General features: G+C 38.4%; 1 non-coding gene across 1 annotated transcript; it reads left to right on the plus strand.

Annotated features, from left to right (window-relative positions):
* The first annotated feature begins 25,342 nt into the window (after positions 1–25,342).
* Positions 25,343–25,473, plus strand: LOC118660900. Its single transcript, XR_004969083.1, has one exon. It is a non-coding gene; the product is annotated as a small nucleolar RNA SNORA11 (small nucleolar RNA).
* Positions 25,474–72,089: the final 46,616 nt, after the last annotated feature.

Here is a 72,089-nt window from a genome sequence, read left to right on the forward strand (position 1 = left end):
TGGAAAAGAAACAACTACCAAATTGTTCTCTGATATGAGTCAAGAACAGATCATTGTGAATGTAGGTGAACATAATTATGACATACATTCATAATGTGTGGCACTGTCTCCGTTCTCATCAAGAGCATGTAAAGATGGTGCTTTAGCTCTACGAGAGGTTAGAATCATCTCATCTCCCTGGTCCATTACTGTGCTTTCTCAAGCCTCTATCTTATTTGCATTGGCTGTCTATACTAATAAAAGGATAATATGCTAATTAGACCAGATAGACCGGACGTCTTCCAGACAGTGCCAGGGCCGAGAGAGAGCAGTTAGGGGCAATCAGGCCAGCAGGGGAGAGCGATTAGGGACAATGAGGGCAGCAGGGGAGAGTGGTTAGGGGCAATCAGGCAGGCAGGTGAACAGTTAGGGAGCCAGTGATCCAGGATTGTGAGAGGGTTGTCTGACTGCCGATCCCAGTGGGATTGGGCCTAAACCGGCAGTCAGACATCCCCCAAGGGGTCCCAGATTGGAGAGGGTGCAGGCTGGGCTGAGGGACACCCCCTCCCATGCAGAAATTTCATGCAACAGGCCTCTAGTAGTTAAATAATAGTGAATTTTTTATTGTTGCAGAATTTTCCCAATATAATGCCTCTTTCATATTTTCATAGAGCTTGAGCAACCAGCAGATGATTCTCACAGCACCTCTTCAGAGTTTCCATGTGGATTCAAACACAATATGTAGTTATTTCATTTATATCAGCACAGAGAAACCAAGAAAGGTTAATGTTCCAATGCTTTTAACAAAGTTCTTTCTGCATCATACTGTTTTATTTCTCTGCAAGAAAAAAAATGTACTGATAGATGGTGACAAGAAAATGGAATTAGTAGGTCTGGGCCACATATGTAATATTTAGTCAAACCTTGCTTTCAGCTTTTACCTAACATGCTATACAATACAAGCACCCATGAAGCTACCAATACCCTTCTCCACTATTTGGATTTTCCTCTTATTTAACTTCCAGTGGAGAAGAGAAAGTAAACATTTTGCTCTATAACAAACAGCAGTGTTAATTGATGTTTCCAAAAAATTTCTAATATTAATCCCATTTTTAAATTAAAAAATATTTTAATAACTGCTATTTCAGTTTGTTAGTTTTGGGGTGTGTATATGTGAATTTTTTTATTGGAGTACCGTAAACCATTGCAGAATTATCTTGTCAGGACCTATATTTCAGTTTGCTTCTTGTTAATAGGCTTAAATTCTGCCAGGAACAAGTGCACAAACATTTCCATAGCATTGCTGCCTTTTCTTGCCTGTCAACTGCCATTAAGAGGGCTCTGGCAAAGATAGGACTCCACACAAGGGAAGGCCAAGCAAATCTGTAGGTTGAGCAAAGCCAAGGACTAACATAGGACAGTTGCCAATGAGATACCAACTATGAAACAGGTAGGAACACGGATCTAAGATGAGAGATGAATGAGTATAAGAAGGAGGGAAGACAAAACTCAGGTTACACAAGCTGAGGATCAAGATCTTATCAGCAGAGATGGAGAGTCAGACACTTAAAGAATGAGCATTTGCTACCAAATCTGGGCACAACAGACTTGAAGTGAAGGGCAGGAGTCCAGATAATTAAAGATGGTACTATCTTTAGCACAAAATGAAATGAACTATCTAACCATGAAAAGGCATGGAGGAATCTTAAATGCTCATTATCAAGTGAAAGAAGTGCAAAGACGACATACTATATGATTCCAACTATATGACATTCTGGAAAAAAACTTATGGAGACAGTAAAAAGATCAGTGGCTGCCAGAGGTTAGGAGGGAGGGATAGATGAATAGGTGAAGCTCAGAGGATTTTAGGGCACTGACGCCATTCTGTGATACTTATAATGGTGAATACATGTCATTAGAAATTTGTCAAAACCCATAGAATGTGCAACATCAAGAGTGAACCCTGCTCTAGCCAGTTTGGCTCAGTGGGAGCGTCAGCCTGCGGACTGAAGAGTCCCAGGTTCAATTCCGGTCAAGGACACATGTCCGGGTTGCAGGCTCGATCCCCAGTAGGGGGCGTGCAGGAGGCAGCAGATCCATGATTCTTCCTCATCACTGATGTTTCTATCTTTCTCTCTCTCTCTCTCTCCCTGCCTCTCTGAAATCAATAAAAATATATTTCTTAAAAAAGAGTGAACCCTAATGCAAGCATGAACTTTGGGTGATAATAATGTGTCAGTGTAGGTTCATCAGTTGTAACAAATGTACCAGTCTGGTGCAGGTTGTTGATAGTGGGGGAGGCTGTGCATGTGGGTTCAGGGAGTATATGGGAACTCTGTGCTTTCTGCTCCATTTTTCTGTGAATGTAAATCTGCTCTAAAATAATAAAATCTATTTTAAAAATTAAAAAGAAGGTGGTACAATCAAGGTAAAAGCAGAACCAGCAGCAAGGCTGCTTTAGCAATGACTCAGAGCATCAGGCAAAAAGAATCCAAACATGCCTGATGGTCCAGGGCCAGGGCCCAATTTAGGGGCAAAGAAACAAGATTGAACCAAGAGTTGTAGGATTCGGTGGACTGAATTGTGTCCTTCCCAAATTCATATTTTGATATCCTAACTCCCAATGTGATAGTGTTTAGACATGGGATCTTAAGGAGATAATTAGGTTTAGATAAAATCATGAGAGTGTTGCCAAACCGGTTTGGCTCAGTGGATAGAGCGTCGGCCTGCGGACTGAGAGGTCCCAGGTTCGATTCCGGTCAAGGGCATGTACCTTGGTTGCGGGCATATCCCCAGTGGGAGATGTGCAGGAGGCAGCTGATCGATGATTCTCTCTCATCGATGTTTCTAACTCTCTATCTCTCTCCCTTCCTCTCTGTAAAAATCAATAAAATATATTTAAAAAAAAAAAATCACGAGAGTGGGGTTCTCATAATTGGATTAGTGTTTTGTTTTGAGAAGACACAGTACCATCTCTTTCTAACTCTACCTCTGTCATGTGAGGTCACAGTGAGAAGGTGGCCATTCAAGAGCCAGCAGAGAGCTCTCACCAGAACCCAACCGTACTGGTCTAGGTGCAGAAGATATTGCCTAAAGCAAAAAAACCCACCTATTTAGATATGTACAATCCAATATGCTTTGCAAATGGGTACTCTGGTACTCTGGGTGAATACCTATTTTTCAGTGTAAAAGATGTGAAAACTCTCTCTCTCTCTCTCTCTCTCTCTCTCTCTCTCTATATATATATATATATATATATATATATATATATATATATATATTTGTTTCTTTGTTTTGTTTTTCTAATCCCCACCTGAGGATACTTTTCCATTGATTTTTAGAGAGAGTAGAAGGGAGAGGGATAGACAGAGAGAAACATCGATGAGAGAGAGACACATCGCACTTACCTGACCAGGGCCAGGCATCTGGCACCAGAATCAAATCTGGGACCTTCAGTGCATGGGCTGACGCTTATCCACTGAGTCAAACCAGCTAGGGCTGAAAACTCTTTAAGGATATAAAAGTGACTAAGGTGGTGAATCCTATATAATAAAAGCCTAATATGCTAAGTATCCAACCATTCGACCATTCGACCAGTCGCATGATGCGCATGACCACCAGGGGGCAGATGCTCTGACCGGTAGTTAGCTTGCTGCTGGGGTCCAGTGCATTGGGACTGGGCGAGACAGGCTGGACACTCCCTGGAGCCCTCCCACAGTCCCTCCCCAGCCCCGATCCTGCACTGGTGGGGTCCCTCAGCCTGGCCTGCTCCTTCTCGCAATCCAGGACCCCTCAGGGGATGTCAGAGAGCTGGTTTCAGCCCAATCCCCACAGGCCAGGCCAAAGGACCTCACCAGTGCATAAATCCATGCATCGGGCCTCTAGTATATCCATAAACCCCCTTGGCCTTTCTCTAAGTGAAAATACAATGGAAATTAGAAGACATACAGATAAATACAATACTTTATTTTCTTTTTAAACACTGTCAATAAAATCACTGCAAAGAAGTTGCCCTTTGTTTTTTCTGTTTTTGGATTTGCTGAGTAATTCCACATTTACCATAGTCAGTCACCACTTATTCTAACTCTTAATTCCAGAATAACACAGGCTCATCACTGAAGTCTATGTTCAAAAGTTGGCCCAGGGTTTTATTTTTGCCCCTGAGACAATGATTAGAATCTGGTGACATGCTCCAAGTAATGGCAGACTGAGGCTTTGTGAGGGGTCAATGATAAGGCTGCCCTGCCCCTCCTGATTCTGTGGTCAGGAACTGGCATGAAGGTATGGGGTTAAGTTCCTGCCTCTGTAAAGCAATTAACAGGTAAAAAAGTAATGCAATCACTCCCTGTGCTCTTGCCAGTCACAGTAAGAAAATAAGACTCTGCAAATTATTTTTAGATGTGATGCCTAAAATAAAAATAACAATAGAAACTAAAAATGAACTCAATTTCAATTAGAGGAGAACCTCAACATTTCTATAGTCATTAAAAGAGGTGTATTGAAGACCCCCTCTGGGAGCAGCAGGGTGGCAGAAATAACAATCTGGGGCAAAGGTTTTATAGTTACAACTAGTAAGCAATTTGATACATCATTTTATACTAGAGGCCCTGTGCATGAAATTTGTGCATTTGGGAGGGGGGTGGCCCTCAGCCCAGCCTGCAAACTCTTGCAGTCCAGGAGCCCCCAGGGGATGCCCGACTGATGGATTAGGCCAACTCCCGTGCCTAAGCCAGCAGTTGGACATCCTTAGCACTACCACGGAGGTGGGAGAGGCTCCCGCCACCACCACTGTGCTCATCAGCTGTGAGCCCAGCTCAGGGTTTCTGGCTGAGTGGCGCTCCCCCTGTGGGAGCACACTGACCACCAGGGCAGCTCCTGCGTTGAGTGTCTGCCCCCTGGTGGTCAGTGTGCATCATAGTGACTGGTCATTCCACCGTTCGGTTGATTTGCATATTAGCCTTTTATTATATAGGATTAAAATAAGCATGCATGGTTATTTTATATAACACAATGCCAGCTTTATAAGGATTTTAAGAGAAGGAATGGGACTTCAAAAACATTTCTATGTGTATTAGGCTATTGTGGGCTATGTCCCAGGTCCTCCTTTCATTTCATTCTCCTAAGCTATTAGATGTTGTTGGATTAGAAATTGGGGAGTACACTCCTTCTATGAGACTACTTTTATAGCAGTCAGAATTTAAGTTTTATAAATAAATTTTCTAAGGACAAATGAAAGAAAGCATGCCAAAAAAATGCAAAAGCTTAGGCATAGAACAATAAATCAAATCTAGAATCCTTTGTGTTTTGGTCAACATAAACTTCAAGTTCTCACTTCATTCCTGTCTCGTTAGGCACTAGGCAAGACTCCTAGGACAGCCTGCCTGATGTGGATTCCACTTGCCACTATGCTTAGGTCTGATGCATTCCAAGGTTCTCCCCCAACCTCCTTCCTCACTTCCTTTCAGGGAAGCCTGCCACATCTGGCCCTGGCTCTGCTCCACGGTCTTTCTGACCTGAGGAAACACCTTCCTCTCTGGCTCCAAATCTCTCTTCTATAATAGCCATTTCACACTAACTCGACAGATGACTGCACCATCTGAGGACCAGGGCCTCCTGCCTGCATATTCCTCCCCCGCGGTGCTTCCTTGTTGCAGCAATCTGGGCACATGACTCACCCCTTTCCGCCTTCTTCATTCCTTCAGACCATCACTACTGCCCCTACTCCTATTTTAAGATGGATGCACCCTACAATAGCTGGTCTCCCGAGCATCTGATCGGAATTGTTTTCTCAGGACACTCCCCACCAGGTTGATGCTATCACTGCCTGGCAGGGGTGTTTTCCTGATGTAGGAAAACCTGGCAATCATAGCAGAGAAATGGTAGGCATTTACCCCAGGTTTCTAATCCAAAGCCAAGTAGATGCTGTTATATACAGTAAACATAGAGTTTTAAAAATGGAGACAAGATTTTGGAACACATGTCTTAGCCACATGTCTCCAGAGGCACAATCTCCCTTACCTCTTTTTCTCTTTTGTCCACTGTGCTCCTATCAAGCGTCCAGTCCCTGAAACAGATCCTAAGATAGTTTATAGGAAGCGTGAATGAACAGTGATCCTGAACATCCCCCACCCCCCTAAATTAGAACTTATTGAAGCACAGGATTCTCCTGTCACTGAGGAGGAGGGGAGAGCTCCGCGTGGTGGCAGGCAGCTGCTGCTCTGTCTCCATCACCGCTGTACAGACTAGTAAGGCCAGCAGCAAAATCCACAGAATCACATGGCCTAATGCCATTCACCTGCTGTCCTCTTACCTTTGAAAACAGCTTTGATCTCCTCAGTAAAACAGCGAAAACAGTCTTTCAATTGCAAAGGATATAACTTAAAACCTATAGTGGAAAAATATAAAAATATAGAGATTTTCCATGTCATTTTCCTCTATTTTTGCTTTGTGGCAAATTCTATAATAACAAACTGGAAACAAATATCTTGTCCTTGTCTCCATCCCTTTCCAAACAAATTTGCAAATCTTCTGGTCCACCCTTTCATCAAAAAATTACTAGTTTTGAAAGCCTGCAAGATATGACCCAAATTTACCCCATTCTGTCTCCAAGCACAAAAGCATAACACTCTTTCATTTTTTAACTGTACATGACTTTGGTGTAGAAGTTCGTTATTTTGATACAAATCTCATTCAGGAAGAAAACATGAATAGTCAATATTTCCTCGTGTATCATGCTGTTCATCTCCCATAACCAATTTATTCCAAGAGATTTATTACCTTACCCCAGCCCACTGCTTAGCACTGACACACCTGATAAGATATTCACCATATTTATGAAACTACAACCCTTTTGGTTAGGTAAAAAGGAGGTACACATTGAGGCGTGCAAAGAATATGCCCTTATGTAACTGGGAATGGATTCACAGAATGTTGCAGCCAGCAGAGCCACCTGAAGAGGCCAGGTGCTGGCAAACCTGGCTGAGGTCCTGGGCTGCCCCACTTAGAAGCACTTCTTTTTTTTTTAATCCTCAACCGAGGAAATTTTTCCATTGATTTTTAGAGAGAGTGGAAGAGAGAAAGACAGAGAGAAACATCGATGTCAAAGAAACACATCATTGGTTGCTTACTGCACTAGCCCTAGAAGGGCCCAGGCCAGGGAGGGGGGAGGAACCTGCAACCGAGGTAGTGCCCTTGACCAGAACCAAACCCAGAGCCTTTGGTCCAGTCTGCAGGCCGATGCTCTATCCACTGAGCAAAACCGGCTAGGGCTAGAAGCACTTCCATTAAGAAGAAACTGTATATACAAAAATGCCAACTCCCTCATGTCTTTGACAAGTATGTGTCAGCGTTAAGCTCCCATTAAAAGCAAATTTGATTTTTTATAAAGCCATGCTTAAAAGTCTTATTACAGAGTGTCAATTAGACTTCTGTATGCTTTTAGGAGGCTGAATAATTGCATTCATTTAAAAGTTACCTTGTGCTAGGTATAAACAGAAATTTTATCAAGTTTAACTAATTACAACACAAGTCAAATTCTATTCCCAACATTTAAATTAAGTCATCCCACTATTTGTTTACTTTCTTGGTTTCTCTTTCCTGTGGAGAGTTCTGGTCCCTGGCATCAACAGTAACTGATTTATTCCACAGTAATGCTTTGTTTACTAAGCAGGAGAATTGAGGGATTTGGGATAAGGAAGGATTGTGGATCTTTTGTATGTTCAAACCTTAAACATGTTAATCATGATAGCAATCTTCAACTATATTTTATATATTTTACTTACTCAAAAAACATACTTTATTTCAATTAGCTTTTAATCTTCTCCTTTATTCTGCCAAGTATGTAAAATGGGTGTTTTCACTATACAGAGGGGAAAAAAAAAACTAAAGCTCAAAGAAGTTAAATGACCTTTTTCAAAGTCACTTATCTTGTAAGTGGAAGACACAATATCAGAATCTGGGTCTTCAATTCCACAAAAGGTGTTCTTTTTGTCAATAGAGTCTTTTGAAAAATATTTTTAGTTTTCTGCTTTATAAAATAGAAGTTTCTCAAAATATTTAAAATTTTTCTTGGTGAATCAAAAATTTTTATGAACAATTGACAAGTTGAACTACCCAGTAATATATTGCTATTTTCTGCTCTTTGGAGTAAGAAAGATTGCTTTCCCCAAAGCTGTATAATCCCAGAGTGCTGTGCTCTTCTAATTGGTGAGCTTTAATCTTAAATTGGCACTAAGAACCCCTAGATCAGCGGTTCTCAACTTGTGGGTTGCGACCCCTTTGGGGGTCGAATGACCCTTTCACAGGGGTCGCCTAAGACCATCGGAAAACACATATATAATTACAGATTGTTTTTGTGATTAATCACTATGCTTTAATTATGTTCAATTTGTAACAATGAAAATACATCCTGCATATCAGATATTTACATTACGATTCATAACAGCAGCAACATTACAGTTATGAAGTAGCAACGAAAATAATTTTATGGTTGGGGGTCACCACAACATGAGAAACTGTATTAAAGGGTCACGGCTTTAGGAAGGTTGAGAACCACTGCCCTAGAGAATGACTGAGTCATACAAACTTAACTTGCCCTTACACTATGGATCCTCAGAATATTGTAGTGTTTTCATGGCTGTTTTTCTCCCTCTCCCTATTGTTATCTGTGGACACTCCCACCATTGTTTAGGTGTCAGCAAGTTGTCCCACTACCATTTTTAATCTCCAAATATACTTCCAACATCTTTTTCTTCTGTTTCTGGTTTTCTTGGTCTCTGTCCTCTTCAGTCTTGCTAAGATTTAAGATATTACACTGAACATCCAGTGAAAGTGATCCTTTCTTCAATTTTATAAACTAAATGATTACATCACATTTTCCTGTTACTTTTTTAAAAAAACTTTGTATCTGTGGTTCTTTTCAGCAATTATTTTAACTTTTCTTACTTAGAATGAATTTTTATACATATATTAGATTGAATTCATGGTTGTTTAAAACTGCTATTACAAATAAGTAGGAACATTGCTGTTTTAAATCGAATAAATTTTTTGGTATAAAAATATTAAATTGTCATTGAGTTGATAAAATAAAAGGAAGTGATGACTCTCAGGGTGGAAGATGAAGTAATTCAAAGGATATTTTGGATCCCTTTGGTTCCTGAAGTGGAGAATGGTAAATATCTATGGTGGATTAATGGGGTCATAGAATGTTATAGAATATTTAGTGACCACCTGAATTAGACTCTGAAGTTCTTAGCCCAGTTTTCTGAATCCACACCTAAGATGATTCTCACAGCATGAACTATTTCCCAAGTTTTTCTCCTGGCATATGAACTACAAATCTACCAGTATATTTGTTTTTCTGTACTCAAAATTAGCATATAGGAATGAAAATTAGTGTGAATGATATTATTCTATAGATAGCCACTCTAAAATAAAATGTAAATCCTTGGCAAATTTGGCACTTAATCTACCACTAGAAACAAATTAATCTCAAATTACATTACATAGACTTAAATCTAGAAGATAGAGTCCAAGTATTGATGCAGAAACCAAGTTCCAGAGAGGTAAAGTGACTTATCTAAGATCACACACAGTAGGAGATGGAAGTGCCAAGGTTGGAAACCACATCTTTAAGTCTACTGATGTTTAGAGCATATTATGCTGCCTCACAATTAAAATGTAAGATCATGATGTATTAAAACACCAAAGAAAGACCACGCAGTGATTTTCAAACTGCACTATAATATTTAGTAGAATATTATTTTTCTTAATAATGTAAGTCATAACAATTATTTAAAAGTACTAATAGTAATAAGGGAACAGGAATACAAAAATTTCTGGAATGTAAAAATTACCCAAAAGACAAAAGAAAATCCATAAAGACTCTTAAAGTGGAACTAATTAGCTCAATTGCTATCACAAACATCCTATTTCTAATCATATTAGGGGAAAAATGTTTCTAAGGCAATAGCATCATATTAATCAACAAACACATATGTGAAGCAAGATGTAATTTTGATGCTAAACAAAGTAGTTTCCAGTAAGCTAGTATCTACATGCCCAAAGTAGCAAACAGAAAAGTGAAACTGTCTTCATGGGATTATTTTGTGTTTGGCTTAATTCATTTTAAGCTGAATTGGCTGATGGAGTTAAAATCAGGCGGCCCCTTGCCCCTTAGGCACTTACAGTCTAAAGCAGACAGCATCATTGTTGGTACTATGTGAACTAAAGACACTGTTCCTCAACCACACTGTTAGAAAGTTAGCATGAATTTTTATCACAAGTGCAGAGTCAATCAAAAAAGAAAATATGCAGAGGTATTATAGAACTGCCTTAGCTCAGGATGCTATAACAAAATGTCACATACTGAGTGGCTTAAACAACAGACATTTATTTCTCACATTTCTGGAATCCCACATGTTCCAGTTGTGGTAAAAGTCCTCTTCCTTCTTCCTGGCTGGCAAATGGGAGATGGAGAGGGAGGAGGAGAGGGAGAGGAAGAAGGAGAGGGGGAGGGAGAGGGAGAGGAGGAAGGAGAGGGGGAGGGGGAGGGGGAGGGGGGATCTCTTCTTATGAGGGCACTAATCCCATCAGAAAGACTCTCCACTTTTTTGAGTCATCTCACCTCCTAATAGCTTCTCTCTTCCTTTTTAAAAAAAATTTTTATTTTTAAGTTGATTCCTAGAGAGAGAAGACAGGAGAGAGAGAGAAGGAAAGAGACAGACAGACAGAGAGAGAGAGAGAAACAACAATATGAGATAGGCTGCCTGCCTGCCTCCTACTGGAGACTGAGCCCACAAACCAGGCATGAAACCTGACTAAGAATCAAACTGACAACCTTTCAGCACATAGGGCTATGCCCAACCGAGCCACACCAGCCAGAGCCTAACAGTAGATTCTCATTGTGAAAGTTAGAACTGCAACATAGGACTTTTGGGAAAAATAAACATTCAGTCTATAATAAGACCAAAGTGACTTACTGGCAGAAGTTGATTTTATCATTGTCTAACAATTAGAATATTTATATTATCTTTTAAACACTACTGTGATTCAATAGAATGTCTTGTTTTTTCTTATGGGTGATTTTAACGCTATCAGGCTATCTACAGACAAACTGCTTATCATATACATGAAATATCCCATTTCACAGAGGGTTCACTTATCTGTAGTGATAAACTATGATCCACACATTCTTTAGGGGTGAAAAAAATCACAGCCTACTCTTTGCTTCATCCTCAATGACTTCCTCTGTGCTCTGTCATTGCCTATTACCCTTTATAGGTGATGATATAATATAGATATCCTATCTAATAAAGAGGAAATATGCTAATTGCCCTCATGCCATCGCAAAGATGGCAGCACCCACAGCCAATAAGGAGGGAATATGCTAATTGACTGCCATGCTCTCAAAGATGGCAGCACCCACAGCCACAAGATGGTGGTGCCCAGTCCTCTCAGCCCTGCCCCCAGGCAGGCCTGGCCTTGCTGTACACCTGCCTCCTGAGTTCCCCAGTCCCCTCAGCCCCCCAGCTGCCTAGGGCTGGCCCGAGGGGCAGGCAAGCCTCAGATGGTGGCTGCACAGCCACCCAGGGCTACCCGAGGCTCAGGTAACCAGGGCCGGCCAAGGCTTGTGCTGCCGGCAGTGGCAGCAGCAGAAGTGTGATGGGGGCGTTGCCTTCCCCTGGTCAGCGGGTCACCTCCCGCCCTTGAGGGCTCCCAGACTGTGAGAGGGGGCAGGCTGGGCTGAGGGACACCCCTTCCAGTGGATGGATTTTCATGCACCGGGCCTCTAGTATATATATATATATATATATATATATATATATATATATATATATATATATATCTCCAGGGTGGGGCAAAAGTAGGTTTACAATTGTGAGTGCACAGAAGAATTTATTCTTGTGCTATTTATGTATTATTGCATTATTTTCCATAGAAACAACTGTAAGCCTTCTTGTGCCCTTTAAAAAATACAACCATTGCTACTCTGTATATTCATGAAACAAGATGCATTCGACTTGAAACCATTCTGGCATCAAAGCTGTGTTTGATGCTACCCACCTATCTGTTTTTTGAACATAGGATAGACAAATCCTCTAACTTAGCCTAGCCCCCTTCTAAAGTGAAGAAAACCAATAGCTCACTGGAAAACAACTAGGGAATATCAATGAAATTGGATGTTGTCAATAAGGAGCCAGTGATTCATCTTCAACAAAGATCATAAAAAAAAGAAAGGAAAAAACCCCAAAACACCAAATTGAGAGACACAGACCATAATGGTTGATTGAATTGCACCTTCACCTTGCAAAGAATAAATCAATTTTTAGATATGAAAATGAACATTTTCTCCAAAAGTGAAAGCAAAATCTTGGAAAGATCATTGAAGATTAATGATGAAACAATTTGTGTAAAACCTGGAAAACAGATCCAATTTTAATTTTTAATCGATTTTTAGAGAGAGAGGAAGGGAAAGAGAGAGAAACATCAAAGTGAGAGCAAAATATCAATTATCCATTTCCTGCACAATCCCCTACTAGGGATGGAGCCTGCAGCCTGGGCATGTGCCCTGACTGGGAATGGAACCAGAAACCTTTCGGTGCACAGGATGATGCCTAGCCAACTGATCCACATTGGCCAGGGCAGCAGATTGAATTTTAAGCAAGCCTTTTCTCCTAATGCACATTAGGGAATTCAGAATGTGCTTAGTATAAATAGACTTAAATGTAGAATGATCTCAAGTCCCAATGTGCAGCTAAAATATTTAATGTTTCACAGACTATGTATGTTAAGTACTTTGAACTTACAGAGAAGCATCAACAACTAATCATTAGCCATTGGTCTATGGAAAATAAAAAAAAAATCTAGACTGTTCAATTTCTTAAAGACAGGAATCTACTTTAGAAAAAGTTGAGGCTAATTGACGATGTTAATAAATGGTAAGAAAAATATGTGCCTCAGTTAAACCATTTTATTCCAAAATTCAGTACAATAATTTTTATCTTAACTATGAACTTAATACTCTATTCACTCATGTTAACCTGATTATGAAAATAAAAATTAAAAAAAAACCATTGCTTCATAGAAACCTGAGAAATTTATTTACATTTACATAAAGTAATTCGAAGACCACTGACCAAAATGGACATGCTATAAAATAAATAAGCCTCTGTTTTAAATACCTTTGAATTCCAAATTCCAAACTTGATATCAAAACTCAATACATTAATGAAATTTGAGGAGTATAAAATCTGAATTCTAGAATATTTTAAAGACATGTATTTTGTAATTATTTTCAAATATACACATGCAAACTAAAATATTTATATCATATTAATAGTTTATACTGATTCTATTTTTGGTTATCAGATTAAATTTCTTAAATACTTAATTTCATATATTGTTTATTAATGTGTATTTCTAAAATATTTAAGAAACTTCAATTTCAGAGTAGTTCAAACATTGCTCAAATTCAGGTTTATTAAGCTACACCTTTAATAAGAGAATATTTCTAAGCAAAGTAGGACAGACCTAGCCCCTGCTCAATTTTCTAAATCTAAAATTAATTTAGATTCTATGAATCAGTATTGATGTAGTTTTATTTTCAAGAGTGTAAACTCCACAAGGGTATTTTTACTGTTTTGCTCATAACTGTATCTCCAGCACCTAGAATAAATGAGAGCACCTGATGGGTACTAAAGTCCTCCTTGAATGTTGAATAAATATATTGTGTTCCCACTTCTACTCTTGGAGAGAGGCTGTTATTCCTTTCTCTGGCAGAGCAAGGCTTGCTGGAAAGATGCTCTACAATTTGACTTTTGCATATGGTCCAGACTAGCCTTGATCTTAAAGTTAGCCCTTTCTCAAACAATTGTGTGCAGTTATTTTTAGAAATAAGATTTTATTACATGATGTTGCTTTTAATCACATTGAATTGCAGAATCTTTTAGATTGTATGAAGTCACTTGGGTATACTTAAGAGGAAAAAAAGCTTCTTTATAAGCTTCCTCCTCAGCAAGTTAACTGGCTAAGTGCAAATGTTCCAATTTATTCAGTGTAACCAGGAGACTGATGTGAGCTCGAAATTTTAAAATGTTCTAAGGATTAGCATTTCAAAAAGACATATTACTAAGTCCTTTTTTTAAAACTCCTCACACTCAATTTACTCTGAGAATATTTCTCAAACATTAGTAGCAATAAAATGTTTCAAAAGATAAAATAAGGAAAATCACAAAGATTTTAAAAAGTCATGTTTTTTAGCATATCCATTGTCAGAAGTTAATAAGTAAAACACTACACGAAATTTATCTCTTTCAAAGCAATATGTTTCAAAATTAATAGGAGAAATCAGATTAAACATTTTGCTATATATTACCCAGAAATAATCCATCATTCTTTATTTCCCAGGAACCCAGGAACTGTTTAGAGATGCTGTATACATTTTTCCACTTGACTTGCATCTCTGGATCTCTGTTAGATTAAGCAAAGACCTAAAAATATGTCTTAGGGATGTCTTTACATTTACCGCTTCCTTTTAATCTTTTCAAAATGCTATTTTGACTTATGTTTAAAAAAATACATGCCCATTGTTTTTTTAAAAAATCTGAACATTAACAAAATGTGTGAGTTAGAAATGGAAAATGCCCAAACCCCTAAATATTTTTCATATGAACAACTGTAAAATTATTTTTGCCCACCCTTGTATTTTGAGGCTACTCTCCTGCCTTTGGATATATTGATGTTGTATTTAATATATGTCAGTATATCCAAAGGCAGGAGAGTAGACTCAAAATATTCAGCACAGCCCTGGCCAGCATTTCTCAGTGGTTAGAGCATAGGCCTGAGGATCAATGGGTCTTGAGTTCGATTCCTAGTCAAGGGCACATACCTTGGTTGCAGGTTAGGTCTCTCTCTCTCTCTCTTTCTCTCCCCCGCTCACTTTCTTCCATTCTCTTGAAAAAAATCAATTGAAAAAAAATATCCGCAGGTGAGACTAACAAACAAAAAAGATATTTAGCACAATTCCAGCTTCAGTTTACGTTTATAACCTGAAATGATAGAGATAGATAGACCATAGATAGATAATTTCATGCCACTAGTATGCATGTACTGGTTTGTACAAACTAAATATCAGTTCTGCATCTATGTTTTCTTTTATAGTTTAAACTAAAGGCCCAGTGCATGGATTTGTGCACTGGTGGGGTCCCTTGGTGTGACCTGTGGGGATCGGGCCATGTCAGGTGGCCGGGGAGGAGCCGGAGCCTGGTCCAGGGGCCACACCACTCCTGCTCATCCCAGCCCCACTATGCCTGCTGCCACCACCACCGCTTGGTAGGCTCACCAGCCATGAGCCTGGCATCTGACACCCATGGGTCAGCTAAGTGGCACTCCAGCTGTGGGAGCACACTGACCACCATGAGACAGCTCCTGTGTTGAACATCTGCCCCCTGGTGGTCAGTGCGTGTCATAGCTACTAGTTGAATGGTCGAACAATTGACCAGTCGCTTAAGCTTTTATATATATACATTTTCATATTTAAGTTTTTCAGCCACATTAAACTTATTTAGTATAAAAAGTGAGACAGGAAACATAACTCACCCCCCCCCCCAAAAAAAGGCTAAATAATTCTTCTATGATCAACTATTAAATAATCCATTTTCCTCCATTGATATGAAATGCAATATTGGTTTTGTATAAACTCCACAGATATTTTAGGGTAAGCATGTTCCATGCCGAAATTGGTTTGGCTCAGTGGATAGAGCATTGGCCTGCGGACTGAAAGGTCCCAGGTTTGATTCTGGTCAAGGGCATGTACCTGGGTTGCGGGCACATCCCCAGTAGGAGATGTGCAGGAGGCAGCTGATCGATGTTTCTCTCTCATCAATGTTTCTAACTCTCTATCTCTCTCCCTTCCTCTCTGTAAAAATCAATAACAAATATATATATATATATATATATATATATATAGAGAGAGAGAGAGAGAGAGAGAGAGAGAGAGAGAGAGAGATCCAGAAAAACAAAGCAGCAGTTCACAGGCTGTAGTGAAAATGCCTGGATTGCTCAGGGAACAGCGAAGAAGCCAGTGTGGCTGGAGAGGAGAAGCTAGAACAAGAGGATGAGGGCATGTGGAAAATGGGAGGACCCGCATCATGTAAGACCTCCTAAACCACTTTGCATTTGAAGCATTTTTTACTAGTTTCCTTTTGTGTGTTTGTTTTTTAATTAATTATTTTCCATATATATTTTACATTCAATATTATTTTGTATTAGTTTCAGGTGTACAGCATAGTGGTTAGACAATCATATACTTTGCAAAGTGCTCCTCTTGATATTTCCAGTACCCACCAAATAAAGCAAAAATAGGTTCAGACTGATGGTTGCCAGAGGAAAGGTGGGGTGGGGGACTGGGTGAAAAGGTGAAGGGATTGAGAAGTACAGGATGCTACTTACAAATAGTCATGGGGATGTGAAGTACAACATAGGAATATAGTAAGTAATATTGTAATAACTATGGTTTCCTTTGTTTTGTTAGTTTGTTAGTAGCTAGGAATAGGTATAGATTTCTTTAAATCTCTCAATTTATCTCACTGTTATTTGCTCAATTAAGTTGTCTTTTTTTTTTGGGTCAATTTTGAGCGTTTAATTTTTCAAAAATTCGTATTTCATCTAGGATGTCCCTAAATTCATTAACATGGAAAGGTACAATAAAATCTCTTAACATTTAAATCATATATTTCCTCTTAATTCATAGATATTGATTTTCCTTATTCCTACTTATGCTTCCCTTTCCCTTTTATTCTTCATTATGGTATCTGGTAGCTGAGTTTTTTTAACTGAATTTTTTCATAAAAATAGCTCTTAGATTTAGCTGTAACAGTTTCCTTCTTTCTAATTCATTAATGTATGCTTTTAACAAATTTTTCTCTATATTCTTTGAGTCTACTTTTGTTTTGCTAATTTCTTGAGTATGATATTTAAGTGAATCACTTTATTATTTTACTAGAAGTCCAATGCACGAATTCGTGCACAGGTGGGGTCCGGACGGCCTGCCCCGATCAGGGCCAATTGGGCTGGGCCAGCTGGGGGGAGGGGACACAGGAGGTTGGCTGGCTGGCCCCATCACCAAATGGGGTAGAAGGGCCAATCAGGGCTGAGGGCAGCTGGGGGAAGGGGCCACAGGTGGTTGGTGGGTTGGAACCACCTTCGATCTGGGTGGGGGTGGCCGATCAGGGGCGGGGGTGGTGGTGGCCAGGGGGAGAGGCTGCAGGCAGTTGGTCAGCTGGCCCCACCCCTTGGCTGAACTCCTGGTTGAATTTCTAGTCGAGAGGACAATTTGCATATTAGCCTTTTATTATATTACTAGAGGCCCGGTGCACAAAAATTTGTGCACTCGGGGGGGAGGGGGGGGTCCCTCAGCCTGGCTTGTGCCCTCTCCCAGTCTGGGACCCCTCGGGAGATAACGACCTGCTGGCTTAGGCCCGCTCCCGGATGGCAGAGGGCAGGCCCAATCCCTAGGTGCAGCCCCTGGTTGGGCTCAGAGCAGGGCCGATTGGGGAGTTGGGGCACCGCCCCCTGTCATGCACAGACAAGGGCAGATCAGGAGGTTGCGATGCCACCCTCAGTCACGCTCAGGGTAGGGCCGATTGGGGGGTTGGGGCACCGCCCCCTGACACACTCAAGGCAGGGTTGATGGGGAGGTTGCGGCGCCACCCCTGTCACATACAGAGCAGGGCCCATCAGGGGGTTGGGGCGCCGCCACTGTCACACTCAAGGCAGGGCCGATGGGGAACTTATGGCTCTACCCCTCAAACACAGAGCAGGGCCCGTGGGCGGGGGGGGGGGGGGGTTGGGGTGCCGTACCCTGTCACGCACAGAGCAGGGCCCATCAGGGGTTTGGGGAGCTCCCCCCTGTCACTCACAGAGTAGGGCCGATAGGGGAGTTGGGGCACCGCCCCCTGTCACACACAGAGCAGGGCCAATCGGGGGGTGGGGGGGTTGGGGCGCCGTCACTGTCACACTCAGGGCAGGGCCGATGGGGAGGTTATGGCTCTATCCCATCACACACAGAGCAGGGCCCGTGGGGGGGGGGGGGCGTTGGGGCACCGCCCTCTATCACCCACAGAGCAGGGGCGATCAGGGGGTTGGGGCACCGCCACTCTCACACTCAGGGCAGGGCCGATTGGGGGGTTGGGGCGCTGCACCCTGTCACACTCAGGGCAGGGCCGATAGGGAGGTTATGGCTCTACCCTGTCACACACAGAGCAGGGCCCATGTGTGTGGGGGGGTTGGGGCGCCGCACCCTGTCACACACAGAGCAGGGCCGATCGGGGGGTGGGGGGAGTTGGGGCGCCGTCACTGTCACACTCAGGGTAGGGCCTATGGGGAGGTTATGGCTCTACCCCATCACACACAGAGCAGGGCCCGTGGGGGGGGGGGGGTTGGGGCGCCGCCCTCTATCACTCACAGAGCAGGGCCGATCAGGGGGTTGGGGCACCGCCACTCTCACACTCAGGGCAGGGCCGATTGGGGGGTTGGGGCGCCGTCACTGTCACACTCAGGGCGGGGCTGATGGAAAGGTTATGGCTCTACCCCATCACACACAGAGCACGGCCCATGTGGAGGGGGGGGGGGGTTGGGGCACCGTACCCTGTCACACACAGAGCAGGGCCGATCAGGGGGTTGGGGCACCGCACCCTGTCACACACAGAGCCACAGGGTGATCAGGGGTTGGGGAGCTCCCCCCTATCAGGCACAGAGCAGGGCCCGTGGGGGGGGGGGGTTGGGGCGCCTTCCCCTGTCACGAACAGAGCAGGGCCGATAGGGAGGTTGTGACCCTGCCCCCTCTCACACACAGAGCCACAGGGAGATCAGGGGGTTTGGGCGCTGCCCCCTGGCCCGCTGATCCCGGTGTCAGGAGGCCTCTCAGCTCCGCTGATCCTGGTGCTGGGAGGCATATTACCCTTTTACTATATAGGATAGAGGCCTGGTGCATGGGTGGGGGCCGGCTGGTTTGCCCTGAAGGGTGTCCTGGATCCGGGTGGGGGTCCCCACTGGGGTGCGTGGCCAGTCTGGGTGAGGGGCTGAGGGCTGTTTTCAGGCTGGCGGGTGACTGAAGCTCCCAACCGCTCCTTTTTTTCTTTTTCTTTTTATTCTGGGCCAGCTTTAGCTCTGGCTCTAGCTTTGAGGCCTCTGCTGCTGAAAGCAGGTATCTGGTTTGTTTTGGTTCTATAATTGAAACACTGTATCAACTCCAGTTCTGAGATCCTGGCTGGCTGAAAGCAGGTTTCTGGGGTTTTGTTTAGCTTCTATATTTGTAACAATGTTTCAAACTGCAAGCTCAGAGGCTGGCAAGGCAGGCGGGGAATGTTGGAGTCCTCAGTCACTGAAGCAAGCAAGCCTCATGTTCGCTTCAAGCTGCCTGGCTGCCGGCTGCCATCTTGGCTGGCAGTTAATTTGCATATCGCCCTCATTAGCCAATGGGAAGGGTAGCAGACATATGGCTAATTACCATGTTTCTCTTTTATTAGATAGGACTAGAGGCCTGGTGCATGAAATTCATGCACTGGAAGAGGGGGTGGGGGGTTGTCCCTTAGCCCAGCCTGCACCCTCTCCAATCTGGGATCCTTCGAGGGATGTCTGACTGCCCTTTTAGGCCCAATCCCTGTGGACATCCCTCTCACAATCCGGGATTGCTGGATCCAACAGTTTGCCTGCCTGCCTGCCTGCCTGCCTGATTGCCCCTAACCACTTCTACCTGCCAGCCTGGTCACCCCCTAACAACTCCCCTGCCAGCCTGATCAATGCTTAACTGCTCCCCTGCCAGCCTGGTCACCCCCAACTGCCCTCCCCTATTGGCCCAGTTGCCCCTAACTGCCTTCCCCTGCTGGCCTAATCGCCCACAACTGCCCTCCCCTGACAACCAACTTGTGGCTGTGGGCGCCTCCATCTTTGAGGGCATGGCAGTCAATTAGCATATTCCCTCCTTATTGGCTGTGGGTATCACCATCTTTGCAATGGTGTGAGGGTCAATTAGCATATTCCCTCTTTATTAGATAGGACTAGAGGTCTGGTGCACGAATTCGTGCATGGGTGGGATCCCTCAGCCTGGCCGGTGATGGAGGCCAATAGGGGCAATCAGGGCTGGCCAGCCTGGAGGAGCGACTACAGGAGGTTGGCTGGCCACAGGAGGTTGGCTGTGGGAGTGCACTGACCACCAGCGGGCAGCTCCTGCATTGAGCATCTGCCCCCTGATGGTCAGTGCATTGTCATAGTGACCAGTTGACCAGTTGTTTGGTCCACTGGTCATAAAGGTTGCTTAGGCTTATATAGATATAGATTTTATGTTTAATAAGTTAAATGTTTAATGCCCAAACATTTCCTCTGGGTACATTCATAGCCTTATTCTATAGCTTCTGATTGAAATGTAGTATCTTTATTTGTTTATTTCCTAGAAATTATTCATTTTGCTTTGATATGTCCTCTGACCTATAAACTGAAAATTGTAGGAGGAAAGAGGAATGTGTGTGTATGTGTGTGTACTACGCTGGTTACTGTTTTTTTTTTTTTTTCAGTTTCTATTTTTGCTATAACTTCTTGCTTTTTGTTTTTGTCAAAATATGGTTTTTACTGCCTTTATTTCTTAAAATCTTTAGGTTTTACATCTGTAGTCAATATGAGATTATCTTAAATATTTTAATAATTTATTTTTAAAATCTTTAAATTTACACTTAAGAGTAAACATGATTTTAGCATTTGAAATATATTTAAAATATTTTTTCACTCTTCTCTGAAGTGATAAGAATCATATAATAAACTGAAGTCACTACTTACTATTCATAGAATAAACTTGGCACTAATGCATTGATCCTAGCAATGCAATCAAGTCCTCTCACCCAATCCAACCACACCACCACAACGTGTCAGTCCCTACATGGGGTAGAATATAAATGAGCTATAATCCTTGTTTTCTCACCAGAAATATTTTAACCAATAACAAAGGGGTGAGAAATTACAAAAAAAGACAGAGGATATGCCTTGGCCAGTTGGTTAGAGCATTGTCCTGTACACTAAAAGGTTGTGAGTTTGATTCCTGATCAGATCACATACCTAAGTTTCGGTTGGATCCATGGTTGGGGCATGTATGGGAGGCAACTGAACAATGCTTTGTTTTCATATAGATGTTTCTCTCTCTCTTTCTCACTCTCTCTCTCCCCCTTCTTCTCTCTCTAAAAATCAATACAGAAATATCCCCTGGTGAGGATTAAAAAAACAAAAACAAAAACAGAGGATCACACACAAACTCTGGTGAAACAACATAGTCTAGAAAAATTAATTCTAAGAGGAGGATCAATAAAAGAATGGGAAATCATTGCCATTCTCTAACAGGGTCTCAAATATATATTGCTCAACATACCAGCCCACCACTGAGATTGGAAAGGACAAGGACTGTCATAATGTATAAACTGGGTCTCAAAATGCCATGAGGCCTGTGCATGTGATGTCATGGTTTTGGATCATAAACCCAAAGTCGGACATATTTTACATCACAGCTCCCAGAGCATATTTTCTGGCAAGACTTCCTGAACTCTTTCTCAGATGATAGCAATGCCTGCCCTGCTTCAACCCACACAATTGAAAACATGTATCTTCATCGAATTTATATTTGAAAGCATGAACCTGTGAGGCCATGCTAAAAGCCATGGAGGAAAAGACTGTCAGGAAGGGGAAATAAGGTTTTATATAACAAAATGGGACGTTTCTCTTATTAAAATATTCCATGGAACTCTAGGGATGGTGGTGCTCAGGTGCAGAATAATGAGCCTTGATTTGGCAATGGAAAATTCCATGAAGGCTCCAATAATATGTTATGCTTCATTAATATGGGAACTTTTACATTTATACTGTGATTTTCACCCTTTATTATCCCAAAATGCTTTATTAACTGAAGCACTATGAAGAAAATCTCACCACCACCAAGGGAGAAGTTCCTAGTGCTGTGTTTTAAAATTAAAATATCACAAACAATTTTGTTTAAGAAAAGGAAGACAAAATGATTCCTAAATGGGTGTTTCAGAAATAACTAAAGCTAGCAAATCTTAGCACCAGGGCATTTAAGTTTAGGTATATACAGAGTCATTCATTTGCAGAGAGAGGAAGGGCAAAAAGCTGGGCTGAGGGAATGGTGTAGCAGTGGGCCACCCTTCTGCCTGAGAAAATCCTTGAGTGACAGTTTCAGAAAAAACAGGTGTAAAATATCTGCTTACTTCGTATAATCTCTATGCAATAGAGGATGAACAACACTTCAGTCTGCCCCATCCCCTGCCCCTGAGAAGTATGAATAATTCCCATCAGCCTCCTTCTCTCCTACCTGTTTTCTCTGAGGCTCCTGTAGAGGAAATGTGGAGGGAGAACAGATAACAGCAGAGTCCTTTCTCTTCCAGCGCACCCCTTCCCCCCCAAACACATATTTTCTGAACTGAAGTTGGCCCTCACTCTTCTAGTTCGGGGCAGAGTCAAGGAGTCACTCCAGTGCTCTTGCTTTGGGGTTCCCTGAAAAACTAAAGATGGCCATCTGCAACCCAGAAAGAAAGCCTGCACCCAGAACCTTTGATCTTGGACTTCCCAACCTCCAGAACCATGAGAACTGAATACCTGTTGTTTAAACGATCCCGTCTAAGATATCTATAATAATAAAAGTGTAATATGCTAATCAGACTGGACAGATGAACAACCTTCTGGACATCATTCTGGACGTCCTTCCAGACCTTCTGGATGAAGCCACAGCAGCGGAGGCGAGGCAGAGGTGGTTAGGAGCAATCAGGCAGGCAGGCGAGTGGTTAGGGGCGATCAGGCAAGGAGGCACAGTAGTCAGGGGCAATCAGGCAGGCAGGTGAGCAGTTAGGAGCCAGTGATCCCAGATTGTGAGAGGGATGTCCTACTGCCGGTTTAGGCCCGATCCTGCAGGGATTCCTACGGGATCAGGCCTAAACTGGCAGTTGGACATTTCCTGAGGGGTCCCGGATGGCGAGAGGGTGCAGGCCAGGCTGAGGGACTTTCCCCCACCCCCCATGCATGAATTTCATGAACCGGGCCTCTGGCTTTGTTACAATAGCCAAGCAGACTAAGACAGTGTCCCAGGATGATGATTTATCTTTTATAGTTTAATGAAATTAAATTACAGACAATTCTAGTATGCTTCTAAGAGTTGTCATTTTTTCTTATTCAGAACCCAGGACAATATACCGCAATACTGAAGAGAAGCAAAGGGACTGTCTTCCACCTGTGACTTCTCCCCTGCACTTTCCTTGGGCTCTTCTTCTCTCCCAAGTCTCACCCCTCCCCGCCCCCCACAAAACCCATAAGCTTCTGCCACAATATTGCTTCAAAATCCACATCTTCTAAAACTGGAATTCTTCATGTTAAGAAAGCAATTTTGAATCAAATGTTCAAGGAAAGGTAATGTATGAGGACAGACTAAATTAAGAAATTGCAACTCAAAACTTTTTGTGGTATTTTTTATATTATACATATGGTACTGTACATTAATACGATAAAATTTAACAGAATTTTTCTTAAATGGAAGCATTTGTTCTTTCCCTTGCTTTAAGCAAACTTCAAAATTATGACTGATTCATTTTCAATGTTATGTGTGAAAGGGTGAGGATATAAAAATGATCTCACATTTTGATTTTAGAAGAAAAATTATTTTGTGTAGTAAGCCCTATAGCCTGTGTGTCCATGGCTTTCTCAGGCACAGTTTGGTGGATGTAAGGTTGGTAGAGGTGTGATCTTCCTTGGGGCTGGACCTTGTTACTGACCCTAGGGAAAAGTGGACTATTTTAGGATACCCTTATGTTGTTCTGATCTATGCTGCCACAGTATCCTTGGTGCCTTAGTTCTCCCCTTCAAAGGAGAATGTTGGCCTCAAAGGACTTCAGTGTTGTCCTCATGATTCATGGGCTCTTTGGACTATAATATCCAAGCTGGTCCTACTATGAAATTTCCAGGGAGGCTTAGAGAAAGTCTGGAGGCTCACATAATTCATAGACATTTATTGAAGACCTGCAGTGTTTTACCCCAATTTTTTCTTTCTTTGTTTGTTTGCAGGTAAATGCTTAACTTACCAATTCATAACTTAATTTTTCTTCAAAAGAAAATATTTTAGCAAAGTAATTTTCGTATTGTTCCTTATCTAATGAAATAAGGCATAATTTGGAACCTCTAATGCCCTTGCAAAAATCTCAGAAGACACGAAGCTTAAAAACCAGCATTACTGCTAATCATTTCAAACTTTAAGGGCTACCATTATCTTTGCTTCTGTATCTCTCTTTATGTTTGTTTTCTATGTGTTTAAAGTGCTAATGACATTCATTACTTTTGAGATTTATCAGATTAGCACCACTGTAACAGTTTATGGTGCTACATTTTACAAGATTCACTTAATATAATTTTAATTATCACTGAAAAATGGCTTCTAGTCATAAAAGTACTTTAAAAATTACAAGCTACACCCACCCTAAATTAAAAGTTGGGGCTTGTGCTGTTAATAATAATTATATAAAATGAGAACATCACATGGCAGAGTAGCTCAAAATTGAAATATTTGTTTTTTAAAGAACAAAAATACATTTAGAAATATAACACTGCCAAATAAAATGGGCTCTTTGTGATAATATTTTAGAGACTCGCAGAAAATTACTGGTGTGACAATTACAGGTCATTAGCAATGTGATTTTAAGAAACAAGATTTAGTTTGGGATCTTGGCATTCTATCATCATATGATGACTCAAACGTATTACAACGTGATGGTGAAAATCATGGAAGAATAATTCAAAGCTAAGCACAGTGGATGTTGTACTCGCATAAAAGATATGCCTAATTTTGAATCACCTACAAATAGAAAATCATTAAAAGCTTTACTTCTTGCCTTTGAAAAACCAATATTGCCAAGGATTTTGCAAAATATTTAGATTCTAGAAGCTTTGTTTTAGCATATATTATTTTTTAAAAATCAACTCTTTATTCCTATCAAACCATTACATAAATTAGGACATTTATTATTTTATATAACTACTTATTCCTTCCTAACTGTGCTATGGAATGCCTACCTCTCTAATTTTGCTTAAATTTCTTCCCCTACCTCTTAACCAGGATGCTTCCCATATTTTCCAATAACCCCCTTCCTACCCACTTCAATTTATATTAGCTCTTATACTGCTTTTGAGACTTTGTGCACGTCTAAAAGTTATTTTAAAGATTCATGATTATCATAATTCCTGTCTAGGATTTGACAAGTTTCAAGTCCTAAAAGTTCAGACAACAATGGCAGGGGTTGAGGACACTTGAGATTTAAAACTTGAGATCGGGATGTGAGGAGAGAGCAGAGTGCCTAAAGAACGGCTCTTCTGTGTATAACACATCCAACAGTAACTGGGGCTAACTTCTCACGGGTGGCAATATGCCCTGACCTTCCTGTGACATTATGCCCTACACATAAAAAACACACACACACACAAAAAAAACCCCTGAGATCATGGGTCCAAGGGCAGATATAGAATCTGGAGATGAGCTAATCAGGGGAAAAGGCAGGGAGGATCAAAACACAACTAGTCAAAGGTGCTAGACCTTCTCTGAAATTCAAGGCATCCATTCAAGCCAGGGTGCACGGTGATAGCAAAAATACCAGGGAGGCAGGTGACTGGCACTTAGAAATGTGGCGACAGATATTGGAAAACCAGCTCTGAGAAGTTGTTTCAAGAGCAGAAAATTCATTCTCTGGGAGGTCTGGAGTGGGGGTGGAGCAGCAAATAGGAACTCATCCACAGAAGCTGAGTGGAAGCTCCATGACAGGGATCTTGAGGCATGAAGCATAAATTTACTCACAGATGCACAGAACAGGAACTCAGATAAGGGGTGAGTGCTGAGGTCAGGGTGAAAGCAAACACCCTGAGAACCATATGAGCCAAAGGCCTGGGGCGGAAGTCATCCTACACTGGGAATCAGAAGCCTCAGCCAAAATTAGAAAAAAAAGAAAGTGGTCCTTAAGTACTGACTCCCCCATGGGGAAAAGAAAAGGACATAAAAGCAAATGTCCCCATGCAATTTCAGGAGGTTCTTGTCATTCGTGAAGTCCATCTGTGCATCCATCCATTGGCGGTACATGGTTCACTTTCAGAACCAACTGGCCCTCGCATGTGAGACTGAAGCCTAGAAGACCATTGCCCTCCTCTGTGGAGCTTCCCACCTGCCCCACCTTCAACTTCTCAACTCCTGTAGTGATTAATATTTCTCTCACTTATTTGACATTTAGAATACACTGCCAGTATATGATGTTAACAGCATACTTGTGTTTATGATCTTCCTCTCCCCTGAAGTCTGAGACAATATTTTAAATCTCTTTGCCCTTTATTTCCCAGAAGCCTGGTACTGGTAAAGGTTTGCAAATGGTGATGACTTTATAAAACAGGTTCGGGAGTGCTGGCAACAACTTTGACTTTGAAAACTAGAAATGTCCCACATTTTTGAGGGAAAGGGGTAAATTATTTGCCTTGAAAACCGGATATTGCTCCAGTGAGTTTCCAAATGTCAGATAAACAGCTGTTCCGATTAGCCAGATAAACTTTAAAGCCTTGCCAGGAGATTCTCACACTCCTCAACATTATGGGAAAGGGAAGGAAGGAGGTGGAGAGGGAAAAGGGAGAGAGAGGGAGAGAAAGAGCACCTTATGATTAACTTAAAATTATTTAAATTAGTACAATTTTAATAATCATTTCTTGAATCCTTATAGAAAAAGTGATTGAATACATTGAAAAGAGAACATTTTAAGAGGCTTTAAAATATATGATTAAGATGAAATTAACAGGAAGAAAAAAAGGGAAATGAGGCTCAAAATCAGGGAAGATTGTGGTAGCAGAGCCATTATCCTCAAGTAGATAGAAGCGACAGCAGGATTGAAGATACTGTGAATAGAAAAAACTTCTCATCGCCTCAGAGAACAGACTAGATTTCAGAGTTAATATTTTCCCAGAAAACTAGTGAGATGCTTTGTGAACTAATTGCCATATTGTGGTCCTGACAAGTTTGCTCTCATTTTGCTTATAATAATGTTTATGTTTATGAAAGGATTGATGGTTTTCTATCTCAGAATAATATCTCCTTTTGTACTGGTGGCCGCTCATATTACACATACTCATTCAACAAGTACACAAACACACACTCAGACAGTAGGAAAAAGAGGAAGCCATGTTCCATGTAACTCTGAGGTATGAAGTTAGAGATCTCTTATTTGCAACTTCTCAAATACTGCCATGTCATGCCTTATTATGAGTCTTATTAGCACTGAATGGAGATACAGAGTCACCAGTCCCATAGTTTCATTGTTTCACTAGCTGGCTGCAGTGATTGAAATGTGTGTGCCTTGGCTAGTGCTCATGGATGCGAAAGCTCTACCCAACTCAGTTCCCCAGGAGAGGCGGAGCAGAGGTCTGCAATGGGAAGTCACTAAGAGCAAAGGGAAGCAGGAGACGTACTTTTAAAATACATGTAAGTGTAACACAGTCATGTACTCTAGGCTGCAGGCAGCAGTCAAGGTAGATCTTAGAATGTAAATTCATAGGCTATTGTGCTGGGAGGGACCTAGGTGCTCCCCCAGAACACCTTTACTTGTAGGTCTTAGACAGAGAAATTGAGGCCCAAAGTTATTTGCTCAGGGTCATATGCCTGGTTATCAATGGCAAGTTGACCAGCATTTCAGACTTTTGGAGCCAAGATACTCAGTGTCAGAAGCAATTTCCTGCCCAGTCACTGCTAAAGATTTTCATTTAGAAAACAAGGGAGTCTTTATGCATAAGTAGTGGGAAAATGTATTGGCTGCCAATGGTTGTTTTTGGTTTTTTTTTAAACTCCTTTTAATTATATAGATATCCATTCCTGTGTAGTAGTGACTTCTTCAAAGAAGAGAAAAAAAGAGCATCACATCACCCTCTATAAACTGAATAAGCACTGCAATTGTCACTCAAATCTCTCACTCAAATCAACTATAGACCAAAAAACTGAATTCAGAACTTTATTCAAGGAAGCTCCTGAAACGGCAATATGCTTGCTAGCTTTTTATAGCCATTTCCCCCCATTTCCTTCCATTAATCTCCTATCCACACATATATTCATTTATTCAACCTCTCATTCAATAAATATTTGTGTATTCATACTAGGCTATAGGTGTAAGTACAGTGACCAAATAGAAAATTCCTTTCATCACTGAATTTAAATTTTGGTGAATACAATAAACTAGACAAAATATCACAAAACTTTCATGGCAATGCATATTTATAGTTTAAACCATCTCTTATGAAGGGAAAGAGAGATTCACCTAAATAATTTTCTACCTCAACATTTTATACCTCTCAGAGTAATTGCTAGATATTAGAAGTGTAAAAATTAGAATTTAAACATCTCCTATACTACAAATCCTCATTCAAAGAGCAAAACCACAATATTCAGATATATTGTTGTTTTTTTCTCTTTTTCCACTGGGCACTGTCATTTACATTTTCTATAAATAATCACCATTCCTGCCTCTCAGTTTAGAATAATAAATTACTCTAGGGAAAAGTTTTAGAAATCTTATCCACTTATCTAGGAACCAGCCAGTCCTAGCCAAGTTCAAGGTGACCTCAGTTCCTTCCTATCCTCCCTCCCTCCCTCCTCCCAGCACTTGCAAGATACTCAGGGCTGGATAAATGGAGGGCTTGCTGTGATGGAGACAAGAAGTTACTTTCCCATGATCCTTTCCCTGCATCCCAGCAGATAGAAAATGTACCATCTTTGTTTTTGGAAGTTAATCAATACAACCCATACGCTGTATGTAATTGAGATCAGGTAAATGTGAAAAGAAATGAGAAAATAAAATACTATAACCTCAAATAGCCCATTCCTTTTCATTTTGGTATAAGTGCTTTGCTGTACAAAAGATTTAGCACAGAAGAAACTCAAGTAAAGCCTTGTGTTATAATCAACAAATTGTTTGCTTTGCTTGTAATAGCTTTGTTCTTCAAAAATACAATTGCTAGCATTCTCTATGTTCTGTAATTCCCCTCCTCTAAACTTGATTTCTTGAGGACTACGAATATTAAGTTGCCGTGAAGCAGCATATTATTCATAGGAAACATAGTTGCCAGCTAAACAATGTTTCAAAATTAAAGTTTGATATTTTAAAAATTTCATGTTGTTATTTATTGCTCCTGAGACATGCTTGTGTGCCTCTGATACCCTGGGAAAGTGTAGGGGCCTGTGCTTTTCTTAACCAAGACATATTTATGTGACAAATAGAATGCCTTTGGCTAAGAACTTCCATGTCGACTTGCATCCTGATGAAAATTTAAATAGCTGATTAAAGCCCTCAAACACAGGATTTATAATGGATGCCACCATCATTTTGCAAAGTAATTTAATGCATATTTAGTGCAATTATTATATGCTCTCTTTTCATAAGGAGATCCAGCTGTGATTCCGCAAGTGCAAGAAAGAGAGCAATCGATATAAGGGTAGCTGTTTGTTGAGATTTATGTGAAGACGGTCTTCTGAGCCTCACTTCACTGGAGACATGTAATTGTCGCTTTAAAAAATCTTCATCGTGTTGCTTCTAGGTATTGTATGCATTTTGAGTGAAGCAAATAAACAAATGTAATATTCAACACTCAAGAATTAAATACCTATTTGGAAGTTCCTATGGCTAATTAGACAAACACATTTAAATGAGCACACTCCTATGGTATATCCCTTCTTAGACTATGGAGAACTCAGCTACAGACACAAGGATGTCAGCAGAGTCATGCCTTATAATGCACCACTCCCTACACACACATACACACACAAGAAATGGAGATTAATTATTTATCTTTTACCACAATGTGAGTGAACCATAAATACTAAGGTTTATCTTAAGCCAAAAAAATTATTTTCCCCATTGCCAAAGATTTTAATTTCCTCAAAATTTTGTCTCTAGATTCTCTCAAATTGGATACAATTTTTTTAAAAAATTATTTTATTATGAATTCCCTCTTCATGTTCTATCAAATCTGCTTTTTTGCAAAGAAACCATGTGCTTCACAGACAGAGAAAGGGAAACCAGAGAGAAGCCAAGAAAATAATGGGAAATATATTTCCAGGTGAGAGTTAAAATGAACCTAACTAATGTAGTCCCATAATTTATTTCTGTTATCTGTAGTCTGAACCACTAACATATTCTCATTTTATATCCTTTTATGAAGAGGAAGAAAAAGCTCATTCAGTGCATCATATATTGCATGTTTTCTTTCTGTTGCTTTTAATAAAAATGTTATCAAATCTTTCCAGTGCATTCTGGCATCGCTGACTCACAGTCCTGGGCCTGTGTGTGCATGCCCGAAGTGGCCTGCCTCCTGTAAGCACCTGAAACCTGTTATCGGCACCATTTCCTCTCCCAGGAAGCGTAATAAATACCTGGGTGTTCTGAACCTCCCTGAAACTGACATGTTGAGACTACTAACTAAAAACATGTCAATTCTCACCTCTCTTTAAATGAAATCCAGAATCAGCTGTGGAAACTGAAAATAATTGGGAAAATGATCTAGACAATTTTTTTTTTTAACAGAAAATAATATTCTTTAAGAAATATGAGTGTTTTGCTATAAAGGAAATGTAATGAAGGTGCCATGTGCCATCTTTGTCATTCTCACAATCTGGTGTTCTCTTGCAAAAGATAGCTGGAAGGAGGATAGTCCCCTTACCTTTTTTTTTAAAAGATGTTTTTATTAATTTCAGAGGTGAAGGGAGTGAGAGAGATCGAAGCATCAATGATGAGAGGGAATCGTTGATGGGCTACCTCCTACATGCCCCACATTGAGGATCATGCTCATAACCTGGGCATGTGCTCTGACCTGGAATCAAACCATGACCTCCTGGTTCATAAGTCAATGCACAACCACTGAACCATGTCAGCTGGGACCCTTACCTTTTTTTTAACTGGGATTTGTAAAAGTGGGTTTACATTAGTAAGAGGGAATGCACTAGGGTCTTGGGAGCCTCCGCAAGAGTTAGTCAGTTTAGTTGTTTGGATTTCTATGAACCAATCCTCCCAATCTAGTGCTTAAAACCAAAAGGTTACTGGGGAGAGCCAAGGGAAATATATTAGTCCAGAGCTTCATTTCTCATGACTTCCCCAAACTAAATTCTCAGGGGAGCTCCAATTTTAATATTTTGGACTCTGAATTTAAAAACCACTGTTAAAAAAATGTCCTGGCTGGTTTGCTATGTGGTTACAGCATCAGCCTGCAAACCAAAGAGTCACAGGTTCAATTCGGGACCAAGCCCAAGTACCTCGGTTGCAGGCTCCATCCAGGCCCCAGTTGGGGTGGGTGCAGGAGGCAACTGATCAACGAATTGATGTGTCTCACGCTGATCTCTCTGTCTCTGTCTCTCTCTGTCTGTCTCTGTCTCTCTCTATCTTCTACTCCACCCTCCCTTCCACTTTCTCTAAAAAATCAATCGGAAAAAAAATAAAATAAAAACTAAAAACCATTGTTAACTTTCTCAGTAAATGATTTTGTACTTGTTTATTCTTTTCAGCAAGAGCTAATGGGAAAATAGCCCTCCAAGTAGGTTAACTGTAATGGAAAGGAAAGTGGGGGAAGTGGGGAGCGAAGAGGAGAGACAGACTTACGTGCCTTTCTTTCCAGAGAAATCAGTAAAGTTGGGGCAGCATCTGGATAGTTGATAGTACAACTTCAGAGATCTGTCCTCAGCACTGAGAGGCGAAGAGCAAGGTTACAGCCTCAAAAGCACGGAGGCCAGTTTTTTTTCCAGCTCCCTATGAATTAGGTTTTCATAGAATAATTTAATATGTGCTCTTAAATATGTGTATTTTACAGAAGTGTCAGATACATTCATATTTAAAACCAAAAATAGCGTGAAATCATTTGGCAGTCAACATATGCAATTTTGCATTATATAGGCTTTATTGCTCCATATACTACTAATTGTTACCCACAGTTTAATAAGTGTCTCTTGAAGTTCTACTCAACACCTAGCCTTGAGCAATGAATGCAGGTGATGCATTAAACAAACAAACAAACAAAAAACCCTGTGACCTGTGAGATGCTGGCCACTCTAGAGAAACCTACAGTTTCCTTAAGGTGTCTGCATCCAGAGTTTCCCTGCTGATTGCAAGTAGGTTTGTCCCCTGTCCTGGGTGGACAGGAAGTAGAACTTCCTAAAAGGGATTTTGCAAGAACAGTACAATGTAGTAGCCAGCTGAATCAGTTCAACTGACTTTTTTTATAGTTTTGAATAAATGCTAATTAAAAGGTGTTTTGTTTAAATTGAGAATTAGAGTGACAGACAGAATTGTTCTGTGTTCTCTTGAGCTATAGACTCAGCCAGTGAGTTCTCTACAGCCTATTCTAAATTGAGTGAGTTCTATAACCTACTTTGGTTCTCTGGAGCTATCCTTGTTTCTATCTCTTATCCAGTTTCCTGGTAAATAATTTTGACTGAATAAGGCTGTTAAAACACAGACACAAGGGAGGGTTATTAGACTATAACTGGTGATGCAACTTTTAGAACAGCTTGTGGAATCTTCAGGAGAATGGCCAAAGAAAAAGGTAGTGAGGATCAGCCTGGCACTTAAGGATTGGAGGAAGTGTACCATTAGTAAGGGCACTGTGGAATTATAGCAACTGGTAAAGACCCAGCAACAAATGCACCACCAGCAGCTGGAAGAAAGCATGGTTGAAGCTACATCCTGGCATCAGGGATTTGAAGTGAACAATTTCTAATGTGAGCTTCTGCAAGCAAGTCTCAGCAGAACTACAGTACTATAATAGTTCAGTAAAGAAATGATCTAATTTGAGTTCCAATTTTCAGGAATACATTTCCAACAACCAGAGCCTGTCTGTATTCTTTTTTAGAAAAACAGAGAAAGATTTCTGGTTATGTATGCCCCACAGTAAAAAGGTTTTGAGCATGTACCCTTAATACATGGTGATCTAATTCTTCATTAAATATCTTACTACATTAGAGAACATATTTAAAAGGAGGAGATAAAGATTAAATAAAACATCATTTAAAATCTTTTTAAATTAATGGGACAAAGCTTTCTTGCTCCTTCTATAATATTGTCTAAAATAAATATGATAGATGATATCTTATTTTTTAAACCTTGGCTTAAACTTTGTAATTTAGCCATTTGAAGGTCTGGTTTTAAGTCCAGTTTTATTTGCTATCATAGTTAAAAGATAGTTTTAAAATACATATACTTTCAAATTCAAGTATATTATAGACTATGTTTACTAAATCATGAAACTTATTTTCAGTCCATTTACCAATTATACAAAAGTTTTGCCGAAATTCAGATAGCAAATTTCCATCATCTGTGATATTAATCAGTTGTTCTTATAAACAAATTTAAAGGCAATAATTCTTCTGATTTTTAAAACAAATGAATTCAAAATTAATTGAATAACTTCTTTTGGAAGATTTTAAAAACAGGTTAGAAAATTCAGTTTCCCAGTTTATTAAGAATGAGGGGTTTTTGTAGGTATGCTTTTGTAGGTGATGCATTATTTTCAGCAATAAAATTACACAGCAGTAACATTGCCAACCACCCATTTTTGAAGTGCTCTTTTTGTAGTGAGATGTATATTTTTTAAATAGCATTTACTTTCTCCCTTACTGTTAGATGTCACCTTTACCTTCAAGAGGAAAAATTTGGTGGGGGTTTTAAAAATATATCTTCTAGATAACATATTGTTAAAAGCCATTTCTCTCACAAAAGCATTTAACATTCAAAATATGAATCGTTTTATAAAATAAAATTTAAAATGTATAACTTTTACATTTTAACAACTGCTTTATTCTGTTACAAAATTAATAGCAATCCTCCTCATGAAACAGTTCAAAGTCATTCTACCTCTCAGTACAAAGCAGTTAAAAATTACATATTTCCAAGTCTTGCTTTCATGAAAGTAATCACCTTACTGGCAATAAGTGGTAACTAAACTATACTTCTTGTCACAAAACAGTAAAATCAAATGAGTGAGGGCAGGACTGTCAACACCTCCACATTGAGAAGCTCCCATTTTTCCCTTCAGAATGCCTCGGGGCCTGGTTTTCCTGCCTGGGATGCCAACAGCTATGGGAACCAGTGTTAATCCACACACTGATTTTTAGAAGAGCTGAATTTTTAACATGAAAAGTAATATAAAGACAAGCTCTAATGATAGCTCATGTCCGGATTTTTCTATGCAACCATTTAGAAGACATGAGGAGGGGAACTTCCGAAAAGTGAGTGAAGATTTGGGATCTGAACCCAGGTGTTATAAGATCAGATCCAGAACTCACATCTTTAGCCACTTTACTCAACCTTTGCAGTGGAGGTGGGAATGGCGAGCCTGCCCCACTCACCGAGATGTTTGTATAACAAGAAACAAAGACACAAGAGACCCATCTTCTGGGAACCTAGGCATCAAAGAGAAAAGTGGACCCCTTGTTTCTACCCAAGGGTCACAGTGACTTACTATTCATTTAAGGACCAATGTTTTGGCTAGAATATAATGTTCTTATCACCTCTCAGCAGCTAGGATAACTCACTCAACCTTTCTGAGCCTTTGTGTCCTCCTTCCTCTGTAAAGCAGAGATTAGAATTCCTACTGCCATGGTTAAGTGAATGTGTTTAATAGAGTGTAAATTACTATAAATGTGGGATGGATCAGGTAGAGAGGAATGGCAGAGTACCCCCACTGCCCTCAGTAGTTTCCCCCAAATTAAACATCCAGTGCCCATGGCTAACGAACGGTGTTTGAATGGAGGAAGAGAATACTTCCTAACTAAGGCAATTTCAAAAAAAAATTGGTTTCCAATCCACAGCTTGGGTGGGTACAACTGTCCCACCCACTGCCCGCTGTGCACAGAGAAAACCTGGTCCTGTGTTGGGTAGCACCTGGTCTGCCTAGAAAGTTTGAGAAACAGTCCTATTTATGGCCCTCTCAAACCCGCCCAAGCACCCCTCCACAACATGCAATGTAATCAATGCTTTCCCTGGACTGCCTGCCTTCTCTTTATTTGTATTACACATTATAAAACCTTTTAGATTCAAACAATTCTCATTAATACCCCCCCCCTTATTTTTTCTTCCTACGAGAATTAACCAAAACATGACTCTTTCTTCTAGCTGGGGAAACCTCATTCAAAAAATAATGTCCTTATCTAAAAATGTTGTGTTTTGTCCTACCAACTCCTGAACTTACTCTTACAGATCTGTTTATGAAAGCTCTTTTCAATCCAGTATTGGCTGTAAATGATAAAGGGAATGAATAGCATGATTCAATGAGATATTTCATAGGTCCCTTGCCTTTGCTGTAAATCAGAACTCCGCCATGCTTCCCTGTATGAAATCTCACAAATAACCCATCTTGTAAGTCTGAGGCCCTATGTTATAGATCAGAAATGCATATATTATGCACTAGATCTGGAAAATAAACTTCAAATACAATTAGGAATCAATCTTCTTTCTTCTAACACTACTACTCCAATTTTTCCTGTTCTTTACCATTACACTTACATAACGAGCAGTCTGTCTCATCCTACCGTCACCTTGTAGCTTGGCTTCCTCCTTCATCACTAGACGGAAGCCATTTTCTTGGAGATCAATCAGTTGAGACCTCATCTGTCAAGTGATGTAATATTTGACACTAACATCTCCTTGTAGAAACCCTCTCTTCCACTGATTTCAAGTTTGTTTCTTAACTCCTTCTCACCTCTCTAGTGGCTTCTGTACACACAGTTGTTTTTCTGGCTTCTCTCCCACAATTCCCAGCCTCGGACCAGGCACCCATTGTTCTCCCCTTGGTTATTTTCCCTTCAGCTTCACTTTACAAATGCTCCCCTTGCTCAGGTCTCTTCATCGCTAACGTAGAATGATACCTGTCCTTCTATTTGTCTGCCTTCAAGTTGTATTTTCAGCTTGTATTTCAGGGTGCATTCTCAGCTTGTCAGCTTTCAGGTTGTATTTTATTTTAACTCTATAAATTTCTTCAGAGTTATCTACTCCAAATGCAGGCTAGATCATATCATTCACCTCCTTAGGACATGTTGTGGTTTCCATGACTTTCATAATCTGTGTCAACTCTTTAGCACTGATGACTCTCCCAAGATCTGATTCCAGCCATGCTTACACCCTCAATGCTCAGTCATCTCTGTGAGAATTCTTCTCTCTAGAGATGCCAGATGTCTTATCATTTTCTAATGCATTATGCAGTTTTCACATCTCTATTCCCTCAGCCTGGAATGCCTTACCTGAAGAATGAATGGGATTTTAATAAACTCCAACACAAATGGTCTCTCCCCTGAGAAGCCTTTCTGAATGCTCAGTGACATTTCCCTCTCCTCTCTGTGTCTCTATCAACCCTAGACACACACACACACACACACACACACACACACACACACACACACAGCATGTAGCCTGCCCTTCTGCTATGGCACTTAGGTAATTCCAGCTTCTGTTAGTTGTCTACATGTATTATTGGCAAAGGAGAGTTTAAACCTCTTCAACCCTAATGCATAGGAGATGCTCAATAATTATCTAATGAAGGAATTAAAATGATTAGAAATCTTTGATATGAGTCAGGAGGGGGAATAACCTTTAAAAATTATACCAAATTCTAAAATAAAGGCAGAAAATATAACAAACATTAATGTACTATCCAGAAATAATAAATTAATAAGAAATGTTGATATTTGCCACAAATGTTTTTTTAAAATATATTTTTATTGATTTCAGAGAGGAAGGGAGAGAGAGAGAAATAGTAACATCAATGATGATGATGAGAGGAAACCATTGATTGGCTGCCACCTGCATACCCCCTACTGGGGATCGAGCCCACAATCTGGGCATGTGTCCTTGACCGGAATCGAACCTGGGACCCTTCAGTGCAAAGGCTGGCGCTCTATCCACTAAGCCAAACCAGCTAGGGCACAAATGTTTTTTTAATATAACAAAACATTTCTGATTCGGTTGTGGTCCCTTCAGTATTAAGTCTGTAGTTGCATTTCCTTCTCTCACTAGAGGCAACCTCTCATAAACTTGTCCTATGTCATATCAATCAGAGTTATTTCATTTTTGATAATTTTTACACAGAATCCATAAATAATGTTAGTTTTGTGTATTTAAAAGTCTTAAATTAGTGGCATCACTATGTAGTCATTTGCTTTTTTCATTCAATATTACACTTTTGAGGTCTGTCTAAGTACTTATGGATCTAGTTCATTCATTTGAACTGCTATACATGCCATTTTATAAATTGTCATAGTTTTAAAATTTATCCTCCTATTAATGGATATTAAAATTTCCTAGAGCTTTTTGGTGGTGAAACAGTGCTGCAATGAGCCTATTTGTATCTGTCTCCTCTACATCTATTCAAGTATTTCTTTAGAGTATATGCTAGAAGCAGAATTGTTGGCTACTTTCAGTTCATTTGCATTTTCAACTTGAATGATACTTTCAACTTTAATAAATATTACCAAGTTGATCCCTGAAATGGTGGTTAAGATGGAGACATTTTTTTTGGGGGGGAGGGAGGGGTTTTCCCAAGCTTTATTGAGATATAACTAACAAATAACACTGTAGTCCCATTTGTTTACTTTCTCAATAGATTCCTTTGCCATAGGAGATGTGTCAGTAAACATATTGCTACCAGGGATGTGTGAGATTTTGCTGACTATGGTTTCTTCTAAGATACTTATGGTTTCATAACTTTCATTTAGATTTTTTTATCCATTTTGAGTTTATTCTTGTGTATGGTGTAAGTTGGTGATCTACTTTCATTTTTTTTGCGTGTACCTGTCCAATTTTCCCAACACCATTTATTGATGAGACTATCATTCCTCCGTTATATGTTCTTGTCAAATATTAATTGAGCATAATAGCATGGGTCAATATCTGGGTTCTCTGCTCTGTTCCATTGATCTATATGCCAGTTTATGTGTTTTAAGCATAGTGGCTTTGTAGTATAACTTAATATCTAGTATTGTGATTCCTCCAACTTTGTTTTTCTTTCTTTCAAGATTGCTGTGACTATTCAACATATTTTTTTGTTCCATATAAATGTTTGGAGTGTTTGTTCTAGAACTGTGAAATATGCCATTGGAATTTTAATAGAGATTGCATTGAATCTATAGATTGCATTGGGTAGTATAGACATTTTTTTGTTCTCGTATTATTATTATTATTTTATTGCTAAAAGTATTACAAAGGGTATTACATATGTGTCCTTTTTTTTTCTCCCCGCCCTTGACAATCCCCTGGCCTCCCCTACCCCCCTAGTGTCTTATGTCCATTGGTTATGCTTATATGAATACATACAAGTCCTTCAGCTGATCTCTTACTCCCCTCCCTCTTGCCCCCCAACCCTCCCCGGCCTTCCCGCTGCAGTTTGACAATCTGTTTGTGGCAAGATGGAGACATTTTAATAAAATTTAAATGTAATTGACAAAGCAAGGACTTATTTATGTCATCACTGATGTTAGTTAAAACATCAGAAATTTTAGAAACTGACAATTCACTTATTTCCTGCCAATAATCAAGTAGGCCTAATTTATAAATACACTATTGTCAATTGTTTCTGATTTTTCTCTAGTATATAAATTTCATCATTTTTTAAAAAATATATTTTATTGATTTTCCACAGAGAGGGAGGGAGAGGGATAGAGAGTCAGAAACATCGATGAGAGAGAAACATGGATCAGCTGCCTCCCACACACTCCCCACTGGGGACGTGCCCACAGCCAAGGCACATGCCCTTGACTGGAATCGAACCTGGAACCCCCGAGTCCGCAGGCCGATGCTCCATCCACTGAGCAAAACTGGTCAGGGCAAATTTCATAATTTTTAGCAAATATAAATCTTGATGAAAATCTCAAATAAGGAAGAAACAAAGCATTTTTTTTCTTTAAATCAACTAAATTTTGTCTAACATCTCCATTCTTTTTCTGCCCCTTTTTATCCCCAAGGGATATGTGAAGTTCCCAGGGACTTACATAGTAGCATCAGGACTTCCCAGAGCCTCTACCATGACTCCTGTGATTGTCACTAGAACCCTTTTGTCCCAGTAGGATTGGCCCATTCAGGTCTGGCAGCTTTGCTTGTCACAGGTAGAGCAAAGGAATCTTTGTTGAAGCAGTGAGTCCCTTTGCCTATGGTCCATCAGATTCTGAACCCCTATTCACCCTTCTGAGGTCTTTGAATCCTCTGTGGGCCACTTCTAGGGAGTGAGAATCACCTCATCACCGGACTTTCCGACTTTTGTTCTTTTCCTGGAATTCAATCGCAGAGACACACATACACAGCCTTTTTCCCTTTCCATTATATTCAAAGACCTTTCTCCTTCTCCCCTTTTACTCCATAATATTTATAAAAATACCCATGGTTTATGAGAACAAAGAACTTCAGTCCTATGCTCTGTGGGATTCTATCAATTTGAAAGTAAAGCCCAAGGTATTTCAAGGACAACTGCCACTTTTTTTGATAAACAAAATGCATTTAGGGCTACCAATTAGCCAGCATTGTTGCTTTAATTAGATAAAATAATTATTTTCTGCAGGACTTGGGAGAAACATGAATAACCACTTCTTAAACTTCTGAGCAGTTTGGGGAAGACAGATTTGTAATTACCAGTTTCCATTTCTTCCAAACTTTCCTCAAATCTGTTGGGCACAGAGTGTTCAAGCACAGAGTGAGCACCAGCTAACACCAGCTGGCAATGCTTTTGCAAAGAATAAAAAGCACTGGGGGCTTAGAGGTTACTGTAGTTTTGTGATGAACTGTTCTAAGATCACCAAACTGCTCAACGAGCTAAATCTATTTCATAAATGTACAGTTAGGGAAAGCCAAGAAAATCAGGAGAAGCCCGTTAATTGGATTCCCACCCAGTTCACCTTCAGCCTTTCATGCTTTCCTAGAGCTCTGGAGGGTCAGACACTATGAACACATTGTCAGGACTGATACATGGTGTAGAGTGAGCTTTGCCTCAGCCTCTGCTGACCTGCTCTGCAATTCCTTATCCATCGAGGTTCTGGTTTGGGGGCTTAGGGGTTGAGTTATACCAAAACAAAGAATAAGGGATAAAGGCCAAAGCTTTTGTGACCCCATCTCTAGCTAAACATGAAAGCCTGTAATCCTTGCCATAAGTTACGCTAAAAAGTTATCACTAACAAGGAACTTGCCTGTGGCTGACTATGATCTATTCACAAACCTTCACACTAGAGCCAAATTCCATGTGTCAAGTGGCTAAGGTGGGTGACCATACCAGCTGACTATAGTTTCACGGTTTTGTCTCTCACTTAGTTTCAGCAACAAAGATGCAGATGTACGTTCCAGCTGCTTTGCTTGCGGGCCATTAAAAATATTCCCCAGAGGGGTCAGGAGATTTGGGGTAGAATATATCTCTGAAGGAATTAAGACCCAGAATTGGCCTCAGCAATCTTGTCTAGGCAGTGTCTTGGGGTAACTGTATGCACACGGCACTAGACAAATCAATACCTCCTCTATCAGGGAGGAAGTCGGGACGAAAACCCAATAGGTTGTACTTAACTAAGGGAAGGTCTCACAGACCTTACTCTGTGAGAGTTATTTCTAAGCACCTGGTGTCTAATCAGGAGTGAAACTTTAAAAGCCTTTTCAGAAGAATTATTTGAGTTGCTGGAGTGAAGAAACCAAGGTCTAGCCTTTTATTTTTCCCAAGATGACCACTCAAATAGAGAGATATAACTGAGTTCTGTAAAATAGGATGGGGAAACAGAAGAGACAGTAAATCCAGTCCATGACCTTTTGTTACTTGATGAAAATAAACCTTAGTTACCTTGAAATATATATTTTGAAAAGGAGTCAAGATAACATTCAGTGTTCCGCTCAGTATCTAGTCATGACAAAGGTCAAGTTAAGAGTCACCGCTACTTCTCACTCGAGAGACTGAAATAAGCAACACTATGAGGCCAGAGTTAAGGTGGGAAAAGCTGCCTTAAGAAATTCACAGAACTATAAAATTTCTAAAAAGTTAGTAATAGCCGACCTTTGCAAGCCAACCTTCTATCCATTGGTTAGGAAATCCTATGTACAAAGAAAAGAGTGGGGCTGGGATTTAAAGTAATCCAAAGAAATAACTTATGCCAATGGGAGAATATGCAGAATAAAAGTTATTGAGTTAAAGAATTATACTTATAAAGTTAAAAAATAACACTAGACTATAAGTACACATATAGAATAAAATAAATATGATACTAAACATTATAAAATAGAATATAAAATTTAAAGGAATAAAAGATTCTAACATATAGTTCTTTTGAAAAGCCTAAGGAAATGAAAAACTTATGACAAGATTTATCAAGAATAAAAACAGAATTAAAAATTATGAGTCATAACTACAGGTGAAACAATAATTTTAAATACTATTAATGATGTTATGCTGATAAATGTGAAACTATAAATAAAATAGACAGTTTTCTAGAATAATAATTTACTAAACTGAATCAAACTGAAAGAGAAACATGAATGAAATTAAGCATTTAATTAGTCATTAAAAATCTGTCAACTTGTGCTTTAAGAAAAACAGGGACTAGATTTATCTTATCTCCTGAAATAAATTGAAAAAATATAAAAAGAATTCTAAAGAAATAAAATGAATAATTGCATACCACAATTTAGATAACCTGGATAAATTGGACAAATTCCTCGAAAGACAGAAACTACCAAAAATGACTCAAGAAGGAATACAACATCTGACTAGATCTATAACAAAGAAAGAGTTGGCATTAATGACCAAGATGGTGTTAACATTCCTCTCAGCTTCACTAGAGTTTAGACAGCTTCTTCCTCACTGTAGACCCTGATGTCCTTTTACTCATAGCATTTATTTAGGAAACTTGGAATTGTAAATTCTTTCTCTACCCTTATGAAATGTAACTTTTAACCCAGCCTCTTACAAATATTTCAATACAAGGGATGTCTTTCTCCAAGATCTGGAAACCATATATTTGAAATGTAATTATTAAAAATAGTACCCCCTGCCCTGGCTGGTTTTGCTCAGTGGATAGAGCATTTGCCTGCGGACTGAAGGGTCCCGGGTTTGATTCAGGTCAAGGGCATGTACCTTGGTTGCAGGCACATCCCCAGTGGGGATGTGCAGGAGGCAGCTGATCAATGTCTCTCTCTCTCATTGATGTTTCTAACTCTGTATCCCTCTCCCTTCCTCCCTGTAAAAAATCAATAAAGATATATTTAAAAAAAAATAGTACCCTTATCTTCCAGTTTCTGGGGGAGCATAATGGCCCAATTTTGAGGCAAAGGGATGCTTTGTTCCAACTTGTAAAACTTTTACCTATGGACTTGAAGATAAAAGAAAATTTAGTTTTCCTTTGGGTAAGGTCAATTAGCAAACACAGATAGTCTATCATTCCTCCAATACCACCCCAGCTCTTCAAAACTCTCCAGCTCTATGTGTTGGTAGAACTAGGTACTCAGACTTGCTCTGTTCTCTCTCCCCTGTTGCTGGCACTAGTATTGAAATAAAATCAACTTCTGTCTGTTCATCTTGTCCAGTGCAATTTGTTTCTTTTATAGTTAGCTTTTTTTTTTTTAAATCACACAAAGGGAAGTCCAAAACCAGATGGCTTCACTGATGAAGTCTACAAATGTTTAAATAAAAATTAACACCTGTCCTTCAAAAACTCTAACAAGAAATAGATGAGATAACTCTTATTACTGTAGTCTATGAAGGCAGTTCCAAAACCAGATTTCAAAACCAGACATCACCAGAAATGAAAATTACAGAGCAATAACTTTTGTCAGCATAGGTGCAAAAATCCTCAACAAAATACTGTCAAACCAAATCCAGCAGCACATAAAAAGATATTATACCATGCTCACATGAGATATATCCCAAGAATACAAGATTAGTTCAACAAATAAAAATCATTTAACATAATATTCTATGTTACTAAAATAAAGGAGAAAAATGAAAGACCATCTCAATGGAAACAAAAAGCATTTGAGTAGTGCTTTTATGATAAAGACACTCAACAAAATAAGAAAAGTAGAAAGTTTCCTCAACCTCATAAGGGGCAAAGCACAGCTAACTAAGTGGTAAAAGATTAAAATATTTCCTATGAAGATTAGGAACAAGATAAAAGTATCCACTCCTGCCACTTCTACTCAACATTGTACTGAAAGTTTTAGCCAAGGCAATTAACCAAGAAAAATAAATTATAAGTATCTTTATTGGAAAAGAAGAAATATAGTTATTTTATTATTTTGTTTTTGTTAATTCTCACCTGATTTTTCAATTGATTTCTTTAGGGAGAGGGGAAGAGAGAGGGAAAAACAGAGAGAAACATCGATGTGAGAGAAACACATCGATTGGTTGCCTCCTGCACGAGCCCTGACCAGGGCCCTCACTGGGGAGGAGCCTGCAAACAAGGTACGTACACTGGATTAGAATCAAACCTGATGCTCTATCCACTGAGCAAAACTGGCTAGGGCAGAAGTAAAGTTATTTCTTTTTGCACATGACATAATATTACATATATAAAACCGTAGAGAATTCACAAAACAAAACACACTAAAGCTAATGAACAAGTGTAGCAAATTTACAATATATATGATCAACATACAAAAACCAGTTGTATTTCTATACATAATCAATGAACAATTTGAAAATGACATTAAAAACAATTACCCTTAAAATAACATCAAAATAATAAAATACTATGCAATAAATTTAATTAAAAAAGCACAACCTTTGTACTTTAAAAATACAAAATATAATAAAAAGAAAAATTAAAAAGCTACATAAATGAAAAAGTTCTAGGTTCATAGATTAGAAGAGAATGTTTTTTAAAAGGCAATATTCCCCATATTGAGTCTACAGATTAAATAAAATCCTTATCAAAATCCCAACTATCTTTTTTACAAAAATGTATAAGCTGATCTTAAAATTCCTATGAAAAATGCCAGGAGCATCAAATAGCAAAAATAATATTGAAAAAGAACAAAGTGGAAATTACACTACCCAATTTCAAAACCTTCTATAAAGCTACATGAAGCAAGAGAATGCAGTTTTGGCATAGGACAGATATATAGACCAAAAGAGCAGTATTCAAAGTCCATAAATAAACCCACACAATTATGGCCGATTGATTTTTTTAAAGGATGCAATTACCGTTCAATAGGGAAAGAATAGTCACTTCAACAAATGGTGCTGGGACAATTGGATATTACACAGAAAAAGAATAAATTTGGACCCTACCTCATACCACATATAACAGTTAGCTCAAAATATTCTCTTTCCCTGAGTTAAATTGAGCTAAAGAGTTAATTTCCTTTGTACTTTTAAAAGGAAATATGAAAAATAATTTGACTGCTCCAGTGAGGTTGGGACAGATAATGGGGACCAGTATAGACTGATGAACAGGGGTAGATGCAGAGGCAGAGCAACATTGAACAGACTGTCAAACTACAGTGGGAAGCCTGGGGAGGGTTTGGGGGGGGGGGATTAAGAAATCAACCGAAGGACTTATATGCATGCATATAAGATTAACCAATGGACACAAGACACGGGGGGGGGGGGGGCGGGAATGTCAAGGGGGGGGAGGGGAAGGAGACATATGTAATACTCTTTGTAATACTTTAAGAAATAAAAATTATATAAAAAAAAAATAAAAAATTAACTCAAAATATATCCAAGATATAAATGCAGAAGTCCAAAATATAAACCTCTTAGGAAACATAGGTATAAATCTTTAATTATCATTGTTTCCTATGCCTATCAAATATTGATAGCCTATCAACATTTTCAACCCTATTTCATTTAATGTATTCTAACTTCGGAAACTATCCTCTGTTGTTTCTATACCTCTAGCCCTATTCTCCCAAGCACAGATTCATTTCTGACTATTATTATTTGCCCTTAGACTTAACTGTGATAGTTACTTTCTAATTGTGCCAATAATTTGATCTGTTATGATCACTGACTTTCACTGAATTCCAATCATGTCCCTCTCCCTGAACTCTCAGGCCCAAGGGTCTACCAAGAAATGTACATTCAATCTCACTTCAGAATATACTCTAGTCCAGTCCTCAGCTATATTTAAACATGTCTAACCTGTGCTGATTATTCATTACATAAAATAATATTCCAGGTATTTCAGACACACAAATAGAATTAAAATGAACAAAAAGACACTCTTTTAATTTCCCAAACTATTGTTATTAAGGAAAAATAAAAATTCAATTTATCTTTAAGGTGAATGATTTGCAAATTATTAAACAAAATTCGTTAAACACCTCCTAAAATGAAGAGCTAAATAATGAAGAGAAAATTAAATATTAACACATTAGTACATTTCTTCACTTTACACATGACCTTTTTCTTAACCTAATTCATCATCTTTTCTAGATGGCAAATGTGCAGTGTTTTCACTTTCTTCAATTTGCATTGCTGTTTGGTTAAGCTGTACTGAATATTTAGAAACACAAATAAGCATTCCTTTATTAAGAAATTGGCCATGGGAAAAAGAATGAGAATTCTCATTTAGAAGGATATATATATAATGCAAAGATTTCTTCCACAAGTCAGAGCCCAGGGAACCTATTATCAATATTTGATATCAATTTTAGAGATCTCTCCTAGACTGATGAGATCTAACAATGCACTGAAATTATATTTTTTGAAGAACAATTTATTAATTAATTCATATATTAATACCTATATCTTTTTTATTGTCTAAAGCTTTACATATGTCTCCTTTTTCCCCAATTGACCCCAACACCAGCCATTCCCACCCCAGGCAAGCCCCCACCACCCCAGTGTCTGTGTCCATTGGTTATGCTAATATGCATACAAGTCCTTTAGTTGCTCTCTAACCCCTCCTCCCCTACCATTTGTCTAGATCAATCTATTCTTGTTCATCAAATTATGTTGATCATTATATACCACATATGAGTGAGATCATGTGATATTTATCTTTCTCTGACTGGCTTATTTCACTTAGCATAATGCTCTCCAGTTCCATCCATGTTGTTGTAAATGGTAAAAGTTCCTTCTTCTTTATAGCGGCATAGTATTCCATTGTGTAGATGTACCACAGTTTTTTTAATCCACTCACCTGCTGATGGGCACTTAGGCTGTTTCCAAATCTTAGCTATTGTAAATTGTGCTGCTATGAACATAGGGGTGCATATATCCTTTCTGATTGGTGTTTCTGGTTTCTTGGGATATAGTCCTAGGAGTGGGACCACTGGGTCAAATGGGAATTCCATTTTTTAACTTTTTGAGGAAACTCCATACTGTTCTCCACAGTGGCTGTACCAGTCTGCATTCCCACCAGCAGTGAATAAGGGTTCCTTTTTCTCTGCATCCTCGCCATCACTTGTCGTTTGTTAATTTGGTGATGATAGCCATTTTGACAGGTGTGAAATGGTATCTCCTTGTTGTTTTGATTTGCATCTCTCAGATGATTAGTGACTTTGAGCATGTTTTCACATGTCTCTGGGCCTTCTGTATGTCCTCTTTCAAAAAAGTGTCTATTTAGCCTTTGGCTCAGTGGATAGAGCGTCGGCCTGCTCTATCCACTGATGGGTCCTAGTTTTGATTCTGGTCAAGGGCATGTACCTTGGTTGCGGGGTACCAGTAGGGGGTGTGCAGGAGGCAGCTGATCAATGTTTCTCTCTCATCGATGTTTCTAACTCTGTATCCCTCTCCCTTCCTCTCTGTAAAAAATCAATAAAAATGTATACTTTTTAAAAAGTGTCTATTTAGATCCTTTGATCAACCATTTTTTTTATTGGATTGTTTATCTTCCTTTTGTTAAGTTGTTTGAGTTCTCTGTAATTTTGGAGATTAAACCCTTATCTGAAATATCATTGGCAAATATGTTCTCCCATGCAGTGGGCTTTCTTGTTGTTTTGTTGATGGTTTCTTTTGCTGTGCAGAAACTTTTTATTTTGATGTGATCCCATTTATTTTCTCCTTAGTTTCCATTGCTCTAGGAGCTGTGTCTGTAAAGATACTGCTGCAACATATGTCTGCTATTTTGCTGCCTATGGAGTCTTGTAGGATTTTTATGGTTTCCTGTCTTACATTCAATACATATATTTTTAATCTTCAGAAGTAAGAACTTAGTCTTTGAAGGCTAAAACATATATTTTTTCATTTTTAACATGAATAATATTTTACGTTTCTAAGATGTAATAAAAGGATAAGTGACTTAGCAAGGTCACATAACAGGCAAGGTACAGAAAAAAAATTACCTGAAGTGTTGTGGATTTGAATATCATACTTTTCCATGACATCACATCATAAGGTTATAAAATATGCAAAATATTATTAATATTAGCTTATACAATAAATCCAATTGTCTGAGAGCCAGGCTTAGTAGAAAATAAGAGGAACAAACCAAATATAAGAATGATAGATAAACTAAACAGTATCTATTTGGAAGATCTTAGACCAAAATTATGTTCTCCTCATTCTAAAGCAATTTTAATATATCACTAAAACTTCTAACTCCAATAGCCTGATTCTAGTAATGCATATATAATCACTGTATCTTTTATTAATGAATCTATTTCTCTTTCTGAGAAAAACTACATCAAATAATCCAATTATATATTTAATCAACATTAATAGGATATACCCACTAATCCATGAAGCCAGCATTACTCTGATACCAAAGTCAGATAAAGACACCACAAGAAAATTTCAAACAGAATATTTGTGAATATACAAACAAAACTCCTCAACAGAATAAGCACATTAAACCCAACAGCATATTAAAAGAATTATTCACCATGGCCAAGTGAAAATTAACCCAGAAATGCAAGGGTGGTTCAACGTAAGCAAGTCAATCAATGTAATATATCACATACACAGAATAAAGGAAGAAAAACAGAAAAAGCATTTGATAAAATCCAACACACTTTCATGATGACAACTTACTGAAAAGTAGGAATAGAGGGAAGATTCCTCAACATGATAAAGAGTATTTAATGAAAAACCCACAGGTAACATCATATATAGGAGTGACAGACTGAAAAGTATTCCCTTAAGATCAGAAATAGTGTGCCTTGGCTGGTGTTGCTTAGTAGTAGAGTGTTGGCTCAAGCATCGAAGGGTCTCGGGTTCGATTCCCAGTCAAGGGCATGCACCTGGGTTGCAGGTTAGTTACCCAGTCCAGGTCAGGTTTTGTGGGGGGAGGCAACCAAAACCAATCCCCGTGTTTCTCTTACATCAATGTTTCTCCCTCTCCTCCTCCCACTCTTCCACTCTCTCTAAAAATATCAATAGGAAAAAATATCCTTGGGTGAGGACTAACAATGACAAAAAGAAATAATGCAAGGATAAGCACTTTTACCACTGCTATTCAAAATTGTACTGTGTGTTCTAATTAGAACCATGACAAAAAAAAAGAAAAAAAAGAAAAAGAAAAAGAAAAGGCTTCCAGATAGGAAAGCAAGTGGTAGAAATACCCATATGTAGATGCCATGATCCTATAAATACAAATCTCCAAAGAATTCATAAGAAAGTGATGAGTAGTAAGCAAATTCAGTAAAGTTTTAGGATACTAAGTTGCATTTGTTAGTGTTAGCAATGAGTAGTCTAAAAAGGAAATTAGAAAAGAAAAGCAGTTCCATTTACAATAGTACCTAAAAGAATTAAATACTTAGAAATCTAACCAAGGAATTGAAAGGCTTTATACTGAAACGTAAAGGACATTGCTTAAAGAAACTAAGAATGTCCTAAATAAATAAAAATATATCTCATGTTCATATATAAGAAGACTTGACATTGTTACGATGTCAATAATACACAAAGAGATCTACAGATTCAACACAATCCCCATCAAAATCCAAGCATCTCTTAGCAGAAATTTAAAAGTCAATCATCAAATTTACAAGGAATTGAACGGAAAATAGGCAAAACAATATTGGGGGATGGGGGAAGAATAAAGTTGGAAGACTAACATTTCCCAACTTTGAAACTTACCTGTAGTCACAGTAATCAAGACAGTCTGATACTAGCATAAGGACAGACATATCGACCAATAAAATTAAATAAAAAGCCCAGAAATAAACCCTCACAAAGATGGCTAATTGATTTTTTACAAGGGTGCCAAGATCATTCAATAGGAAAAAGACAATTTTTCAGGAAATGATTTTGACAAAACTAGATATCCACATGCAAAAGAAGACAACTGGACCCTAACTTACACTATATACAAAATTTATATCAAACTGTTTCAAAGACCTGAACTTAAGAACTAAAACTACAAAATTTTAACAGGAAAATATTGGAGAAAAATCTTCATTATGTAAATTTGACAATGACTTTAAGAATACAACACCAATTCTGGCCAGTGTGGCTCAGTGGTTGAGCATCGGCCTATGAACCGGGAGGTCATGGTTCCATTTCCAGTTAGGGCACATGCCTGGGTTGCAGCTTGATATCCAGTAGGGGGCATGCAGGAGGCAGCCGATCAATAATTCTATCTCATCATTGATGTTTCTATTTCTCTCTCCCTTCTTCTCTGAAAAAAAAAAAATATATAAATATATATTTTTTTTAAAAAAGAATATGAATAATAAAGTAAAAAAATATTGCATAACTCTAAAAAAAAAAAAAAACAGAATATGACACCAAAAGCACAGACAACAACAAAACAATTAATTGGACAAAAAAATTAAGAATTTTTTGTACGTCAAAGTATACTACCAAGAAAGTGAAAGATAACTTACCGAATGGGAGAAAACATTTGCATATTATATAGGCAGTCCTCGGGTTACATCAGACTCAACGTACATCGTTTCGTGGTTACATCGCCATTTTCCATTTATTTATAAAAAATGAAAGTTCCGTCATTTCGACATATGTACATATGCGCTTTATGTTTTTTTATTATTTATTTACCACAAGTAAAGGTCAGGAATTGTTATCTTTCTTTTAAATTATTTTTACTGTTTCACTTCGTTACTGCTATGTATGTGCTCCATGTGAGTGACGTAGGTGCTTATGTAGGTGGGTGCCAACTTACGGTGAAAATCACGTTACGTCGCGCTGTAGGAATGGATCTCCGACATAACCCGGACCTACTGTATTTGATAAGGGATTGATATTCAGAATATATGAACAACTCTCTGAAAACTCAACAAAGAAACAAACAGCTCAATTAAAAAAGGCATAGAAGACTTGAATAGACCTTTCTTTAAAGAAGATATACGAATGGCCAATAACTTCATGAAAAGGTGCTTAACATCATTAGTCATTAGGGAAATACAATTCAAAGCCATAAAATATTACATCACATCTACTAAGATAGCTCTAATTAAACAAATGTAAAATAGCAAGTGTTGATAAGAATATCGACAAATTGGAATCTCATAAATTGCTGGTGGAAATATAAAATCATACAGCCACTGTCAAAAACAGTTTGGTGGCTTTTCAAAAGGTTAAATATAAAACTACCATATGACTTAACTATTATACTCCTGGATATATATCCAAAACAAATTAAATCAGGGTCTTGAATGAATATTTGTACACCAATATTCATAGCAGCATTATTCATGATAGTGAAAAGGTGCTAATGACTGCAATGCCCATCACAATAGATAATAGATAAATAAAATGTTGTATATATGTCTACATAATATATTATCCAGCCATAAAAAGAAATGAAATTTTGATATATGCTATAACATGGATGGACTCTGAAAACATTATACCTAGGAAAATTAGCCATAAACAGAAGGATAAATATTGAATGAAAAATGACAAAGTATATCAATGAGGTACCTAGAATAGGTGAATTTATATACAGAAAAAGTAAGATAAAGCTTGCCAGGGGCTGGGGAAAAAGGGGATTGTTTAATGTGTACATAGATTTGGTTTAATATGTGCATAGATTTTGTTGGGTATGATAAAAAGGTTTTTATAGATAGTGGTGATGGTTACACAACACTTTAAATGTATTTAATTCCACTGAAATGTACACTTGAGAATGGTTAATATAAGAAATATTATATTATGCATATTGTACCACAATAAAAAGCTATTAATGCAAAACCAAGATAAAAAACAAATATATCAACAATATATTTCAATATTTGAAAATCAATTAATATAATCCACCATGTCAACAGGCTAAAGAGGAAAAAAAAAGCGCATGATTATATCAATTCCAAAGAATCAACAACAAAAATAACCCTCTTGATATTAATAAGCATTTCTGGTAAGGTCTCAAATACAAGGTATAGACATAAACGCAAAGTGCTTCCCTTTATACTGTTATGCCCAGATTTCAAGATCCCCAAAAGACCACCACCAGGGAGCCAGCCGAGTCCAATGCAAAAGCAAAGAGTCTTTATTAGAGAGAGCGCCAGAGCCCCGTGGGAAGAGGGGTTTAGTAGGGGGGTTGTAGTAAGGGGAGGAGAGATGACTGTGGGCCCTGCCGATTGGCCAGGCACAAGTCGGTGTCTTGTTACACAGGATGTGGTCATATCTATCCCTTGATTGTAAAGAAATCCTAGGTGTGGCTAGCAGAGGCTTAGGCTTCTTCCAGAAAGGAGCTCTTTGTTGAGCACATGGCTCTGCCCAAAAATGGAGGATTCAGGGCAAGATGGAGGGCGTAGCCCTCGCCCTTTCAATACCAGCAATGGAGAACAGAAAATTGAAATTTATAACAATACATATGCATTAGCATCAAAAGAATAAACACTCATGTATAAGTCTAACAAAATATGTACAGAATTTGTATGCAGAAAACCACAGAACTTTGATGAAAGAAATCAAAGAAAGCCTAAATAAATGAAGAATTGTGTTGATGTATTAGAAGACTCAGTATTGTTACGATGTCATTCTTTTCAACTCGATCAATTTAATGGCAGTAAGTGATTTTGTGGAAATTGCTAAGGTGATTATAATAAAGTTTATATGAAAAGGCACAAAGTGCAGAATAGTCGACACCATACTAAAGGAGAAGAACGAAGTTGGAGGATTGACATTACTGGACTGAAAACTTTTTAAAAAGCTACAATGTTCAAGACAATGTGGTACTGGCCAAAAAAAAAAAAAAAAAAGACATACTGAAAATTGGAACAGAATAGACACCCCAGAAACAGACTCACACAAATATAGTCAAGGAGGAAGGATAGTCTTTTCAATAAATGGTGCTGGGACAATTGCACATTTATATGCAAAAAAAATCTAGACACAGCCCTTATATTTTTCACATAACTTACCTCAAAATAGATCATAGACCTAAATGTAAAGTTAAATCTTTAAAAAACCTAGAGAAAACTAGTTGACCTTCGGTGATCAGATTATAGGTATAGCACCAAAAGTAGGATTCATGAAAGAAAATATGATGTCAGACTTTATTAAAATTCAAAGCTTCTGCTATGCAAAATATGTTGTTAAGAGAATGAAAAGATAAGCCACAGGCTAGGAAACAATATTTGCAAAACACCTGATCTGATAAAGAATTTCTATTCAAAATATACAAAGAACTCTTAAAACTCAAAATAGGAAAACAAACAACCCAATTAATCATGAGAACAAGATTTGAATAGACACCCCAACAGAAAAGATATACAGATGGAACATAAAGCATGTGAAGAGATGACCAGCACAATTTGTCATCAGGAAAATGCAAATTAAAAAGAAATATCACTACACACCTGTTATAATGGCTAAAATAAAAACAAAAAACACTGACAACATCAAATCCTAGCAAAGATGTACAGCAACAGAAAGTCTCATTTATTGATGGTGGGAATACAAATTGGTACAACCGATTTGTAGGACAGCTTGGCATCTTACAAAGTTCAATATAGTCATACTATCTAACAATCATGCTTCTATGTATTTTCTAAAAACGTGTCCACAATAACACCTATGAACAAAAATTACAGCAGCTATATGCATAATCACCAAAAATAGGAAGCATCCAAGATGTCCTTAAATAGGTGAAAGGATAAACCAATTGAAGTTATACAATGGAATATTACTCAGCAGTAAAGAGAAATAAACTATCAAGCAATCAAAAGATATGAAGACAATTTGAGTGCATGTTATTAAATAAAAAGTCTACATGCTGCATGATTGCAACTATACGGCATTTTGGAAAAGGCAAAACTATAGAGACAGTAAAAAGATCAGTGGTTCAGGTGCATGGAGGCAGGGATAAACAGGTGAAGCACATAGTGAAACTGTTCTGCACGATGCTATAATGGTGGATATTTGACATTAATCATTTATCAAAACCAACAGAACTTTCCAACACAAAGAGTGAAGGATAACATTTGCAAATTTTAAAACTTTATTTATATTATTTTCACCAAAAGAAATTCTAGATTATTGACAACATTTTTAGAATTCCATTATTTCAGAGTTTTGCTAATTATTCCCACAGGCATGGGAATTCAAAACGGTTGATTAGTATGATTTATGAGGATTCATATTTGGAGGATGTGGTAGACAGAATGGTCCCCAAAGATGTCTACATCCTGATCCCTGGAACATGGGGAAATGTTCCATGGTATGGCAAAGGGGAATTTAGATGTGATTAAGATCACAGACTTTAAAATAGGAGATGACCCTGGACTATCTAGGTCAGCGGTTCTCAACCTGTGGGTCGCGACCCCTTTGGGGGTCGAACGACCCTTTCACAGGGGTCGCCTAAGACCATCGGAAAACACATATATAATTACAGATTGTTTTTGTGATTAATCACTATGCTTTAATTATGTTCAATTTGTAACAATGAAAATACATCCCACATATCAGATATTTACATTATGATTCATAACAGTAGCAAAATTAGTTATGAAGTAGCAACGAAAATAATTTTATGGTTGGGGGTCACCACATGAGGAGCTGTATTAAAGGGTCGCGGCATTAGGAAGGTTGAGAACCACTGATCTAGGTAGACTCAATCTAATCCTATGAGCCCTTAAAAACAAACTTTTTTTTTGCTGAGGCAGAAGAGACAGCAGAAGTCAGAGAGATTCAAAGTGTGAGAAGAACTTGACAGGCAGTTGCAGGCTCAAAGATAGTGGTGCCTTCAGGAGGTGGGTAAGGGAGGCTCCAGTTGACATTCGGCGAAGAAACAGGGACCTCCTCCTTACAGACCTGAGTTCTGCCAATAACCTGAAGGAGCCTGAGAGCAGATTCTCCCCCAGAGCCTTCAGGTGCGAGCTCAGGCTGCCAACACCTTGATTTCTGCTTTGCGGCCCTGAGAGGAGAGGATCAAGCTGAACCCACTCTATTGTCTGACTTAGAGAACTGTGGATAAATGCGTATTCTTTCAAGCCACAAATTTTGTAGCATTTTGTTATAGGAGAAAATTGTTATTTTGCCCAACTCGAAAAACGGCTTTTAGTTTAATAAAAGAAATGTTTAAAAATCATGGTTTACCCCTCTCATAATGTACAGCTGAGCACTTTCAAAGAAGGGACCAGCCACGGCAGCATTATGTCCAGGTCCCAGACACTACACTGCCACCACTATCATGCTCTCGTTTATTCATCCATTCAGTTCATCCATTTGTTCAACAGATATTTTGAAATGGAGGAGCCAAAAGGTCTTGAAAGAGAAAAACATGAAGATAAAACAGCAGTATGCATGTAAGTGACATAAGAAATAATCAGTCCTGATGGATTCAAGAAGAAAAGCACAAAAGCATTAAAAAGGAACAATTGGAAAAGCAAAAATTCATGGAAGCAGAAATGAAATTAACCTCACAGAAAGTCCAATGAAAAAAAGGGGTGGAGGCCCGGGTCCTAGTTACAGCTCTGCCTCTGCTTGGAACTAGAACTTTCAACAAGTACATCAATTTCACTGGCCCCTCTGTGAGCTGATAGAAATTTTCTAGGCACTTCTGATTTTCAAGCTGATAGAGAGAGAGAGAGAGAGAGAGAGAGAGAGAGAGAGAGAGAGAGAGAGAAGCTTTGGAGAAATGATTTTATATTCATGAAATCCTTCCCTCTGACATCATTATTACATGCTCTGAAGTATCTCAGGACCAAACAGTACCATGACCTCCTGTGGAGGAGAGATGCACTTTGAAAAGACAATTATGAAAAATCGAGAGAAAATGAAGCTCACATAAAAACAGAAAGTGACTGTTTAAGACCTAATTCTCTTAAGGGACTGAAGTGATATGAATGGAAACTAACTAAACAATCATGAATATGATCTTTTTTCACCAAAATGGTAGCTCTCTGAAGACTTAGGACTTGGAAGACGATTGAAAACTGTTTTTAAATAGAAAGTCTCACCAGTTTGTTCTTCTCAACTGACATCTCATTCAACTACACTTTCAATTTAACTGTTATTGAGATAGTCTTATGCTAGCAACTGGACAATTTAGTGGAGGTATTAAAGGGAATTCATTTTGTCCATTAACGACTCCCTAAGGTTTCCATCTGAATGCTGCATCTTACTGAAACTCAAACTAAGTTTGTGTAAAAAAAAAAATCCCATAAGAGTTAACTGCAGGATTCTCTTTGTTTCTCCCTTTCTGTGCACATTTTGTTAAGGTGACATTGGCAATGATAGGGAAAGACAATAAAGTCATTTTTACCTAATTACTATCATTACAAGATTTAAATGAGAACCATTTACTCTCAAATGTATTAATTTCTATTAGAAATTTGGTGTAATTAGGAAGGGTGAATGCTAGATGCCAAGCTCCCAATGAAGCCAGGTATCTTTGGCAACAGAGGTAGAACAGTGGGCTTGGACCAGGAGCATTTTAGTAGTGACCAGTGCACACTAAAGACCAGGAGTCTTCAGTGTCTGTAAGGCTCCAGACCTACACAGATAAAATGTGGACTTGCTTGTCAGTCTAGTAGAATGAAAATTGGGGAGTCATTTTTTAAAAAATATTTTTTATTGATTTCAGAGAGGAACAGAGAGGGAGAAAGACACAGAAACATCAATGATGAGAGGGAATCATTGATGGCTGCCTCCTGCACACCTATTGCTGGGGACCGAGCCAGCAACCTGCGCTTGTGCCCTGACCTGAATCAAATCATGACCTAGTCATTCATAGGAGCCATACAGCTGGGCTGGGGAGTCTTTTTGATTTCAAAAGTAATAATAACTTTATGTGATTTCTACCCTCTACACTTGTGCGTAGGGCTGGCTTCATAGACATGCAACCTGGGAACCATGGCCAGAAAGGCCTTGTGCTTGGTTTAATGCTCTGTTGTTGCTATATTGAAATTCTTGGCTTATGAACAAGAGGCCCCACATGTTTATTTTGTATTAGGCCCTGAAAATTAAATAAACAGTCCTGTTATTGAATATGCAGAGTAAAAGTCACTCCTACTATAGATAGTGTTTTGGATAATTTTTACATCTCTATTCCATCTGACTTAAAATTTAAAGTAGTCAATAATTCGTAGGACTTAGTTAAAATTGGACACCCAATGCACATACAAATAAAATCTTACACCAAAGATAAATTTTCTTTTGTTTCACTATTTAATAACCTTGTTATCAAATTTAAGTTTTAGACCACAAAAACCCTTCCAGGCAAAGTGGGTTAAAAAAAATCCTTGTAGAAATGTATATTTTAAAGCCAAGTAATAATTGAATCCCTGCAGACTACACAATATCATTTAGCAGCCTGCACAATGTGAAAGCCTAAAAGCTTTTAATTAGACTTTTACTCAATAGGGGAGAAAAAAATAATTTAAAAGATTCAGGGCTAAATCTGAATTGTTAGTTTTAACTTTGAACACAATAAAGAAACAATTTGACTAAATTAGTTTAGCTGTGTATTCATTAGCCTTTAATAGAAATGTGAATGCAAACTGACTCCAGGTTGTTGTACTTAGAGCCAGCTTTTTAATTAGTGATTGGCAAAATGTTTATCTAGTTTGTTGTTGGAATGTTGAACCATTTACACAACAGGACTCTTGTAAACCTTTATGTAATCTTAATTGGATCTTCCAGGAGAATAAGATTTCATGTACATAACATCACAAACTATAGTAATAAAGTTAGCTAATTTATATCAAACTTGGCATTTAAAAAGAAAAAAAAATGTGCTATGTTACTCAATGAGGTAGAGAAATGATTAAATCTATTTAAACTTAGTTAATTGTGAGGTTCAGTTGTGATGGCCAAACCTTGGTTATCATCAGTGTTGAAGTTAGATAGACCTGATTTCCAGTTAGTAAATGGGTTACTATTTCTGTACTATTGGGAACATTACTTAAACTCCCTGAGCCTCAGTTTCCTTATCTTTATAATGGGGATCATTATAAAGATAATGGGTCTTAATGGGTCTTAAATAGTCATTGTGAGCATTGGAGATAACATGTGAAAGCCCCCATCTAAAGCATTCAACATATGGAAGCTCGCATTGAACATCATCATCAGGGTTCTTTATTTTTTAACATATTTAATTTAAATACTTCTGAATATATAAAAGTAATCACATGCTGCAAAATTCAAAATAATACCAAATTTGAAATGTACAAAAGGGCATTCTGAGAAAAGTAGTCTCCCATTCCCCATGAGTAATGTAGCATTGTTCAATAGATGGTTATTGTATCATAATAATATTACATGGTTATATAATAGTAATTGATCCCAGGGATCATTCTATATCAATACAAAAACTTTCTCAGTCTTATTAATGGCTGCATGCATATACCATAATTGAAATCAGTAATGTCTTATATTGGAAAATTAGCTTATTCCCACCCCTTTGAAATTATAAATATCACTATAGTAAATAGCCTTATGCATAGGTTATTTTGCACCTGTGTTAAATGAATTTCTAAAAGCAATACTGGTGGTGAAAGCATATTTGTATTTTTCTTATTTTTATAGGTATTACAACTTGTCCTCCGCAGAATTATACCAGTTTGCATTTCCACCAATACCTATGAATGCTTGTTTCCCTGTGCCTGACCAACACTGTAACAACTTTTCAAAAATCTCTGGCAGTCTTACAAGAAAATGTTCTCCTTATGGTTTCAATTTGCTTCTTTTAATGTGTGTGACGTCTAGACCCTATTATATGTTATATATTTTTCCTTCTATATACTATTTTTTATGGTCTTGTCTCACATTTATTGGATTATTGGTCTTTTTCTAAAATTTATTTTTGGGAAAACTAAAAATTCAAAAAAATCATCCTTTATCAAATTGTATTTATTATTCCCATTTTACCTTTTCACATTTCTTTATTTTTGTGTAAATAAATATATTCTTTTTTATAGCTTGCAATTTATTGTATTACCTCTAAGAAAAATTTTCGCCAAGAATTTTTAAAAAAATCTCTCATGATATACTCTAGTATACTTATGCTTTCACTCTTTATATTTAAGTCTCTGAAATTATTTTAGTTACCAATATAGCTCTTTCAGATTTGTTTGCTAAATAGTTCATCAATAGACTATAATATGATTTTCATAATAGGCTAAAATCCTTTATTAATAAATTTTATGTTTTTCTGGACTCCCTATTCAGTCTCATTGACTCATTTTCACACTTAAGTAGTGTTGCCAACTGTTTTAAATTCTGTAGTATTTATACTGTTCCAATATTTGTAACATAACTAATTCATTATTACTATTCCTTTTTTAACATAAAGTTAAAATCAGATTATTCAGCTCTAAAAATATATTTAATAGTATTTTTATTGAAATCAAATTAAAATTTCACATTAAGTTAGAGAAAATAATGCTCTTATGATATTACGAATTCCCAATAATGAATAGAAAATGCCTTTTCTTTTTTCAGTTATGTTTTTGGGTATCTTATTAGCACATTGGAATTTTTGTGTATATGTCTTTCATATTTCTTATGTTTGTCACTAAATATTAAACATTTTTCTGTTATTGATTCTTTTCTCAATTTTATATTCAAATTGGGTTTTGTATAGTTACATAAAAATACTATTCATTTCAGTTATTATTTTAATACAAATCAACCCTCAGCAACATTGCTGATTTTCTTACTTGTTGAAAATGATTTCAATTTGTTTCTGTTTTTTTTAATGTCTAATATAACATCATTTTTGAGAAAAATATTTTTTAACGTTTGCTTTCCAATATTATATCTCTCATTATTTTTTCTTTTCTAATTGTTGAGACTGATACTTCCAGACTATAATAAATAATAGTGGTGATAGTGGACACTTCTATACTAATCGACACATTATTTCACTCATTTGGTGGTCAAGAGAGACATATTTTATCGAGTTAAGAAGTCATCTACCCAACCCTACTTTATTTTAAAACATTTAAATCAATTTTTAGTTTTATCAAATGTATTTTTATTATCTTTACAAATAATTATATGATTTCTCTCACTGGCATTACTCATTTAGAGAATTTTATTGTATCATTATATGTCACAATAAAGAAATTTTGGTTAAGAGCTAAGGTGAGAGATAGCAACCACCAAAGTGAGTAGTAAGACAGAATACTCAAGAGAACTTGCAAAAAGTGAGTGGCCTAAAACTAGTTACAAAACAAAGATACTGGTCTCCCCTCACCATTGCCTTCCCATTTCAATCACAATAAGCACTTTCTTGAGAGAAAAATATAAGAAGATCAGAGTATTAATATTAAGAGTGGACATCCTAATTGCTGAATTAGTGCAATATTCTATTATTTAAGAGTGACTAGGCAAAGTCATGGGTCTGCTCCACGGACAGAGATTAAAAAAAAAAGAGAGAGAAGAAAAGAAAAATAGGCCCAGTAAGCAAATTTCAGAGGATGGTAGGAGACAAATTTCCTTTGTGATTGAATCTCCACAAGTCTTCCTTTTAGCCTGAGAAAAAGTCCATAGCACTTAAAATTATCTTTATTTAATGACCCAATAAAAGTTACATGTTATACATCTTGCCTGGTGTATTATGTCATGGTGTTCTTCAATAATTTGTTCTCTTTCTACTGTGGATACAAAATTTGGAATTTATATGATAACTAATGAAAATAAATAAAAGTTCTTGACCAAGAGAATGATCAGTATTAGACTTTAAAAGGACTGTTATGATGATGATGAAAAACATAACTGGAGCTTAAGAAAACAATTGCCAAAGTCTAAGACAGTGATAATTAGGAGTTTATATAAAGTTTTCATCAAATCTAAGACATCACCAGTCGTAAGATGCAACATTACTTTATGTACAATTATGAAAGCACTGCTAATTAAGCTATAATAATCCTAGTACACCACTGATTGTAGGACATGTGTCCGCTTTAGAGATTTCAACATTTGAAAAAATATGTTAGAACTGTTGTAAATGTAAGGAAGAAGAGATTAAAAGTTTTGACAGAATCTGATAACTGAAAATAGAATGAGAAAACACACAATCAAGTACAGAGTTGAGGTATTTCTTAATGCTAGTATAAAAAATGGGAATGATTTTATTATGGTGCCAATGGAACTTTTGGGGTGTTGTCAATTAAAAGTTGAAAATGTGAAATAGAACTTGAAAACATGGTTGTTATTTAAGAGTGAAAGTCATATATTTAGAAATAATAATTGAATTCATGGAAATCTGTGAGCTCCCTAAGGAACAAAGGACATAGAAAGAGGAGAAGAGAATTAAGGACAGGAAGCTACAATTTGGAGGAGGAGAAGGAACAAAAATATGCAGAAAAATAAAGAATTAGAAAATAGAAAAACAGTCATTCAAGGATAGGAAACCCAGGTTAGGGAAGAAAAAATTTTCAAGAATGGGCTGGCTGTCAGTATTAGTATTATTAGCTGTAGCTAATGGTGAAGGAAGTCAACTTCTGGAGAAAAAACAAAAAAACCAAAAACACCACAAGTTCTTTTTTAACCAAAGTTAATGAAGTTAAGATTTTATGTGCTGAAAATTTTTCTCAGAGAGGCACGCCAAACAGATCTTACGTTTTCTTTTTTGAGAGTTTTCCAGCATTTAAGAGGGACATATTTTGTTTTAAAAGCTAGTATATAGGTGTTTAGAATCTGCCCCAATTTTTTAAAAGCTAATGCATGCAATTTACCAGAAATCTTAACCAACTCTGAAACATAGCTGTCATAATAACTTCTCTAGTTCTCGGTACTACAGATGGTCATTAAAGTTTTCAAAGAGAAAAAATAAATGTAGCACCCAGAAATATAAAAAGAGCAAAACATTTCTTCAAATGAATAAACATATATTAATATGAATCACATTACCGGTACTTTCTAACAGAGGAACTTATATATGTACATTCTCCTAGAGGTACAAACTCCACCTAGTCACACCTCCTCATAAGGAACATACTTTTGTTGGGAAGAAGCACCTCATCTCATGCCCACCTCCTCACTTACCTGATAACAATCTGCTTATGTCACGTGAGAGAGAATTGGGTCCCCACATATGCATAGACCTACTTCCTGCCAGGTTTTCCCCCCTAGCTTCTATTATGTCAGTGAGAAGATCAACCCAGCATCCCAGTTCTCTTTTGCTACACATTATGGCTTCTGAGGAAATTGTAAAGTTACACCCATTTCTAGAGCCACGCCTGGGAAAAGGAAAGGAGGCGAGGGAGAAGCTTTTATTCAACTACCTCCACCCCGAACATTTCTATACTGGCAAAACAATAGTAAAATACGCATCAGAGAAGGTCTTGGTGTAGAAAATTCAGGCTCAAAAAGTAGAGACAGAAGCTAACACGTGTTGAGCATTTAACTTTGAGCCAAATTCTCTGCTAGATACTCTTGCAATATTTTACTCTCAAAACTACACTGTGAGATGTGTATTATTGGTCCCATTTTATATATTCTGATGCTGAAGACACAAAAAATTACTTGCCTACAGCTACTGTGTGAAAAATCAGGATTTAATTCAGACCCGACCCATGTCCAAATTCATGACTTTTCCCCAACACAGTGTTGCCTGCCTGAATATTGGGTAGAAGTGAGAACAGAGAAAGATTTTCAACTTAAAGAGACTTTCCCACCATGTACTTCTCTGTGCCAGTGTTCACCTGTCCAGAGACACCAACCTGGAATTTAAACCCAGCCTAAATTTTTAAATATTATTTAAATGCTTTGCAAACTACATGTATGGTTTCTTATTAGCTATTTCTATTTGCATGTAAATAGTAGCCTTAAAACTTGTAAATATTTCTAATGAGATAAATGTGCCCCACCACCCAATTTGTCTTATTAGAAAGCCTCTCCCTTTTCTATTCTAACTTGCTATGTATTAACTTTTGACAAAGAATCATAGAAATATAGCTACTGTATCTCAAACACTCATCAAAAACAATTGATTTGGGAAGGTGGGTCCCTAATCTGTGACAGAGGTATAACAATACCTACCTTCTAATATTGTTGTGCATATTAGAGATGATTTGTTTAGTCAAAAAGTATTTGTTGAGTAACTGTTATGTGCCAAGAACAGTTCTCTTCATGTAAAATGCCCAGGTGCTGACTACCTGGTGAGGAATATATAAGGGCATGAACCTCACCTGATAGGATCTCAAGAGAACAGAGGAGCAGCTACAAAAGGGGCTGCTCATGACCTCTGAGAGTGTCCTTTTTCCTGCATCCCGTGGCAGCACAGTGATCACTGAAGAGCAATGCTCCCTCATCAGTGGATGCTCTGCCATGTTTTCCTTCCCTACAGCTGCCTACCTGGATGACATAGTCCTATATGAATGTGCCAAAGGCTGCCCCTGTATATTGATTTCAATGTTGTTTAGTTCTGCACGGAAGGCTGAGACTGCTATGCCAAAGTCTGCCAAACTCAAATTCTTAACATATACCATAGCTTTAAGTATAGCCCAAATAAGAGTATTTTTAGCTATTTAGACCTGGTTGCTTTGCCCACTCTTTAAAACTGCACCCAACATCTGCTAAGGCAAACTAAGTATGCACACACAAAACAAAACAAAAAATTTGTAAGGAACTTTAAAAAATGTAGGAGCTTTCTAAGAAGAAAAATTGTACATTGGTGCACAATTTAACATATTACAATAGATTTTGAAAATGTTTTAGGGTATTATTCACATGCAAATAAAAATCCTATATAGCCGAAACCGGTTTGGCTCAGTGGATAGAGCATCGGCCTGCGGACTGAAAGGTCCCAGGTTCGATTCCGGTCAAGGGCATGTACCTGGGTTGTGGGCATATCCCCAGTAGGAGATGTGCAGGAGGCAGCTGATCGATGTTTCTCTCTCATCGATGTTTCTAACTGTCTATCTCTCTCCCTTCCTTGCTGGGGTCCAACCCCAGCGGGTCCAGGGGTCCCCAAAGGTGTGGACGGAGTCGGCGAAGAAGGAATGACACGGAGACAGCGTTCAGTTGATCAGCAGCCTAGCCAGGATCTCTAGCCAAGTTCTGGTCAGGATCTCCAGTGAAGTTCTGGTTAGGATCTCCAGCCAGGTTCTGTGTCCATGTTGTCTTGCTAGGTTCTCCAGCCAGGTTCTGTCACCAGGTTCTAGTCAGGTTCTCTTGCCAATTTCTGTAGTCAGGTTCAGTCCAGGATCTTTTGCCATGTTCTCTCGCTAGGTTCTGTCTCTAGGTTCTGAGGCCAGTTTCTGTCCAGGATCTTTTGCCATGTTCTCTCCAGCGAAGTTCTTCTGTCTCTAGAGAATGTTCTGTGTAGGTTCTGTGCCTAGGTTCTGTCTCTCCGTTCTGTCTTCTTACATCTGTATTTATACCAGTTGATTCCAATCCTATCAATCTCTATTTCAAAGGTTAGGGCGTTTCTTATCTCCATTCCAGGGAGTAAAGATTATGTAGCTTAAGCATGATTGTTTGTAGTTAAAGTGATTAATTACCCACCTGGCACTTAGTTAAGAGGTTTTATTCCCTCCCTAACTTCAGGGGAAAATCCCTACCTGGGGAAACAACCTTTCTCAGAGACCTTGGTTAAAACACATAGTGCCAAGAAGGTGAGCAAACATATTAAGAACAGTATGCCATATATGCCAGGTCCCTTGAAACAGCAAGCATGGACTGGCTCCCGGCACTTCCTCTCTGTAAAAAATCAATAAAATATATTTTAAAAAAATCCTATATAATAAAAGGGCAATATGCAAATTGACCCTAAAGGCAGAACAACCGGGAATGACTGGTTGCTATGATGCACACTGACCACCAGGGAGCAGACACTCAACACAGAAGCTGCCCCCTAGTGGGCAGTGTGCTTTCAAAGATGGAGCACAGCTCAGCCAGAGGCTGGTTCATGGGAGTGGGCCTAAGCTGTTAGTCAGACATCCCTTGAGGGCTCCCAGAGGGATATCTGACTGCCAACTTAAGCTAGATCTCCTGGGAAGTGGTCCTAAGCCATCAGTTGGACATCCCCTGAGGGGTCCCAGACTGCGAGAGGGCACAGCCTGGGCTGAGGGACCCACCCTCCCCTAGTGCACAAATTTTCATGCACTGGGCCTCTAGTAGCTAATAATGAACCAAATTTATATAGTTTATAGAAGCAATATTTTATATAGAATTTAAAATTGTGGGCTGAATTTAAATCTCAGGTTAGCCACTTATTAGCTGTGTACCTGGGAAAATTATTTATCTTCTCTAGTCCTCAGTGTTTTGATCTGTGCAATAGAATAACGTTTAGGATGACCCATATGAAATTGCTGATATTTGGCAGTTTTTGACCTATGAATAGAGCAGCTTCATGTGGTAAAACCTAATAATTAATTCTAAATAGGTATGCTGAGGGGATTATAGAGATAATATGTGAAGAGCATCTAACATGATTCTGGAATATATTGAAGCCATAATAATGTTCTCTCATATACCTCTCTATTCTCCATGGATGATGCTGACCTTTACATGTAATCTGTTCTCAATTTCCTGTGTTAGTGAAGATAGCCAGGGGATCTAAAACCAAATACTACAAGTGATAATCATATACTCTAGAGTTGAATTGAAACTTAGGTATAAATTATTCCAACCTACTAATTTTTCAGGTGAGAAATCTGAAAAATTAGTCACTCATAGAGAATCCCTTTACCATCCTAGGTTAGGACCCTGGTCTATGAGCTTGAAATTTTTCTTAAAGAACCAGTCCCTTTTTAAAATTTTATTTTATTGTTTAAAGTATTACAAATAGTAGTACATATGTCTCCTTTTTTACCCCATTGACCTCCTCCCGGCCTCCCCTACCCCCACCCCCTCTGACATGCCCTCACCCCCCTGCCCCTCCCCGCCCCATGTATTGCGTCTATTGGTTATGCTTACATGCATGCATACAAGTCCTTCGGTCCCATCTGGGTGTCACAGAATAGCTCTCAACCCAAAGTTTGAATGCCAAAACATGTAAGAAAGCCTTTTGGCGATTATTTTAAAGTCAGTGGCAATTTAGACAGATATCAAAATACTAAACATTAAAAGCTAACCATTTCATAACGTTTAAGTCATCAAGAACATTTATTAAAACACTTAAGGGAGAGAAATAATAGAATGGCGGAGGTATAGACAGACGTGTCCTGTGCCTTGTCCCGGAGCAGATAAGGGTGAGCAGCTGAAACGGGTAACATACAGCCCGAATAAGCAGAGGGTATTCAGCTGAGAGACAGTGTGCAGCCAGGAAAGACAGAGAACTCCCAGAAAAAGGGGATGGTTGGAGACTGCGGCTGAAATCTCTCCCGGAGCGCCATCTTGAGTGGCTGTTACCAGCATCCAGAGATCGGCTACTAACCTGGAAACAACGGATCTCAAGCAGCGCGACTACGTAAACTCAGACGAGCACTGCCTCTTCTCACGGAAAGGTTAGACTTTCCCTAAAGGTGCGGTTTGCAATTCAGGTTGGAGAAAGGAACGCGTGTGGGGGGAAATCTGCGCCCCACAAAGTCTGCGGCCGTTGGGGCCAGCATGATCTGCGAGTGTGGAAGGGCTCCTGCAGGGCTGCTGGCAGAAGGGAATGCAAAAAATAAGCCCATAGATGGACTGGATGCAAAAAAGCAGCCTTGGATTTTGCCAGTCTGCTGGCTACTTGGTGCCAGGGACGAGAGGGCGTGCCGAGACTGTGCGCAGATCTGGAAGGTGGAGGCTTGCGAATTCGCACAACTTCTCAGGCTCTTGTTTTTACACTTCCCCTTAAATCTGCGTGTTTGATTATTAAATCCAGTGCATGGGATTTCCCAGTTGGGGTCACTCGCAGAGACTGTAGGGGAAAGTTGTTTTGGGGGAACCTGGGAAACAGATGGGGGAGTAATGATTAAAGAACCAGCTCTGGGCAGTGGACTTTCCCAAACCAGTTTCAAGTACAATAGAGAAAATAAACCCTAACTACTAGATAAAGAGGACTTATAGCCTTGGAGGTCAATCCAGACACACTGCCACCCAGAGGCAGAGCTTCAAACTGACTCTTCTGTAAATACAAATAAAGGCATTCTGGGAAACAAATACAGCCTGCCTTAAAATCAGGACTGTGGTTTACAACACTGAGGAACAGTGTATCGCAGAGAAATTCAACACTCTCCTGAATACGTGGCAGGACTAAGGCGTGCCAAAAAGAAAAGTAGAAGATCTGAAGCACCTTCACTACTGCACATTTTTTTTTTAAATTCTTTTTTCACCTTTTAATTAAGAACCTATTTTATTATTTATTTTTATTTTTTTCATCACCTGATTTTACCTTTTTAATTACTGCATTTTTATTTTTAACCAGTATTATTACTATCATTTTACCATTTTTTAAAGTATCATTTTATTTTTTCTTTATTTTATTTTGGGATTAGTGTTCTACACTCTATTTTCATCATTCCTTTAGCATCATTGTTCTCTATCTCAACTTTACCTTTAAGCCAAAACTCTCTTCCTCACTTTTCCCCTTTTGTTGTCCTGTTTCTCTTACCCTATTCCTGCTTTAGATTTTCCCTATTCCTTCTTTTTACCTCCTGTCTAAATTTCACCCTACTTGTATATCTAATCTCCAATCCCTTGCTCTAAATCCATATACACCTCTCTTTTATCTTTCTTCACTATCCAATTTTTTTTTCTCTCTCTCTCTGTCGTTTTGCTATTGTTTGCTTGATTTTGAGTATATTGGGTTTTTTATGCTTGTTTGTGAGATTGTTTTGTTTTTTATTTTCATTTTTCTGATTTGCTTTTTTTTTTTCTTTCTCCGGTTATTTTTGTGCTTCTGTTTTCCCTTGCCTCACTTGATATTAGTGGTTGTTTGTAGTTTGCATTCATCTCCAGGGATCTGTTGCTGGAATTCGTTGGGATTAGTAGCAGTTCTATTAGAGTTTTCTCCCCATATAAATAGTCTCTTCCCCACTTCTATTTCATTCTCCCTCTTACTTTTTTTCTCCTCTCCCTTTTCCCAATCTCATTTCTGCACTCCTTATTTTTTCTTTTTCTCTTTTCTCTTTTTCTCTTTTTTCTTCCTTATCCCCTAATTCTCTTTGCTCAGGTGGTCACCTTTATTTGGGGTTATTAATATTGTGAATACATTTGTGTTCAGTGCCTTGTATGTTGTGCCTTGTTGTGTTGTATTTTGTACCTTTAAATCAATGCAGCAGAGAGAGAGAACTACATAACCAAGCACCCGGAGAAGAGAGATCATGGTGAAACAAAGAACCAACCCACATATGAAAGAAAAACAGGCATCATCAGAAAAGGAAGTAAATGAAATGAAGGAAATGGAGGCAAGCAACCTGTCAGAGAAAGAATGCAGAGAAATGGCCATAAGGTGGATGAAAAGAATGGAAGACCAATTCAACAATATGTGTAGGAACCAAAAGGAAATGAAGAAGGACCAAGAGGAAATGAAGAGAAACCAAGAAGAAATGAAAAACGACATCACTGCCATAAAGAACTCAATAGAAAGCATCAACAGTAGACTAGAAGAAGCAGAGGACCGCATCAGCGAGCTAGAAGACAAGGTAGGAAAAAATACCCAAGCAGAACAGCTTCTAGAAAAAAAAATTAAAAAGCAGGAGGAGAGCCTAAGAGAACTCTGAGACAACATGAAACGAAACAACATCCGAATAATAGGGGTGCCAGGAGAGGAAACTGAACAAGGAATAGAAAACCTGTTTGAAAAAAATAATAACAGAAAATTTCCCTGATGTAGGGAAGAAAAAACTCACACAAACCCAAGAAGCTCACAGAGTCCCAAACAAATGAACCCCAAAAGACCGATGCCAAGGCACATTATAATTAAATTGGCAAACACCAACGACAAAGCAAGAATCTTAAAAGCAGCCAGAGAGAGACAGAAAGTTACCTACAAAGGATCCCCCATCAGACTAGCAACTGATTTCTCAACAGAAACATATCAGGCAAGAAGGGAATGGAATGAAATATACAAAGTCATGCAAAGGAAGGGTCTGAATCCAAGAATACTGTACCCAGTAAGGCTATCAATCAAAACTGAGGGTGAAATCAGGAGCTTCACAGACAAAAACAGTCTACGGGAGTTTATTACCACCAAACCAGCAATGTAAGAAATGCTAAAGGGTCTGCTGTAAAAAGAAAAAATAGGAAACAAAGAAGGAACACAATGGTAAAGAATAAAAATGGCAACTAACAAGTTTCTATCAATAATAACTTTAAATGTAAATGGATTAAATGCCCCAATCAAAAGACATAGGGTAACTGAGTGGATAAGAAAACATGACCCATATATCTGCTATCTACAGGAAACCCACCTCAGAAAAAAAGACGCACACAGACTGATGGTGAAAGGATGGAAAAAGGTTTTTCAGGTGAATGGAAGTGGAAAAAAAAGCCGGGGTAGCAATACTTATATCTGACAAATTAGATCTCAAAGTGAAGGACATAAAAAGAGATAAAGAAGGCCGCTTCATAATACTAACGGGAGCAATCCAACAAGAAGAAATAACTCTGGTAAATATATATGCACCCAATATAGGAGCACCCAAATACGTAAGAAATCTTCTGGAGAAGATCAAGGGAGAGATTGACAGCAATACAATCATAGTAGAGGACTTTAACACCCCATTATCACCACTGGACAAATCCTCTAAACAAAAAATCAGCAAAGAAACATCAATCCTAAATAACTCACTAGATCAGATGGAATTAATTGACCTCTTCAGAACATTTCACCCCAAAGCCACCTGAATATACATTCTTCTCAAGTGCACATGAGTCATCATCAAAGATAGACCATATATTGGGTCACAGACAAAGTCTCTTCAAATTCAAGAAAATTGAAATCATATCAAGCATCTTCTCAGATCACAAAGGCATAAAACTGGAAATCAACTACAACAAAAACAATCCAAAAAAATCAAACACATGGAGACTAAATAGCATGCTATTAAACAATGACTAGGTTACCAGAGAGATCAAAGAAGAAATAAAAAAACATCATGGCAACAAACGACAATGAAAACACAACAATCCAAAACCTATGGGACACAGAGAAAGCAGTCTTGAGAGGGAAGTTCATAGCTCTACAAGCCTACTGCAAGAAACAAGAAACGATGGGAATAAATGACCTAACTCTACAACTCAAAGAGTTAGAAAGAGAGCAACAAGAAAAGCCCAGTGTAAGCAGAAGAAAGGAAATAGCAAAGATCAGAGCGGAGATAAATGACATAGAGACCAAAAAAACAATACAAAGATCAATGAAACCAAGAGCTGGTTCTTTGAAAGGATAAACAAGATTGATAAACCTCTAGCGAGGCTCACCAAGAAACAAAGAGAGAGGACCCAAATAAACAAAATCAGAAATGAAAGAGGCCCTCACTGGTTTGGCTCAGCAGATAGAGCATTGGCCTGCAGACTCTGGGGTCCCGGGTTCGATTCCAGTCAGGGGCAGGTGCCTTGGTTTCGGGCACATCCCCGGTGGTGAGTGTGCAGGAGGCAGCTGATCAATGTTTCTCTCTCATCGATGTTTCTGACTCTCTATCCCTCTCCCTTCCTCTCTGTGAAAAAATCAATGGAATATATTAAAAAAAAAAAAAGAAATGAAAGAGGAGAAATAACAACAGGCCCCCAAAAATACAAAGGATTATTAGAAAATACTATGAACAACTCTACTCCAACACACTAAACAACCTGGAGGAAATAGACATATTCCTAGAAAAATACAACCTCCCAAAACTTAATCAGGAAGATTCTAAAAATCTTAATAAGCCAATAACTATGGAGGAAATTGAAGCAGTAATCAAAAAGCTTCCACCAAACAAAAGCCCCCGGGCCAGACGGCTTCACAAAGAAGTTTTACCAAACATTCAAGGAAGACCTAAAACTTATCCTCCTCAGACTATGTCAAGAGATTCAAGAGGAAGGAACACTTCCCAGGTCATTCTATGAAGCCAGCATCACCCTACTACCAAAACCAGATAAAGACAACACAATGAAAGAGAATTATAGGCCAATATCCCTCATGAACATAGATGCCAAAATCCTCAACAAAATTCTAGCAAATCAGATCCAGCAGTACATCAAAAAGATCATACACCATGACCAAGTAGGATTTATCCCAGGGAGGCAAGGATGGTACAATATCTGCAAATCAATAAATGTGATACATCACATAAACAAATTGAGAGAAAAGAACCACATAGTCATATCAATTGATGCAGAAAAAGCATTTGACAAAATCCAACGCCCTTTCTTGATAAAAACTCTCAGCAGGATAGGAATTGAGGGATAATACCTCAACATAATAAAAGCCATATATGACAAACCCACAGCCAACATCATAATCAATGGGCAAAAACTAAAACCATTCCCCCTAAAAACAGGAACAAGACAGGGATGCCCCCTCTCACCACTCCTGTTCAACATACTACTGGAAGTACTAGCCGTTGCGATCAGACAAGTAGAAGAAATAAAAGACATCCAGATTGGAAAAGAAGAAGTAAAACTGTCCTCATTTGCAGACATGATACTGTACATAGAGTACCCTAAAGACTCCATCAAAAAATTATTAGACTTAATAAATGAATTCGGCAATGTAGCAGGATACAAAATTAATGCCAAGAAATCCATGGCATTTCTTTACACCAATAGTGAACTTATAGAAAATGAAACTAAAAAAGCAATCCCATTTACCATCGCACCAAAAAAATTAAGATACCTAGGAATAAACTTAACTAAGGAGGTAAAAGACTGATATGCAAAAAACTACAGGACACTGAAAAAAGAGATAGAGGAAGACATAAACAGATGGAAGAACATACCCTGTTCATGGATTGGTAGAATCAACATCATCAAAATGTCCATACTACCCAAAGCAATCTATAGATTCAACGCAATCCCCATTAAATTACCAATGGCATATTTCACAGATCTAGAACGAACATTCCAAAAATTCATCTGGAATAAAAAAAGACCCCGAATAGCTGCAACAATCCTGAGAAAGAAGAACAAAGTAGGTGGGATCTCAATACCAAATATCAAACTGTATTACAAAGCCACTGTTCTTAAAACAGCTTGGTACTGGCACAAGAACAGACATATAGATCAATGGAATAGAATAGAGACCCCAGAAATCGACCCAAACCACTATGCCCAATTAATATTTGACAAAGGAGGCAAAAGCATACAATGGAGTCAAGACAGTCTCTTCAATAAATGGTGTTGGGAAAATTGGACAGATACATGCAATAAGATGAAACTAGACCACCAACTCATACCATACACAAAAATAAACTCAAAATGGATAAAAGATTTCAACGTAAGATGGGAAACCATAAAAATACTAGAGGAATCCACAGGCAGTGAAATCGCAAACATATGCCGAAGGAATTTCTTCTCTGATAATGCTCCAAGGGCAATGGAAACTAAAGAGAAAATAAACAAATGGGACTACATTAAAATAAAAAGCTTTTGCACAGCAAAGGAAACCATCAACAAAACTACAAGAAGACCCACTACATGAGAGAACATATTTGCCAATGATACCACCAATAAGGGTTTAATCTCCAACATTTACAGGGAACTCATATAACTTAACAAAAGGAAGATAAACAATCCAATAAAAAAATGGGCAAGGGACCTAGATAGACACTTTTCGAAAGAGGACATACAGAAGGCTGAAAGACATATGAAAACATGCTCAAAGTCACTAATTATATGAGAGATGCAAATCAAAA

This window comes from Myotis myotis, unplaced genomic scaffold (assembly GCF_014108235.1).
Source record: "Myotis myotis isolate mMyoMyo1 unplaced genomic scaffold, mMyoMyo1.p scaffold_m19_p_7, whole genome shotgun sequence".
Classification (NCBI taxonomy): Eukaryota; Metazoa; Chordata; class Mammalia; order Chiroptera; family Vespertilionidae; genus Myotis; species Myotis myotis.